The sequence below is a fragment of the Paramisgurnus dabryanus genome, chromosome 13 (genome assembly GCF_030506205.2).
Source record: "Paramisgurnus dabryanus chromosome 13, PD_genome_1.1, whole genome shotgun sequence".
In the NCBI taxonomy this organism is placed as follows: Eukaryota; Metazoa; Chordata; class Actinopteri; order Cypriniformes; family Cobitidae; genus Paramisgurnus; species Paramisgurnus dabryanus.
The window spans coordinates 26,747,174-26,819,262 of NC_133349.1; the positions used below are offsets into that span (position 1 = coordinate 26,747,174).

Genomic DNA, 72,089 nt, shown 5'->3' on the forward strand with positions numbered 1-72,089 from the left:
GGATTTAAAAAGGATCATGATGACATAACTTATATTCATTGTCTACCCATGAACAGACAGCGCTGACAGTAATTCTGCATTCCTGATTTTATTGCACTATTGCGTGCAGCTGTTTATATGGCTGTTTGATCACCATTAATCACATTGGGGCGGCTAACCTTTATCCATATTGGGGATAAAAAATAATGAATCAGAGGCAGGGATATAAAGACCAGGGGGTATATCCCCACAGCAAATTGCACCTTGGTGGTACTAATAACTACAAAACTATACTTTTTTAAAAGGGTATCAGCCAGTGACATCTTCTGTTCCTTTTTTCTGAGATTGTACAGAAATTGACTTGACTGACTGTTTAACAACTAGCTCCAATTTCTCACACTGTATTTTTTTTTAGGTTGTGTGTGTATTGTAATGACATGAGCTCAGAATTATCACTCTCATGTTCCCTGATCTATGAGTGACAAGTGTCAAGAGTCTTGATTAATGTTTCCTGGTTTAATTTTGTTTATACAGTATAATCCTATTTTGCCTACACAAATACCTCTTGTAACACCTGAATACACAAAACTTTAGATATATCTGGCAATAAATTAAATTTAAAGCTAAATCTACAAGTCACTCTGTTTCTGAAATTGTACCAAAATCAACCTTTGTGCGATATCATGATGAGTTTGTCATTCTCTGATGAAAGCAAAACAGTGTAAGTACCAATGAATCAAAACATATTTCATTTTTAGACAGAGATAGGGTTTTCATCATGAAAATGAACATCCATGTCTTTTATGAATTCATAGCAGTCATTATACACTACATATATTAGACAGGACACCTTAAAGCATATCAAATTCGAAGTTACATTCTCATTGTTTTACGCATTGCTCCCTATTTCATCATTTCTCATGTGTCATTGAGCCACTTCTACAAAAGCAATATTTAAATATTTTTACTGCTTTTTGAGACAACACAAGAAGTATGTTGTTATAAATATAAAAATAGAAATGTAATGAAACATTTCTTAAACAATCATCATTATTACACAGCTCGTTGAAATGCTTGATTTTGATTGTTGCAACATTTGCAGGTTATTCCCATATAACAATCACCTAAACTAATAACACATGGTAATCCGGACGTGCAAATCATTTTGACGGATACAGTTTAATATTACACAAAAAAATAAATATGTCTTTTAATAACATATATAACTTGTGTTGTCTTGTCTTATGGAAGTTAACGGTTTTGCTTGCAGATGGTCTGCATTCGTTAAAAATTAGTTAAAAAAAATTTCAAATCAATATTTAAAGTTTCTTATCTTGAGTTATATGTGAAATAAATCCAGGTTTGTAAAGGGCATTTTTGAAGCTCAAGGTCACCATGCAGCACTCACAGATAACTGAATATGGGCAAAGTGGCAGACGTGGGTCAAGTTGAGGTGCCTGGTTGCTGAAACCATGCCCGCCTAGATCGACGATAATGAAAGCAGCGGCAATCCACATTTTACTCAAGTGGCCACACCCTTAATTATGCAGAACTTTAAGTCTTAATATCATTTAATTATCAAAAAAATGTACCCCCTAACAGTTGTTATGAAGAACAAAACTAGCCATATAGACGGTTTCATCAGACACATGTGCGGTGACGTGATTATGCCTCTGGTAGGGACTTCATATTTGTTTAATGGTCTGACTAGTTGCTGAACTCTTAAACAAATACCTCGTCAAAAAATAGCAATTCCTATGTAATCTACGTGTTGTTTATTTTGCTTGTTATATAAATAAACTACGTTAAAGAGACTTCATTGTTATTGATTCTTAGCTGAGCTTACCGGAAGTTATGTGTGTATTATTAATAGTATATTGTTAATGCTAAAACCGTCTATAGACAAAAATCACTTTGTGTACCAGGCTGTCAACATATTTATTTCTGATGTAAAGTTGGGCATTTTAACATGGAGGTCTATGGGGATTGACTCCCTTTTGGAGCCAGCCTCCAGCAACCCGTCAATAAATTGCAATTTAAGTCACTAACATGTTAGCTTCACGAGAGAGACCGTAAGTTTGCCCCTGAACGCAGAGACAGATTCCAGAAAACTACTGGCAGTGTGAATGAACCAAAATCCAACGATCCCCAGACAAATCCCAGACACATTTTCCTATGTGAGCAAAAGGCTACAGAAAGTACATCATATTCATGTAGAGCAAAACATTCAAATAAAGTGCTACTGTGATCGATTTGTTTTGTAATAATAACATTACCTTCATATTCAAAGCAGTAGATTTTAAAGGAAATTACCTATAGTATAGCTCTCCACACACCTGTGAGAGATCTCATTCACTCAGACACCCGAACATCACAGAGGTATGCAAAAATTATTCTTAAAATAATCAAGCTCTTTCAATATTTATTTCTTATAATAACATTGGAATATTCCCATTTCAGTGGTTTGCAATTAAACGCAACTGAATGAAACTTCAGTTTAGATTAAATGTGAGTGCGCTGTCGGTGCAGATCAGTTTCATATCAAAAGTCATTTAGACCAGAAAATATTTACAATATACTGTTACTGTGTGTCTCACTGCAATGTTGTTTTCTTCTTTCAGCTCTGGAGATCTGATACTTAAAAATGTCAATACATGATTTAAATTTATTTCACAATTCAAAGTTGCCTAATGACACGGAGAATGGAAATTATTTTACGTTATGCACCAACCATCCTATGACTTCTTTACTATGGGGCATCTTTACTGTATTGTGTGTTCTGCTGGGTTTCCCAGCCAGTGCCATAGTACTACGGGAACTTTACCAAAGGCGTCGACAAAACATCTCGAATGACTTTTTTGTGTTTAATATGACCGTCATTGATCTCGCTTTCCTAAGTATTATTGCTTTTAATGTCGTGAATTACATAGTCTGGCACATTAACGAATTTGAATGTTTTTGTAATTTCATGTATGCACTAACCATGTCTGGCAGACCTCTCTTTATGGCTTGTGTATGTGGAGATTATTATTTTGCTGTAGTTCATCCCATCACCTACAGGACCAGCAAGAAAACCGACATACTTAGAAAGACCATTGCCACGATAATCTGGTTGTTTATGATCAGTTATGGATGTGTTATAGTCATTTATCCATGGACTTTTCCAACGGCCATTGCGTCTATACCGCTACTTATTGCCTTGCCTGTCATTTGTTTTTGTGATATAACTGTGTATCGGGCCCTGAAAAGAAAAGATCCCTCGGGAAAAAATACTGTACATCCACAGAAGAAGAGAGCGATGCGGACCATCATTAGCAGTTTTGTTATGACTTTCACTGCATACCTGCCACCGGCAGTTATCTTCACAATGGGACAGAAAATACCCATGAGTTTTGATGATTATTATTGTACTTTTATCTTTCTTGCAGTGAGTTTCACAGATTTGGGCTCTGTCATTATGCCATTTATGTATCTGGAGAGTATAGGTCAGCTTAACATTAAGAAAATGCTGGAAAAAATTAACCTCAGGGGATGAACTTTATATTCTTCACTGTTAAAATGGTGGGATGTTTTGACCCGTGGTTGAATAAATACTGGATAGAACCAACTGTTGGGCTATAAATAATTGTTTCACTATAACAACAACTCCATGTAATCCAGTATTTACCCAACCATGGGTTAAACCAACCTAATAAATGGAAATTCTGTGTCAAAATAATTATTCCGCGAGTTATCAGATCTATTATGAACAATATCTGATTGTTATATATATATATATTTACAAAACTAATGCTTTATCATTATTTCAGACAATTAAACAGACATTGAACAGTTCAATGAATTTTCTGAAATAGTCCCTATGTGTACAGTTTCCTAGTTAAACAATTTAGGTTTAATTTACATAACTTTTACTAACTTTTGTTTAAGAGAGATTATCACATGGGTGTGCATTTGGTTTGTTTTTTAATGCTTTTGAATACAGTACATTTAAATGTGATAAATTCTGTGTAAGTCAGCCATGCCGTGCTTTATGCTTTGTTTACCTAGAAACCTGTCAGAGGATTGTAGTAACAACTCAATATTCAAAACAGCGAGGTGAAATAATGTGTTGTTTTTGTGCTTTACAAAGATTGTAGCCAATATAATAAATATAGAAGTGACCATGAGTCAAGCTTTACTGCTACTCAAATTAGATGCAAAGGTTCAGTGTCAACATAAGGCATGAATCTCTTGTTGATATTGAATGACTTTTAGACATTGTTTGCTAAAACACATTTCCATACTTTTACAAGCTTTTCAGTTTTGTCCTTATAATTTAAATTGAGTGATCATCTCCAGTATGCCATAATAAACTGCATGTACCTGTACACCAAAATGCTGGGTTGTTTTTCTACCCAAACACTGGGTTGTGCCTTTTGGGTCATATAATTGGGTAATTTTTCTGTCTTGGGTAGTTTTTGAGTAGTTTTGTAGGACCTAATCATTGGGTTAATATTGGGTTGTTTTCACTGACACTTGAATTAATGCACCCCTACCGTAACGCATTAACCCAAATTCTGGGTCAGATTAACTCAGTGTGTGGTGCTGTTTGAATTTTCTTCAGGTGTGAAGAAGCAACGGTTTTTACATGGACAGATTTATGTGGATACCCTGCAAAAAATGACTTTCTTACTTAGTATTTTTGTCTTGTTTTCAATAGAAATATCTAAAAATTCTTAAATTAAAGTGTTTTTTCTTGATGAGCAAAACGACCTAAGTAAATGAGTCTAGGTTTAAGACAAATAATATACAATTTAAGTGAAATTGTCCTTAAAACAAGCAAAATTATCTGCCAATGGGGTGAGAAAAAAATTGTGAAATAAGATTTCTTTTTTCTTAAACACTTAATTCAAGTAAAAATTTCTCACCCCATTGGCAGATATTTTTGCTTGTTTTAAGCACAAATTCACTTAAATTGTATATTTTTTGTCTCAAAGCTAGTATTATTTTCTTAGGTCATTTTGCTCATCAAGAAAATACATCCTGATTTAAGAATTTTTAGATATTTCTACTGAAAACAAGACAAAAATACTAAGTAAGAAAGTCATTTAAGGTTAATATCAATATATTTATCCATAAAAAAACATAACTGTTTACTAGAATAAACAAATATGTGTGACAACAGTCCAGTTTACATGACGTGAAATGTTTACATGCATTGCTACAGTTGGTTACTCTTTTTTGGATGTTTAAATCTTTTCATTTAATCAAAATCCAACATTTTCATCAACAATATGACTAACGTGAGGTTTTTACTCCATAGCCTATAAAAACCTAAGCAAATGACATGTTGTAATAAATGAAGACGAGTGAGGCATGACGTGGTTAATGTCATGTAAACACACATACTTTAATCTGATTTTTCAGATAATTAAAAAAAAATGTAACCGTTGCATAAACTGCTAAGCAGCTCTCTCAATACATTTCTGAACATCTTCTTGTATCCAGGTAAAAACTTAAAGTTGCCTATGCTGCACCTCAACTTTTTACTTTGTGCCGAGTCAAATCAACCTTATTGTTAAGTTACCTGTCGCAGGCATTTTGAACCATCAACAGGACAGACTCCAGTCAGCACTTTTCAAGAGGATATACTTTATAAGTTATCTTATTTCTGGTAAAATAAATGTATTTTTATTGTGATTAAGTTCTTAGATATTTTTGATTGAGATAAACTGTATTGCAGCACATTTTATTGTGAATTATAGCACATGTAATGTTATTAAAGCTCACATAACACACGCTGTTTCTGCATTTCTGATATTAATCTGGAGTACCTATAGAGTAGTATGACATCCTTTATATCTCTGAAGAGTCTTTAGTTTAATCAGATTTATAAAAGAAAGATTAGCTTTACCGAATCTTTCCGATAACGTACGAAAAAATGCAGAAGGAGGAGTTATAACACGGGAGGAGTGAGTACGAGTCATACAACACTATACAACACTGTTTTAACTTATGATTCACTACATGTTCGTGTCATTTATATAATATACACGCGCCTATTTCCAACATAAGACAGAAGTCTTACTTACCACGTGTAACTCGTCATGAAAATCCACCGCATCAAACACACACGCAAAACTCCGCTGCTAATCCGGATAATAAACTATATCCATTGTTTCCATAAGGCTGGATGTCTTCTCCTTACATCCAAAAACACACTTCTTGTTGTGCCATTGTTGACTTTTAATTAAACAAGGCTGAGTGGCGTGATAAGCTGTTAGCAAGCTCTAGCGTCTCCCGCTGACTGACGGCTGGGCGGGGTTTTCCGGGGGAAGTTTTCCGGCGGAAGCCCATATAAAGAAGTGATACGTATCGAAAACCCCTGAAACGTCAGTTAGAACCGTAATCGAAAAAAATTAGCCGAAACTTGTACGAACCCTGGCGAAGTGCATTCGGCACAGAAATACTCTGAAACACGCCCAACTGCTGTTTTGACACTTTGCCTACGTTTAGCATGAGGAAACAACTCTATAACTGTGTTAATAAGTCAGAATGCTTGAAATACCATTAAACCCCCCCTTTAATAAAAAAGTAAAGGGGATAGCATGTTTGCATGCGATGTGATGAATTAATAAAAACAAAATATTAACCCATTTATGAAGTAAAGTTAACCCAATGTTTAAGTAAAAATGCAACCATCCTTTTGGTTAAAAAACAACAAATTTGCCTAGTTAAAATTAACAACCCAACTTGACAGGTCAAGTTAGCCCAGCATGTGTTCTGTCCTTTATTTACCTAGCCATTAGGCTAAAAACAACCCAATTTTTAGAGACAACGTTTTTAGAGTGCAATTTTCTGTTTGAACGGATTGTTAACTTCACATTTTGCCTTGTCTAGCAGACCTATCTTAATGGCTTTTACCTGAAAGTTAATCTGCAGTGCTATTATTATTTTCAAGACCAGCAATATTTTGGTTTTAGATACTGAAGTCCTAGCTAATATAAGGTATGGTCTCTTAGCCTGGACAAGCTGGGCTATTGCTCTACAAGTTTATCCAGCTTGGACAGGCTGGTCAGCTCGCAGAGGGGTTGGCCATACACTGTGAGAAAATAATGGTTAAAAATAAACACAAATATTATTTAAGTTTGATTAGACTAGTCGTAGACTAAAATAAATGTGAAAGCTGTCCAAACTGATAACAACTTGCACTGACATATCTTAACGTACATCAGTGCCCTTTGTTTTTCCTAAAAATACACACAAGTAATGTTAGTAAGGCATGTTTGTTAAAACTAGTTGTATTTCAAAATTAAACTAGACCTAGTCCTGCCTTAAGCTAATTCCTGTGCGGGAAACCACACCCAAAGGTCTTAATGGTGGTCTGATCACCCAACCCACTCTGCTTTTAACACAGTCCTTAATCTCTCTTTACTGTAAATTGACTGCTTTCAGATGGGAACTATGTCTTCTCAGACTACCGCTCTTCCCTTCTACATTGTAGGAACATGGACTTTCAGCAGGACTTGTGACTCTACCTGAATTTGCACAATTTTTAATCCAGACTCATTGCCCTGTCTGTAGAGCAGCTTGTGCTCTGTGGCATTTGTTGTACCACTTCACCTGTTTTACCTTAAACGCTTTGTCCAGTGTGGACTCACTGTCAGATTAGAGGTCTTCTCGGGTCCAAAGAAATGTACCCGACCCGAAAAGAACCGAATCACTTTATACCCGAACTTGACGTGCATAAATTTTTTTAAAGAAAAAGTTTTTAAAGAAAGACCGACCTGAGACAAACCCAAGAAAATAAGACCCGAGTCAGACCGGAACCAGTGCCAATTTTTTTTAACCCAACTGAACTCGAATGTAGACGGCAGCGACTTCTAAGAAATCAGAAAGAAACTCTGGTGGCCTCGCAACCAATTTGGTGAGCTGCTCCGTTAGTTTTACTTCGTTATCTGATGACGACACCAAGATAACCAATAAAATGTACTTATAAAATTGACTGACATGTCTGTCTCAACGAAAATGAACCTACCACCAGCCACACAATGTTGCAAGCGCTCTTGGCAAACAAATGAGAGGTTTTCGGATCCAATTGGACCTGTGAAGACCTCTAGTTCTGATGTTCCTCCCCATAAGGAGTTGAGCAGACAAAGTTCTGACACTAATGGCGTGACAGAACTGTTTATGACAGCTGTTTATGACACGTTTCAAATTGACTCACATTGTCTTTGATTTGCTTTGTTATACATTTATTTATTTTGAGCTCCAATAGCTGCACACAAACAACTACTCTTCCTGGAGTCAATACAATCCTACATACCGTCTACAAGTCTTTTACACCAATATTCAATATTCAACATGGCGACTATACTGACATTTGTGCTTGTGCCAAGCACTTAGTGATGCCTTGATGTCCCTGGTGCAACATGTCTAAGACTTCTTTTTGCATACCACCAACTATCACCAGTTTTTCCTTTCATCCGGATGCCTTCTGCACTGAACAGGCCATGTCTGTGTTGCCAAAACAGTGCTACAGTAGGTGAGGGGGAACACTCTTTTTCCCTCCTAGCCAGTGCACACAAATTAACTTAACTGTCTGCACACTTCATACTCTTCATGAGCCCTCTTTATTTGAGCAAGTTTGGTAGGTGTTGCTGGCAAATGTTGAATGACATAATCAAGACACACTTTTACCTCTTCCTCTCTATTTAGGTCTTCTTCAGATGGGGTTTCTCTAAGAGTAGATTTTTAGAGCGTGACTGCTGTAATCAAATTTTTTCCAGCAACGTGCATGATCGTGTAGGACAGGGGTAGCCAACGTCAGTCCTGGAGTGCCGATGTCCTACAGATTTTAGCTCCAGCTCTAATAAAGCACACCTGATCAACTAATCAAGGTCAAAAGAGTCACCTGAAAACTACAGGTAGGCAAAGTTTTATTAGGGTTGGAGCTAAAATGTTCAGGACATTGGCACTGCAGGACTGCCATTTTCTAACACTGGTGTAGGAGAACCAGAGAAGTTGTAGACGAAATCTTAATATGCGTGGAGGTAGGTCATCCAGCGGTCTCAACCCTAGTAGACTGACTAGTGGCCGCCTTCTCAATTTGTGCATATCTTTTTTCCATAGGCATCATGTTCCATGAAATGAAAGCAACAGGTCTTCATTTACCTGTGGGCTGCAACTGAAATAGCACTCCACCTAAGCCAAAGAAAGAAGCATAAGCTGAAACTTTGGTCTGTCAATCTGAACAGTATTGTGCTTATGCTGCTGAAGAATTTAATTCTTGCTTCACTTTTTTAAAAGCTTGTTGTTGTGGGCTCCCCCACACCCAGACGTTTTAAATTTTCCTCTCTGGCGTTTTCAAATTTTCTGCTCTGGCATTTCTTTGGTAGCTTTTATTTAATCTGGGACAGCTCGTATGCCTTCTGCACTGATGATGTGTCCTAAGAACCTAACTTGAGGCACTGCAATTTGACATTGTTCGTTCAGTGTCCAACCTTTCTGTTTCAGGCGGTTCAGTACCTTGAGATGCCTTGTATCATGTTATATGCGTGTAGCCCCGGACACTAGGATGCCATCTGTGTGGCACAGCGTGCCTTCCAGGCCCTCAAGAAGCTGTGTCAAATGTTTCTGAACTGCTCTTACACCTGTATTTTCATGTTGCTTGGTCCACACAGCTTTTTATTCAGTGGGCTAAGGACACCATGGCTGCTCTTTGAGTATGTGCTGCTCCTGTGTCCAGTTTGTAAAACACTTGCTTACTGTTCACTGCAATGGAGTTTTTCAGAGATCAAAAATTTTTCAGCTTTTACTAATCTCAAGATCTCCTCACCATGACATATTTCGTCCAGTCTTTTCTTTGTTTGTGTGTCCTTTTTCTTGCACTTCCTACACTCTACCTCCCTCGCTGGACAGTTGATCAGTGGGTTTCCACATCTGCCACATCCTTTTTTGCCTTATTGTATTTTGTACTATTTGTTTGTCTTTGTAATCCTTTTGGTGCAAATTTTGGTTTTACTTTGTATTTTAGCATGTCCATGTTTGCTCCATTTGAGTCACCATGTGCTTGTCTTAAGATTGTCTGCTGCTTTTTTATGTCTTGATTTTGTCTTCAAGACATATGGCTTTACTGAGTGTGAGTTCGGGGTCAAGCTGTAGTCTCTCTGACAGTCCATGATTTCTTATTACAACTACCGGCCAGTCTCTAATAGGGCTGGGTGGTATATCAGGTTTGTGGGATATACCAATATGGTTTCCCGATGTGATGCGGAATTAGCCAATACCGTTCATATTGATACGGTTTGATAGGAGCGACCCTGTCGCCCTAGCAAGTAGTACGCGCATGGAGAAACACGCAAAAACTTTTCGTGACGCTTGGATGCACCTTATGAACGTAGACAAAAACAGCGGCTGAATGCCCTCGGAGGATTGTAATAATGTCTCCTCAATCTGCTTTTACAGATAGATCATTGGAATTAAGTTACCGCAGCTAGAGCTGCACGATTAATCGTTAAAAGATCGCGATCTCGATTCAACCCCCCAAGCGATCTTAATTCAGCATTTTGACGATTCAGGATATTATTTTATATAAGGAGGAAACACGCAGTCTTGTCAGTTCTCTCGACAACACGCAATCACAGCGGCCGCGATGACGTCTTGACGTCTCATTTATTATTGCGCAAGCCAGATGTGCTCGTGATCGTGTTCGCTACACTGGTACAGCGGAGGCTTTCGCCGAGAAGTTAGACAGAAAGAAACAAAAACTAAAGAGAATGAGTGAGGCAGAGCAATGCGGAGGTACGTCCGACAAGAACCTTGATGTTATTTTAGTACCAAAAAGAGGATCTTATTCCGGATCTTATACCTTCCGAAATGGTTTTTAGCACAGGGGGAAACATTGGCTGCGTCCAAATAACCACACTTACTGTCTTTGCGCTTGAGTACTTAAATTACGTTTTCTTGTATTTGGCCCAAGTGTAGTGGGCGTGAAGATTAAGCATGCATGTGGATTTATTCACCCGATGGACGTTCACGCTGCCAGCTAGAGCATCAAAAAACGCTCGAATGCAGTCTCTGGAAATCTCTCAAGCGGAAGTTTCCGCCTTGCGATTGGTTGGCGCCGAACCGCGTCATAGCTCATTACCATAAAGTAATGTTAATCCATGTCTACTTAAAATTTATATTTACATTTTTTCTTTAAATAAAATGAATACATAATAACGCTACAATTAACATTAACTGAAATTAAAAATGATGTACACTTATCTGAAACTTTCAGAAGCATAATTCTTTGCACCTATAAAAACGAATGTTAAACTAATGTTCAGGGGTTGTACATCTTTAAAATTAACAAAGTTCTTGAGAATCGTGATCTTAATTTTAGGCAAAAGAATCGTGATTCTCATTTTATACAGAACCGTGCAGCTCTAACCGCAGCATCTGTGTGCTTCCATCCCAACAACATGTACAGTCATTCTGGGTAAAATAAAGGCTCTAACAAAGATGACATTTTTTTATATGGTACCACATGGTATAGAAACTTTAGCCACAAAGATTATACAAACTGTTTCAATTAAGGTTAAATAAAGGCTTTGACTTTCAAGTAAGATTTTTATCTTTTTTATCTTTTATTTGTAAAAAAATACCATATATATATATCGGATACCGCCATTCCTAAAAAAATACTGGGATATGAATTCTTGCCCATACACCCCAGTCCTAGTCTCTAATCATTTCCCCTTGATAGACAACATACTGGCAACTTTCTGCTGATTTATAAACTCCAGTGATAAACATTTCAGCAGACTCGCCTGGTTCTTGGCACCTCTTGTTAAATTTAGCACTCTCATAGATTCGTTGTGTTTCCAAACTAAGTGTTTCTGGAATGCTTCTTTAACTTTGTCATATTTATTCCCATTTTCTTAAGAGAAAGCCAGTGTCCAAATTAAATCATCAGCTTTATTTCCCATTGTGTAGATAAGTGAAATGACATAATATTCTTGGCTTCTTTCACTGATCCCCGCTACTTTACGGAATCTCTCGCATCGTCTAATCCAATTTGGCCATCTGCCAAACTCATCAAAGTTGAAATGTATAAACAATAAGCCCACATGAACTTATAAGTGCCGGTCAGCCGTTTGTTTTCCCATAAAACTTTGCTCTCAAACTATTAATCTCGCTGAGCTGGAGCGGATTACTGTTATCACTTGGAAAAAGTGGAAAGTCTACTTCCACTTACTGTGCATGCCCACATTACACATCCAAAACATCCTATCAGTACACTACCCAGCTAAACCAGCTGAGCACCAGCTTGATAAGATCAGCAAACCAGAAAGTCAGGCTTCAGTTGTTTTTCAGTAACAGGGTTACAGGATTGTTTAATCAGTAGCTACGTTTACATGGACAATTGTAATCGATTTAAATGTTCAATTAGAATGAAAATGATCCATGTAAACACCTCAATATGAATTAAAAAAGCCAAACTGATTAAAAATCTATATGTTTGAGGTGTGGTTTATACCTTTTGTAATCCGCTCAAAAGGATATGTAAACACTTGATCAGATTGATCGCTTTCCACATGTGCAATCTTCTTCTTCTTTTTTTTTAATAGCGGTTCACAAACCCATTTAAATGTGAATTTCCGCCACCTACTGTACTGGAGTGTGGAGCATATGTGCATATGCAATGACACAGAATTGGCGTAATGACGTGTGATGTAGTACTGCGCAGATCGCAGTTGATCCATGATCTGTACGGATCACGACCCACAGTTCGGCTCCCTATTTAAATAGGGAAAGTTTATTATTTGCACGTGTTTCAAAGGCTTGCAAATGTTGACATCCAAGTGGTTTTAAACGATTTAACCACAAAAAATGCGCCAAAGTGAGCAGTTTTCTGTACGTACAGACGCAAATTCGGTTGAATGTGTCTGGTCCGGCTTTAGTCAGATGTGATGATCCCTATCCGATCAGAACTCTTGATGTGTAAACTTTAAAGAGTGTTGCACTACTGCAGTGGTTTTCAAACCCTGGGTCGTGACCCTCTGGTGGGTCGCGGAAATTAAAAACTGGGTCGCCAGAAAGATTTCAAAAAAATGTTACTAAAATAATTTATTCAATTTATTATAAAAACTATAATAATTACAACACACTTGAATAAAAGCACAGTAAAAAATATATTTTAAATCCACGAAAAAAAAAAATACTCCACCTCTGTGTCACATGACCCATGTGCGTGCGCAGCTTACTGTATTAAATTGCGCGCAGGGTCACAGCCATTTTTTAAATGATGCAAGGGGAAATAAAAACTCCTAAATAAAAATAAAAATAAAAATGTGTTTGGTCTGATTTAAAAAAATATATATTTTTAATGTATTTGATTGGTTTGTCGATAGTGAGCGCGGAAATGTTTAGTTGTTTGCTAAGCATAGCGCCACCATTAAGACACGGTTGAGTGTTGCAGTGAGACTGACACGTTATGGTTCTGCTGTTATCTTTCAACTATTTTCACTGCTGAAACAACAAAAACAGTCAACATTGCGTCTAAAATGTAAGTGACTAAATATTAATTACTTGTTTAGTGAACTGTCATATGAAATCTGTACATTTTCAACCGTGATGTGATGCTGCTTAACTGTATCATGTTATTAAAAACTTCGGTTGCCATTGAGACTAAAGGATGCAGAATCATTATCGTGTTTTGGTGATCGTTATTGGCGTTTTAATGTAACGTTACTTGTCCCTGATAAGCGGACAAGCGTTGATGTCGAGCCCTGCGACGTGTTTTTAGACTGCTTCAGTAGGCTAGGTCCAATCTTTACAACTCCTCCGTGTTACGTATGTCAGTTCTTCCTCGTTTTTTGTCCATTATCATAATTAATGATATTATGAATTGCAGTGAGGTTGATCTCAAAAGTGCGCATATGGAAAGACGCGTTTCAAAAAGCAAGCGAACATAAAATCTTTCTGTTCTTGACAGCGCACATACAAACAAAATCATCTCCATAGTATTCTTCTTCTAATAAAAACATGTGTTTATGTCTTAAGTTTATGCATAGACGGTTTCAGAAGTAACAACATAAACAAGTGGCTTTCGTGGAACACATGTAACTTCCAGTAAACTCGGCTAAGAATAAATAACAACTTTTAAAGTAGTTTATTTATATAACAAGCAAAATAAACAACATGTAGATTATGTAGATATGTTTTTTTTTTTTTTTTGACGAGGTGTTTGTTCAAGAGTTTAGTTTAGCAACTAGTCAGACCATTAAACAAACAGAAAGCGGAAGTAAAGTTCCGACCAGACGCGTAATCGTGTCACTTCACATGCATCCGATGAAACTAAAAGATTAAAGGAATAGCCTACTTATTTTCAATATTAAACTATGTTATTACCTTAACTAAGAATTGTTGATACATCCCTCTGTCATCTGTGTGCGTGCACGTAAGCGCTGGAGTGCGCTGCGACACTTCGATAGCATTTAGCTTAGCCCCATTCATTCAATGGTACCAAACAAAGATAAAGTTAGAAGTGACCAAACACATCAACGTTTTTCCTATTTAAGAAGAGTAGTTATACGAGCAAGTTTGGTGGTACAAAATAAAACGTAACGCTTTTCTAAGCGGATTTAATAGAGGAACTATATTGTATGGCGGAACAGCACTTTTGGGAGTACTTCGACTCGGCGCAGTAACACTCTCCCTCTCCCATTATGAGAGTGAGAGGGGGAGCGGACTTTTCAGGCGACAGGGCTTACGTGCACGCACACAGATGATAGAGGGATGTATTAACTCTTCTTAGTTAAGGTAATAACATAGTTTAATATTGAAAATGAGTAGACTATTCCTTTAAAGATCTAAAGATTAGAATCAAAAACCAGGTCCAAGCTTATCTTAAAGAGACAGTAACCTCAGTTAACCTACTTAAGTCTGTGTCATTAATGTTAATCAAACAACCCAAGACAACGAGAAAATAAATTCTGTAGCTAAAAAATAATAAAAATTATATATTATTTACAGATAAAGACAGTATATTTGGTTAAAAAATGTAAATGGTTAAAAAAACATATTATTTTCCACATACCATACATTTTTGTCCAGAAGTGCTACACCACAAATTGAAAAAACTAAACGTAAACCTTACAATATGTTTCATGTTTATCACTTACAGTCTAATAAGCAATATTTACAGTATTGTTTGATCTTTTGGAGCTTAACATCCCCAAGTCCTACTCTGTGATTTTGCATGAACAATACCATTGTAAACATTAAAATACGTTACCTAAAGAAGCCATTTTGTTCTGAAAATTGTGGGTTTATTTAAATATTGTTTGTGTATATGTCCTGTATTTTTTGATTGTGTGTTAATAAAAGGGCAAAAAAAAATATATGGTTGGTCATTAAACTTTTGCTAAAAAAAACAAACCTGGTGGTGGCCTTGACTTTTGAACAATACTGTATATAAAAAAAATACTGGGTGATTTATTTTTCTAGTGATGTATAGGTCAATATGCAAAACATCTAGGGCTATACACCTGTGGGAGTCTGCTCACAATTCAAAAGTCTGATTATTTCCAATGAGGTAAGACAAATATTATATTACAATGATTTCTTATGTCTACAATCAGCGTTAGTCTTATCCTGTACTTTAGATTAAAAGTGAAAAGAGATCAAAAGCAGTTAAACTTGACTATTTTTAAAATATTAATAATATAACACATTCAATTTTTCTGGCTTTTTCCTCATTCAGTTTAGGAGATTCATGAATTAAAAATGCCAGCAGAGACGACGACTTTATTCGAGAATTCTTCAGATTTCTTGAATCACAGCCAGAATCCAAACTATTTTTTGATCTGCATCGAACAGCCGATACGCATTAAGTTATGGTTCATTTATTCTGCATTTTGTTTCCTGTTTGGTTTCTCAGCGACACTGATGGTACTACGGGAACTCTGTCAAAGATTACAAAAAAACACAAATGACTTTTTTGTGTTGAATTTGACCGTTAATGATCTCATATTCCTAACTTTTCTTCCTTTTAATGTTGCTAACTACGCGGTTTGGAACAATATGGCATTTAATCAGGTCTGTAACTTTATATATGCAATATCTCTATATGGCAGACCTCTCTTCATGGCTTGTGTATGTGGAGATTATTATTTTGCTGTAGTTCATCCCATCATCTACAGGACCAGCAAGAGAATGGACACGATTAGAAAGACAATTGCCACGATAATCTGGTCATTTATAATCTGCCTTGGATATCTTGTAGCAACAAATCCTTGGATGTTTACGACAGTTATTTCATCTACACCTTTGCTTTTTGCCCTGCCTGTCATTGGGTTTTGTGATATATCTGTTTTTTGTGCACTGCGTAAAAAAGACCCCTCAGGGAGAAACACTGTACATCCACAGAAGAAGAGAGCGATGCGGACAATCATTAGCAGTTTTGTTATGACTTTCGCTGTTTACCTTCCACCAGCAGTTATATTCATAATTGGAAACAATATGCAATTGAGTAACACTCAACTGTACTACTGTGTTTTTAACTTTCTTGCAGTGTGTTTATCAATTTCAGGCTGTGTCATTATGCCAGTGCTATATCTGGAGAGTATAGGCCAGCTCAATGTGCAGAAATTGTCTGAAAAAATGCACTCTTTTACTTCTTTATTTGTACATGGAAATTAATCATTTTGTACAACAGTTGATAAGTTTCTTTTAACATTAAAAAAACTTTTGATATACACAATAAAAATAAATGTGCTTTACAATGCCATAAAAGAACCATTTTAAAACCTGAAGAACCTTTCTGTTTCACAAAAGCTTTTTTTAAAAAGTTTCTTCAAATTATAAAAAGGTATCAGAGAAATGGTTCTTTGAAGACCCTTTGACTGAAAGGTTCTTTGAGGAACAAAAAATGGTTCTTATAGCTGTGAAAAAACATTTGTTGCATCTTTATTTTTGAGAGTGTGAAGGCATGCTTTAATGTATAAATTCATTTTGCAGACCAAAACTATTAAAATATAATTTTTAAACAATTATATATATTTTTTCCATTACAAAACAAACTTAAAAAAGAGAAAACTGCCAAGAATAGATCTCCCTTAATCATCTTAGGGTAAAACCCCAAGAAGCTGTTTAATAAAATGACAAGACTACATTTTTACACATTTTAGAAAAATTGTGACGATGCTTAAATATATAAAGTGCATATTTTTTTAGAAACATTTCTTTAACATTCATGCTTATAGTTTATAACATGACACACCTATGAACCCTCCATACTCCAAACATGTGTAATTAAAAATATACTGAAGATTTATTTTAGGATAATACCATGAACAACGTTTAACCACATATCCCTTTGGTGTCACAGTGCTAGTGCCATGTGTGCATACAGTGTCATTTATAAAGTGCATTTTATTTCATAAAAAATACAATTTCGAAAAAAGTAATTTATTGTAGTTATTTTTAGATAGCTGTGTGTTTATGATCAGATGATTTTTCTAAGCAGTTAATAATACTAAGAACAGTATGTCATTGAGTAATGGTAATCAATGGAAACTAATTTAATCATAAATTTGAGGAGTGAAGGCAGCTCGAATGAATTAAATGAAACAATGCCATGCTTCGTTTAGGGTAAGTTGTTTTTTGTGATTTACTGTTTACATAAAACCATCCTATATAATGTTTATATATAATAAACATAATGCAATAATCTATATAATGCAATCTTTAACATCCGGAGGACCTTTCTGTTTCAAAGTTTTTTGTAATGATCCATTAGATCAGTGGTTCTCAAACGGTGGGCCCTGAGATGGTGCCAGGGGGCCCCCAGTTTAATAACATTTTATAAAATTAATTGATTTATCATAAATGTTGTGAAATTAAATGTCAGAAAAATAAGGATATTAACGAACAGCACTACATTGAACAATTTTTTATGTTTTGTTTAATTCAAATGTTACGTTTTGGAATTTTTTATGTGATAGATTTTCTTTGGGAGGCCTTGAAGGAATGCACCGTATACAAGGGGGGCCGCACTGCCCTATAAGCAGTGCATGGGGTGATTTACCGAGATAGAGTCGGAATGGATGTAGGGTAATAGATTTATTATAATCCATTTACATATTTTAAACATTTAACACAACAAATGCATTTACATATCATGAATGCAACACTATCATTCATTAAAAACCCTATATTGTAAACTGGACATGTGATTTGTTTGATATTTTAAATGGACAGAACTAAAGGATTTGACTCTTTACAGTACACACCTGTGAGTCAGTCACTCCAAAACAAAGCTTATTCCTCTCGAAAACTTTCTCTTAGTTATGGGCACTGTTGAGGTAAGACAATTTCATTTCTTTTAATACTATAATTATTGAGGTATATTCACACTTAAATTTTAATTCAGCCATTTGAAAAGCCAAAATCTGCACGTTTATGAATAAAACTGTACTGTGAGTTAATCCACTCAAATCTGTCCAATTTCAAAAATAGTTGGACCCAATGATGATTATTAAAATAACGGTATTACACATTACAGGATGTTTTCCTTTTTATTCAGCTCGGGAGATTCATATCTTCATCCCAGAATTTTTCAAGTTTCGTCCAGAATGGCACCCAGGACTTTTTTTGCACCAGCCAACCTATGGGTCGTCTGATATGGCCTTTTTACTCTGTGTTTTTTTTCCTCTTAGGCCTCCCACCCAGTGTGATGATATTACGGGAACTTTGTAAAAGACAAACCATCTCTAATGACTTTTTTGTGTTTAATCTGACCGTCATTGATGTTGTTTACCTGGTTGTTCTTCCATTAGGCATCATTAATTTCATGATATGGAAAAGTGTCAAACTCAACTGGATTTGCAACTTCACATATTCGCTAATCGTATCCGGCAGACCCCTCTTCATGGCTTGTGTCTGTGGGGATTATTATTTTGCTGTAGTTCATCCCATCATCTATATGAACAAAAACAGAATGACCGTGATCAGGAAGAAGATCGCGCTGACCATCTACTTGTGTATGTGCTGTTTTGGATGCCTTATAGCATCGAATCATGAGCTTAATTCAACCATTTTAGGGTCTTCGCCTCTGCTTATTGCCCTGCCTGTCATTGGTTTTTGTGATATATCTGTCTTTCGGGCCCTGGGAAAAAAAGACCCCTCTGGGAAAAATACTGTACATCCACAGAAGAAGAGAGCAATGCGGACCATCATTACCAGTTTGGTTATGGCTTTCATTGTTTATCTGCCACCGGCAGTTATCTTTTCAATGGGACAGAATACACACCTGACTTATGCAATATACAATTGTATTTTCGTATTTGTTGCAGTGTTTTTCACATCATCAGGCTGTGTCATCATGCCAGTTCTCTATCTGGAGAGTATAGGTCAACTCAACATGGGAAAAATTGCGCAAAAAATAAAATGCAGGAAATGAAATGGCTTTAAAAAAAAACTTTTGTCCTTAATGTAGTCTAGATTATTTCAATTTTTGTCTTGAATGTTGAATTGTGTGCTAAAATGCCTAATATCTTAATATTTATATAATAAAATGAACTAAAGTGATTTTAGATGAAGTGACATTTTTGTAAATAATAATAAAGTTCTAATATTATTCATATTATATCTTTACAAATATTAATGTATAAGAAATTATTATTAAATGTAATACTGTTTATAATTAAAAAGTGTTATGTTTACTGCTACTTGCTATGTTTTTATTGCTACATGTAAGGACCTTATATTCAAACATCTGCAGTACACCCTGCTTCATTTGCTGTACACAAAACCTTTCAGTCATCCACAAGTGACAATCAAAGCTGACATTATTTCCTCTGTAAAATATTCATCATGTGAATATAATGCTAAAACAATGATCAGAGATACTGTTTCAATTCAGACCGTCATTCGGTCTGACATTTAGCTTCAAACAGCAGAATTTATTATGTCCAAATAAATGTACTGAATTGTTTATATTGATAAAATCTAGAAATATACACCATACTGATATATAAGCTTATTTATTTGCTCTGTAAAATATCAATTCTTCATGCCTTTCCATGCATCATGCACCGAAAAAGCCGGATCCTACAGGAAAAAATAAGGTGCATCCACAGAGCTGAGGGCTTCACTCCATCATCAGTAGTTATTTTGTGACCTTCACAGCTTACTTGCCACCGGTCATATTATTTTCAATGTGTTCACTGTTAGGTTAGGCACAAGAGAGTGAGGTTCTTTTATATTGCTGGGGTTTTTTAGTATGTTTTGGGTGTGGTATTATGGGTTTTCTATTTAATTAATTAATAATTTTTGGTTGAAGTTTTTATTTTACATGTTTTATTCTTACATGGACTTTTTATTCATGTGTTTCAGTAATTCAATTTTAGATATTTTATATAATATTATAATTTATATTATATTTTCAATAGCAATATGGCATGGAGCATAAAATAAAATTATTTAAAATAATTTTATTTTAAATTTTATTTAAAAATAAACCTACAGCACAGGTGCAGTATAAAATGCAACGATTTATCTTCTACATAATCTAACCCTTACTAAGCGTACTATGTGGGTGTAACCTGATTAAGTTTGATCGGGTTTTTGTGAGCATTTTGTGAACATCATGTCCAAATTGAACATTTATGGCTACTTGCATACGTATCGCTTAACCTGAGGGTTTTTCAAATTTTAATGTCATATTTATTTATTATTTGTGTGGCATTTTAATAAACAATACAAATATTTGTATTATGTAAAGCCTGAAAGATTTTTGTCCTCTGGGTGTTTTCATTGCTGGAAAAAGCAAGCCACCACAATCATTTATAATAAGAAATGTTTTTGTAACATCATCATGTGGGTGAAAATTTATCCATTTACATATCACAGCTGTCAGAGTTACAAAATAACAAATCATGAGCACATAAAGTAGCTTGAAATCACAGATTTGACAGGAATTTTATGGTTTACTGAAAATGACTGTTGTGAATCATGACAGCACAAATGATTAAAAGACATTAAAAGCTTTTACATTCGAATTGTGCTTTGGTTCAGTATTTGTATATTGAACAAATTCACCAGGGTCATGTTAAAATGAATGGATGTACAGTATATTCAAAGCTAATAATGATAGATGTGGGTCAATAGACATATGTGTTTAAGCTGAACTCAAAGGTCAAGGATGACGGGTCATGAACTGTGATATATGTCATAATTGAGTGAATATACAACATGGCATCCCAAGGCAATTCGTATGTACTTTACAAGGTGGGTAATTTGTATTAACAAAATTTGCTTTATATGCGATCTGCTTTAAATAAACGTATGGTTTTGTAAGATTTACTTTGTATGAGTTTTTACAAATTTGCCAACTTATAAAATGATACAATGCGTACAAATTCTCATGAGATAAGATTGGAATATATGCATACTGCAAGTCAGCATTACTCCATTAATAATCTCTCTCTCTCTCTCTCTCTCTCTCTCTCTCTCTCTCTCTCTCTCTCTCTCTCTCTCTCTCTCTCTCTCTCTCTCTCTCTCTCTCTCTCTCTCTCTCTCTCTCTCTCTCTCTCTCTCTCTCTCTCTCTCTCTCTCTCTCTCTCTCTCTCTCTCTCTCTCTCTCTCTCTCTCTCTCTCTCATTGCGTTAGCAACCCTAAGTTTGTGGGTTTGATCCCCAGGGAACACGCATGCTGATAAAATGTACAGTATTGCATGAATGCACTGTAAGTTGCTTTGGATAAGAGTATCTGCATAAATGTAAATGTATTTTTAGCACAATCACATTCTCATTACAACTTAGCCAAATAATATTCTTCAACTCAACTGTTGTCATGACAGTACTATTTATATCCTGCAACTGCTATAAATCCATTTGTTGCTGTATGCGACTGAGATAATTTCTATTTTGTGTTTTAAGATTCAATATCAAGATTATATAAAAATACATTTTAAATACAAATATGCATTTTTTATTGAAAGGGTAATTCACAATAATAAATCAAAGCGAGGGGTCATTTACACGTATGAACAATCCAAAAACCAAGGCATGGAAAAAAGCTTAGAGTAGCAGTGTTACACATGCATTCTAGTGTTTTTCATCCTTGGTTTTTCCATTGTTTCATTGTCTTGGTTTTTGGACTGCTTGATGTGCATGACCCCATGCATGCTTTTCTGGATTTAAACGTGGATTACCCATTGAACAAAGTTTGTATTTGAATCCTCACCCTTCGTGTCCCTGAGCAGTTCATAACACTCATACACTCACTGTCATCATAATTAGTCTCGAAAATTAGTCTCTAAAATATAACTCTTTTAAAGAACAGATCTTAGGTCTTTACCTATGGGTCGTTACCAGTCACTTCTTTTTCGAGGGCACACAATGCAAAACTTGTCACAACATGTATTTAGCCCATCATGTATGACTCGTCATGTCAAAATATGTGTCTTCTGCAGAAGCTTCAAAAGGGTTTATGAAAAAAGAGACGATCGCATTTGACAGATACTCGCTTATGTGTAATTAGAGTTTAGTGTTAAGTGTCTTGCGAGTATTTTGTGAACGTGAGCGTCTCTTTTATCACAAACCCTTTTTACTACGTGTGCAACAGACACTTATTTTGACATGACGCGTGATGCACCTGGTAAGCATGACACAATGAACACAAATTTTGAATTTGCGCCCTTCAGAAGAAAAGTCACCGTCCGCCACTGGTCTTGCATAGACAGTTTCATCGGTTGTCGTGGTTACGCCCCTGAGCCGAAGTGAACTTCTGGTCTGTATTTATTTTTCATACTGACTAGTGGCTAAACTGATCTCTAAAACAAATACATTGTCGTATTAATTAATTTTACACAGTAACAATAGCTCAGTGTAATAGTTGATAAACATAAAGGCAATTTTATTTTTACATTTATTTAGCTTTTTATCAGAAATAAACTGCCATTTGATTATGTTGTTGCTGCTGAAACCATCTATAGACTGATAACTTCCTGAAGGTATTCGTATTATGGACCTACCGTACTGTAGTTATTCATCTCAAAGGCGTTCAAGGCCTACCTAATTGAATTGATTATCTCAGCATTATCAACAGATGTGCAGTTGATGTGAACAGATGAAAAGATAAGAACATCAGTGTTTGATAGATCTGCTGATATTTAATTGGCAGAAAGTGATTAATGAGAAGATCAAGTTTTTTAAACATCACTAGTGGTGTATGATGATGGTGATGAGATCCATATGTCATCATAAGTTAACTTTGTATTGAATGACAACGTCTCAGATCATTCATTCATGGGAACATTAATTTTCCTTTGTATATTAACACACCAACTGAGCAGAGCAATTTTTTATGTTTCATTGATTTTTTAAAATAGATTTTTACGTTTTTAAATGCTTTTTTAATGCTTAATTTGTCTAAACGTGTACAACGATTCTTTGGTTCAAAACTTTTCTTTAAATATAGGAAAAAGTTTTGTTTCACAGTCTTTACGTGTAATCCATCTAGATGTCTTTACCAGCTCTGTGCATTTGCATTTGTAGAGGGGTCATTATGTAAATGTGAAGTTATTACCGTGCATTCCCACATAATAATACATAAGGCAATGTTAACACGTCTGTCGTAATAATCGTGTATATTTTACAGAAGCTCTGTTCGGCATAAACCAGAAATGAGAAACATTAGGTGAAATTGAGTTACTGATTCTAAATGTTCTCATATATCTGAAGTGCATTCTGTTCTTGTGCCAATCATACTATTTAACATATCTTTTATATGTCTACTACTATAGTTACATAATATAACCACTATCTCCAGCAACTTTGAGTCTTAAGGGGCGGTCAAACTAGACAACCCAGGGATGTGCAGCAGCACACAAACGTGTCAAATATAAAAAAAATCATAATGGATAGTCATTGCATGTATCAGAATTACCAACTAGGTTTTCTCTTTGGAGAAGTGAAATCTGCAAGCACAACTGCTTTTAAAGGGAATGAGAGATTAGACTCTGACTGGTTTATAGCACGTTACTCCCCAAAACACATCCATGACTCATTCAGAGAATAGGTACAAATCTTTTGGACCATGCAACTGGCGCACCGACTGTTGATTCGGACACGCCCTGAGTGCACCTGCGTCATGCACTTCAGACCATGTGCTAAAATCGTTAAAATAAGGCCATTAAAGTTAAAAATAGCTTTTCATTGGTTGCAAAATCAATAAAGAACATGAAGTGCTTGTGTGATAGATGATTTTTACCACTACATTGTTTAATATAAAGGTAATGTATTCCGTTTTAGTAGCTGTAGGCTCTCACTGCAATTAAACTGAAAAATTGCTCCTCAAGATTTTCTATTAAAAGCATTCTCATCATGTATTCATTTGGGCAAATTCATTTTTTACAGTGTCTTTAAATAGCCCTAGACATATTTATTGGTCATTCATTTGCGTAACAGAACTTCAGGCAGTTAAAGCAGGAATATAAGAGCATCGAACAACTTTATTATTGAACATAATTGATCTTTTCTACATCTTAAAGGACTCCTATTATGTGATTTATGTTTTATGCCTGAATGTTCCGGTTATTTTGACATTATTGCAGCACCTCTTTTCTCAGTCTGTTTCAAACAATTGTCTTCTGTCTCTTTAAAGCCCCCCTCCAAAACTTGCAATATACTCTAACTGGTCAAGTTGACCCAGTCTGTTGTGATTGAACACCCTCTTAGAGCGTTTCGTCAAAAGTGAGCCCACAGCTTAAAAACTACATCAAAGTCTGTCCATATGCCCAGAAAAAAATAAGAATTCAGTTAACAAAAAACTGCAGTGCTTTAGAAAAGCTTCAGCTCGTTCAGACAAAAAGAAATCTACTTGAATGCTACATATCTGTTAATCATTTACACCTGATTACTGTAAACAAGTAAAATTACAGCATTATCATAACATGCATTTGACCACACAACCGTCACACAGTCCAAATTCGTAAGTCAATACATAACATATAAAATACATAAGTTAAAAATGCACACTGACACATTAGCTTTACAGTATACCTTCAAGGATTATTAGGAACACCATACTAATACTGTGTTTGACCCACTTTAGCCTTCAGAACTGCCTTAATTCTACGTGGCATTGATTCAACAAGGTGCTGAAAGCATTCTTTAGAAATGTTGGCTGCACATCCAGGGCACGAAGCTCCCGTTCCACCACAACCCAAAGATGCTCTTTTGGGTTGAGATCTGGTGACTGTCTGGGCCATTTTAGTACAGTGAACTCATTATTATGTGCAAGAAACCAATTTGAAATGATTCGAGCTTTGTGACATGGAGCATTGTCCTACTGGAAGTAGCCATCAGAGGATGGATACATGGTGGTTGTAAAGGGATGGACATGAGAAACAATGCTCAGGTAGGCTGTGGCATTTAAACAATGGGCACTAAGGGGCCTAAAGTGTGCCAAGAAAACATCCCCCACACCATTACACCACCACCACAAGCCTGCACAGTGGTAACAAGGCATGATGGATCCATGTTCTCATTCTGTTTACACTTAATTCTGATTCTACCATCTGAATGTCTCAACAGAAATCGAGACTCATCAGACCAGGGAACATTTTTCCAGTCTTCAACTGTGTTTGGTGAGCTTGTGCAATTTCTAGCCTCTTTTTCTTATTTGTAGTGGAGATGAGTGGTACCCGGTGGAGTCTTCTGCTGTTGTAGCCCATCCGCCTCAAGGTTGTGCGTGTTGTGGCTTCACAAATGCTTTGCTGCATACCGGTTGTAACGAGTGGTTATTTCAGTAAAAGTTGCTCTTCTATCAGCGTGAATCAGTCGGCCCATTCTCCTCTGACCTCTAGCATCAACAAGGCATTTTCATCCACAGGACTGCTGCATACTGGATGTTTTTCCCTTTTCACACCATTCTTTGTAAATCCTAGAATGGCTGTGCATGAAAATCCCAGTAACTGAGCAGATTGTGAAATACTCTGACGGGCCCGTCTGGCACAAACAACCATGCCACGCTCAAAATTGCTTAAATGACCTTTCTTTCCCATTCTGACATTCAGTTTGGAGTTCAGGAGATTGTCTTGACCAGGACCACACCCCTAAATGCATTGAAGAAACTGCCATGTGATTGGTTGATTAGATAATTGCATGAATGAGAAATTGAACAGGTGCTCCTAATAATCCTTTAGGTGAATGTACATTAAACAGCAAGCTTATAACTCTGCATATAGCAATTGCTTTCTCCAAATATCTATTAACTTTATATCACTACTCTATACGCTACACCTGTGGCTATTTTAACTTCTCCCAAAATGTTTTCAATTTCAATATTATGTGAGGCACTGCAAATACTCAAACAGAGATGACAGCAATCAGCTTGTGCTCAGTGAGGTGGAGCGGTAAAGAAACGCATGAATTCTGATCTGAGCACCTGTTCTGCACGGCCGCGGATAACATGCTGAATGAAAAAATGTATGGATTGAAAAGATTGTAATTCGCATTAAAAAAGCATCTGCCAAATGCCTAAATATACAATTTTAAGAGGTGGTAAACCATCTGTTTTTGAAAGGTTTGATTGTATTTATGAGGTGCACTGTAATGTACCATTCATGTGTTTATTTAAAGGTACAATTTGTAGGATATTTGCAGTAAAATTTCCAAAAACCACTAGTCCAGTGATATATATTTTTTTCCAGCTGATTACTAACAATATTATCTTTAATGTTTTTAACTAAACTTGCCATACTTAACAGTGAGAAGGGGCAGTGCAGTCGCCTGTCAATGACATTAATATCCACAATACGCCTTTACTGACGTAGAAACCACATGAAAGCAGCGCCGTGGACAAATGCGGAAGTAATAGGGTCTGTCGGCCCACTCACTTGTTTATGGTAAGTTTGTTGATCTGAACATTTCATTCTGTGATGGGTTAACACACCACTACTGTAACATCTATGACTAACAATTGCGTTTTGAAAATTACATGAAACCTTACATAATGAAATAAAAGCAACATTTATAAAACTTGATTACTTTACCTCATGTGTTCAATTATACAAATATAAAAATTGAAAGTTTATTTTGATTTTGAGACATTAGTTTAATGGCAAACCTGACCAATTTGGGTCAGATCCTGACTTATACAATTCTAAAAACTTAAAGTAATTATTTTTTCTCTAAACTAAAAATACTAAAATAATTTGTATCTTTGATTATTTTTGTTGCAATTTCAATTTTTCTAATGGGATTTAAATGTGTGTGACATTGGGGTTATCAGCATCAGGGCGTGTGACTGTCATCCACCTGTAACACATCAGTAATTTGATTTATGTGTGGTAAGCAGCGCACATTTATAATGCTGATGTCTTGTTCCCATCTAGGACGCAATTTTCTTGACCAGTACCTTCCATTAGGTTGGATAATGAGCAGTAGTTATGATTTAAAATTCAGATGTAATTTGTTTTGGTCTGCGGGCCACTTTAGGGCCCAGAAATCCGACGCTGGTAACTCAATTATGTGGCAGAGCAAATGGGGAATGGAAAAGGAAAGGCGCAGATAGAGTAACCTTTATTTTGAACAGTAATGCAACCATAAAACAGAGCATTCTGGGGACTGTGCCAGCACATATGACCACTTAGTGGTCGCACTTTTGGTCCATTTCAGGACGTCCATTTCAACTGTCCCTTGTGTTATCTCACCATAATTACTAGCTGCAGGTCCATAAAACAAATTACGCCAATGTTGTAGGATTATCTCAGCCTCGCAGCTGGATAAAACTTGTTTCATATCACCCAGATCAATGCTATCTATACAAAGATAAAGAACTGTAAACTTGAGTCAATTATTACACGTTGAGAAGCACTGAAACATCCCTGAGCTTTTAACTAAAATTGCACACTACCCAATGTGCATGTGGTTAACTCCTAACAATCAATGTCTAGAAGTCAACAGCTTTATATTAAACATTTGTTGAATTTTTGTAGATTAGATTATGCCAGTTGCAATCCATCTATGGGATTACTTTCGTGCCAGATAAATGACACAAACTTTCAAAAAATGAAGAAAGATCTCAAATAAGCATGAAGAAAAACTAAATGTAAAAAATAAACTCAAAGGCAAACATTGAACAAATTCAAATATTTCTTTCTTAAATCTTTTTGTTTATTCTTTCACTGCCAGAGTTTTTCTTTATGTAATCTGGCACAAGCCTCTCGTGTGGGTGGGACTTAACGGTGGATTACTCTCATTGGCTAGTGACAGCTTCCTACAAAAGTATTTGATAAAAATATAATATGTTTCTATTAATTTCATTGTCTCCTTTTTAATGGAGGTGGCATTTAACCGTTTTTTCACCTAAGCTCTTCAATTCAATAATTGATTTTTTAATTTAATGAATGAGAAAGAAATGAATGTGAAATTACTTTAGGATCCAACGCCAATGAAAACGTGAGCACTGACTATTGTGCTCGTGTTTGTAGCAGTATTAAAATTGCTGCAGGTCCTTAGTGAATTACAAGAAATGCTTTTCAATACTTACTAATGAATGTTGTTAACTACAATTCCCTTAAGCCAACAAGCAAGGCATCCAACAAGATGCTCAGAGAAATAAAAAATTGTAGATTAGATAAACAATTCAATTACGAAATGAATAGACTATTTATTGTTCCCTTTTAAGCATGCACTGTAATGTCTGTGTGCTGATTTCAGCTCGGTTCTGCTCGGGTGAAGCCATTTGTATGTGAGTGTCAACAGGCCTGCTGGGCTGCCTATAGTAGATAAGATTTTTACTCACTTTAGGGCGAGCAAAATGGCTTTGTGGTGTGAGGATAAGGGATTTGCTTAAACATAGTAATAACATTGGTGAGAAACATTAGAGATGTGCAGAGCTCAGCAATGTGTATGACCTCATGGCCCTGGACTAATGTCTTATTGGCTCCAGCAGACATCTTAAAGTTTCAGGCTTTGCCACCTGAAACATTTGGTTTTCTGAGATGTATTTTGCACCAGGTTAATGTTATGTAGCTGGCTAGCATGTAGCATACATTATATATACACTACCAGATAAAAGTTTTGAAACACTTGACTAAAATGTTAACTATGCATGATCTTAAAAATCATTTAATCTGAAGGTCTATGGGTAAATGCTTGAAATTGCTTTTGTAGACAAAAATCTAGCTGTGCCAAACAGATTTATTTCTGTTATTAGAAAACAAACTTTTTAAAATATTATTTTTGAAAAAGACAACTTAGATAAAATGTGAACTTTAATATTTAAAGCTTCTTGAAGCGGTTTTGCAATTTCTAGGCAAAATATAACAGAGTTTTGATATATTTTAGATTCTTTTAGTCATCAACATAATTCCCACAGTTACATTTGTGTTATGCCATAGTTTGTATAAGTTTATTATTATTCTGTAATGTGAAAAAATATATAAATATAGAACAAATGAGTGTTCTAAAACTTTTGAATGGTATGCATTTCATATGTTTGTTTCTACTGCCTGTATGTATATTGTATATATTTACTGTAAATCTGATTTGCAATAATGCAAAATTGTGAAAAGCACCCCAGAAATAAAAAAATACATTTTGGCACAATACTCCATTGTTTTTCCAAAAGACTTGTATTTTATAACTGTCAATAAATGTTATTATAGTGGGTTTCCGCCCAATTGGGGTCCTTTTTAGTTACATCTGACTGGAAACAAATTAATTGGGCGGGTTTTTAAAATCTGGCCTGGTTTTTGATGCAACTGGTTTTAATTTTTTTGCTGTTTTTATTATTTTTCATGAAAACAAACTAGAAATTGCATGGGACTACCGCTACTTTCCAGCATCTTGGTTGTGCGTACTGGCCTGGCCAGAAATGGCTTAATCTCGGCAACTTTAAAACTCCCAGGCAGTTGCTGGAGAGATTTTTCTTAATGATGTATTAATTCATCAGGTTGTGGCTGTACAAAGTTAGTTCTATAATAGAGACGTTCTCATCGGTTTTGCAAAGATTCTCTTCGTTAAGTCCATATAAAAAGGTAAGCATCTGTAGGCTATTATAGCCTACACTAATAATTTTCTATACAATTCCTGATGTCATGTTTGATCATTTCTTAAACCTAATAACATATTTGCTACCGATAGCTGACGCAGTGTGCGTGTCTAGTGACGATTCAGTGTATCATTCTTTTTTTCAATATTGGAATCAGGAAAGAAACAAGAATTCGTCTTAACTCGCACAGTGGTCTAAGTTAAATAATAATAAATTAAATTAGTTGTAAATTAAGCACATATTTTTAAGTACTAATACAAAAAGAAAAGTAAAATGCAATGATTTGAGAATTGGCTTATTAGAGAACTATTGTTCTGACAATAGTAGCACAAGAACAATTAAAATAGTACTCTTCTGAGGTTGCCTTAAAATTAAAAATATTATTTATATCTAAAAAAGATGCACTGCATATATGTGGCGTGAGCTGTAGTTGGGCTGTAAATCCTTAGTCCAATCTGGCAACACTGGTTTACACCAAATACAATTGCAGTCCCCTAATAAGACACGTGTGTGTACTCCATTTGGCATTCGAAAACACACTATTAAAATCAGTGATTACAATATATTTATTTAAATCCAACACTGCTGTTCGCATCTCTCTACAGTACGTATAGCGAAGCTGCGGGAGTTTCCGATTATGATAGGGGTATGACATTTTTTCTGCCATACGGTTGAGGTATTTGGCCAATTAACAAATAGGATCAACTGACCAATCAGAGCACAATATACGCTTTTCAAAACAATGAGTTTTTAAAAATTGACGCGTTTTCAAAACACCAAAAAAAGCTTTTTTACCTTAAACCATTTTTGCATTGTATTACACAAAATAATGTTATTTAAACAAGGTATCACCCCTTTAACTACTGTACTTTTACATTATTTAACTTTTTTCAATTCTCTACTGTTGTGCCCTGAAAGTGTCTCTATCGGCTGAGCTCCTGTAATTTCACATTGCATCTGCTCTGCATTCATTTATTTCAGAGATTCATCACAGTGATTGAAATTGTTCATCACCACAAATGAGAAAATCTAGAGTAGTCCTGAAAAGACATTAAAATTTGCAGATGTGTGGCTCTTCTCAAGCTCACAGCACAGTAATAACAACAGCAAAGCTCTCCAGAGTTAACGTCAATCAGTCTGACCCACCGGCTTCACGTACTGAACCTGTGGATTTTTTATGCATTCGTGCAAACTGTTTTCTCTTTCACCAGCCCTCCGGGATCATTTTATTCAAAAATTAAATATATGTATCCAACACAACCAACAATTCTGTACCCAATATATATTTTTTCAAGTACACTTGTTTACCAAGAGCACTGACATGATAGAAGATAGAAGAGCTACTTGAGATGAAATAACATATGTGGTGTCTGAAGAAAATAAAGTGGAAATCAGTGTAAATGTCACTTATGGATTTCAAATTGAGATATATTTTGTCAAATTATGCAAAAACTGTCAAATATAATTACATTTTGTACATTTAGGATATATTAAATGTTAGCTAGCCAGTTAGGCAGCGATTTAAGATGTTTAAATTATGCTATGATACAAGCAACGGAATTGCATTTCCATGAACTGCTCAGTGTTAGTTTCCTAACATTTACTACTCCAATGCGCCATAGACATATACTATTTATTTTTCCTTTATACGAGTGACATTTTTCCAAGTAGACAGTTATCTCCAAATGCTATCTGTTACTGTACCAAGCATGTCATGGACGTCACACAGAGGAGAAGTGATTGGCCATTAAGAGACGATTTCTCTCAGCCAACATGATTTTAGGGTTAAGACATTAACAAAGCTATGACACCTGCTGAGAATCCTCTTCTCTTTTACCACCACACACAGATCCATAATGTGAACCGAGGAAAGAAGAGAGAAAAAAGAAAGCTGATGGTTCCGGAATGACAGGCTTTTCGTTGACTTTAATGAGATTTTTATGATCGTGCTAGCAACATCCTGAGCTAATACTGGAAACCCCACCTTCCCCTCTTTATGACTTACAATAGCTATAAACTATACTGCATATTGTTTCCTACACTATGATTAAAATGATCCGATCACATTTGGTCATATCTACCTGCTTATGACCGCAGAACCTTATTAAGCCTCAGTGATAGCTAGTGATCAATTTTGACAAATCAAAAAAAAAAAAATCCTTATAAGCATTATTTACTGAAGTTTTACAATGTACACCCCAGCAAAAACAATGAAGCAGATGTCAACAGCCATAAAGCCACAAGGAACATAGATACAAGTGCTTGTTTGGTGATGGAAAGCACCCCAGCCCGTCCTTCTCACACATGAGCAGTATCTTGACCTTTACTTCGAAGGTTTCCTAGTTACCACATTGACGCTCAGAAACAGCACGAAGTCTCCTCTCATGACGAGAGAGCGACCAAAACATTAAAATAAGCTAGTTATACATCTGCACCATTTATGCTGTTTGTTGTTTGACGTTGCCCACTGGAGCACTCCCGGCTGTCTTTCTGTCTGTGATTTTACCTTTCTGTATATAACTAAGTAAATATTGATTTTCTCATCCAGGCCGTTGTCTCCAGAATCTAGTTATAAGACTGGCACAGACTCTCAATAAGGTCTCTCTGTAAACATGAGGAAGATGCCTGTTGCATTAGCAGCCTTGAATGAGAATAAAATGAAGTGTGGTTATTTCTGATTGAAACCAATAATAAACTGGAAAAAAATGGATGGGGTGACGTAAGATTAAGAATAAAAGCATTGCTAATAGGGTTGGGTGATAATTGGATCATTTTTAATTTGTGATCTGTAGACCCCCTCAATAGCAATCTAAAGGGAAATAGATGATCATCAACAAATGTAATGACTAAACAGATATTAAATAATTATTAAGATAAATACATAGATGTAAGAATCATTTACAACTAGACTTTATACATGATATACAGTTGTGTAAAAAAAGTGTTGGTCCCTTGCCAATTTTATTTTTATTTTTTTTTGCATGTTTGTCAAACTTTAATGTTTTAGATCATAAAACAAATTTAAAAATTAATTAAAGAATTATTATGAAAACAAAATCCAAACACACATGACCCTGTGTTAAAAAGTGCCTGCGCTCTAAACCTAATAAGTTGCTGGGCCACCCTTAGCAGAAACAACTCAATCAAGTGTTTCCAATAACTTGCAATTACTCTGTTACAGCGCTGTGGAGGAATTTTGGTTCACTCATCTTTGCAAAATTGTTGTCATTCAGCCACAATGGAGGGTTTTCGAGAATGAACTGCCTTTTTAACCTGATAAGGAACACTGTGCCGTACACGGCACACCCCCTCCCTTGCACGTGAGGCTGCATTACGTCATTGTAACTTTGAAGCATTAAATCTTCAAAATATACGGTCATGCGGCACATCGTTGTAAAGCTTAGACTTTCGGGATTCCATTATGCGCACACAGAAAGCATAATATGATTTTTAGCAGTCATAAAACTGTAATCTAGTTGTTAGTTACCTGAACCGGGCGGCGCCGATTTAGGATATTTACTTACCTTCAAAATCTTTCCTTTATCCGCTTCGGTGAAATTGTCCAAAACAAATTGTTCATAAATCCCCAAAAGTCCAAGGAAATGGAATATCCAAGCCTTTTAATCCAAAACGATTTGTTCATCTCACAATCTTGAAGTTTCTGACCGAATTACGATATAAATAGTGTATACAATAAGTTCACTAACAGACATTCGTTCGAATCTCACTTTTCATTCATGATTTATAATGAATATATTCGGATGTCATGTTTATTGTGCAACGTCTGAGGAACAAATGCGCCCCCTTGTGGAATTTCAGCCGTTCCATAAGAGGCTACGGTCATGCCACAGCATCTCGGTAGGATTGAGGTCAGGACTTTGACTAGGCCACTCCAAAGTCTTCATTTTATTTTTCTTCAGCCATTCAGAGGTGGACTTTCTGGTGTGTTTTGGATCATTGTCCTGCTGCAGAAACCTAGTTCGCTTGAGGTTACGAACAGATGGCCAGCCATTGTCCTTCTGGATTTTTTGGTAGACAGCAGAATTCATGGTTTCATTTATCACAGCAAGTCTCCCAGGTCCTGAAGCAGCAAAACAGCCCCAGACCACCATATTTTACTGTTGGTATGAGGTTCTTTTTCTGAAATGCTGTGTTACTTTTACATGAGATATAAGAAGACATACACTTTCCAAAAAGTTCAACTTTTGTCTCGTCAGTCCAAAGAATATTTTCCCAAAAGTCTTGAGGATCTTCAAGATGTTTTCTGGCAAAACTGAGATGAGCATTTATGTTCTTTTGTTCAGGAGTGGTTTTCATCTTGGAACCCTGCCATGCAGGACATTTGCAATGTTTAGGGTGCATGTAAACTGTATCGTCGTAACCTTCAATCGTATTAAAATCAATCGGATTGACAAAATTTTGTGCATGTAAACATAGCCACTGTGGTTCGCTGTAGTCCCAAATGTTTAGAAATGGCTTTATAACCTTTTCCACACTGATAGATCTCAATTACTTTCTTTTTATTTGTTTCTGAATTTCTTTGGATCTCAACATGATGAGTAGCTTATCAGGATCTTTTTGTTCACTTAATTTTGTCAGGCAGGACCTGTTTAAATGATTTCTTGATTGTGAACAGGTGTGGCAGTAATCAGGCCTTGGTGTAGCTACAGAAACTGAACTCAGGTGTGATAAACCGCAGATAAGTTTGTTTTTTCACACAGGGCCATGTGGGTTTGGATTTATTTTTCCCTTAATAATAAAAACCTTCATTTAAAAACTGCATGTTGTGTTTACTTGTGTTATCTTTGATTAACATTTAAATTTGCTTCATGATCTGAAACATTAAAGTGTGACAAACATGCAAAGAAATCAGGAAGTGGGCCACAACTTTTTCAAATCACTGTATCATCTGAAAGAGAGAAGTTGCACAGAGTCATCTACCGAGAACATAAAGTAAATTCTTAGAATAAGATGTGAAGAGTGATGAAGTATAAACTGGAGCTGCTTTCTCTGCCCTGCAGCCAGCACGACCTGGCAGATGCGAGAGACTCTGCATTTAAATCAGCAGCTGAACTGTGCTGCACACCATGGGTCTCTTTGTTGAGTCGTGGACTGAAAATGAACTGTGTATTGGTGATTTCTACAGGAATGATGATTATCTATATGTTGTTACTTATTAAAGACCCCATGAAATGTTTGAGCTTTTGTATTCTTTCCTGTATTTACATATTTTCACTGAAAGTATTAAAATACAAATTATTTTTTAACTAGCTAATAAGAAGGCTGAGTCCTTCGAAGGTTTGCGTGCCGCATACATCATTTGGTTGTCTTATTTGAGTATAAAAACATTATAAAAATATATTTTAGTCCCAATCATTGCATTCTTTCCTACTTTTACATGTACTGTAAAGTTTGACAACCTCAATGACGTATGCCACTGACAAACGCCACCTCTGGGGAACACAGCCTTTCAAAATGTGACTTAAGCACTATTCGGACGGGATTAGTTTTACAGGGGGACCTCTGAGAAAATCGTGCTTCTCAGAGGTCCTCTGTGTTTTTAATCCCGTCCGAATCGGCCATGTCTGTGTTTTTCTCTGACGACCTCCGTAAAAATTCCAGAGCAATTTACCTACTGTTTTTCGCCGAACTCAGAGGTCCTCTGAGAAATTTAATCCCGTCCGGATGCAAATGTCTGTGTTTGCCCGCAATATCTTTTGAAAACGCGGTTCATTTCGTGTTTTGGCCAACTTGATCTGCCGTAAGGTCTTACTAATGCGCGTATATTGTATTTCCTGAGTCCCATTCATTCAGATATGAATGTTTTTTCGCATTCGGCAAAATAAAGTAATTAAATCAAGACGAGCTGAATATCATACACTGTTAAGACTAAACACTGATATATCATTAACATTATAAGAAACTCCGTTCAAAGTTGTTCAACTCCGGAATGGTAATGTTAATTAATAAAGATATAAAATTGTATTAATCATTATTTCTTCATTATTTTGTGTTTGTTATAAGCAGACAGTTATATAAAACACGTAGGCTAATGTTACTTTAGTAGGATTTGTATATTTTATTTTGATTTGTTAAAATTAAATTAATAAATTACATGTTCTGTCATGATTTTACATTTAAAGCAAAATATTAAACATTACAAACACGCGTATCCAGAGCACGTGCTACTGCAACGCCCAAATGCATGAAACAGACACTCCCATCTCTGGAATAGCCTGCATCATTTTAATCCCGTCCGAATCGGTACATAAAATCACAGACGTCCTGGGGGACACGCTGAAACTCAAACGTCGTTTGGAAAACTAATCCCGTCCGAATAGTGCTTTAGCTGAGCAATTCCATGCAAATGTCAACCTTAGCAAATGTCAAGCTTAAGTTTTTAACCATACTGATATCTCAGATGTCAATATTTAGTGGGTTAAATACCAGTGTGAGGTCTTCAAACCTTTTTTCCAATTTATTTTAGGTAAGTGCAGCTTTCAGAATGGTCAAATCTATAACGGAGAAATGTCACATCCATAACGTTGTTTCCTCTACATAAATGCGCGTATGAAAATGTAAATAAAATCAATATTATTTGTTCTTCAAAGAGCCGTCAATTCTCCTTTTGTTGGGTATTATTGCTTCTTGTGCATTTTAATTTACAGAAAACATAGTATGATGTCGCCCGAAAACTTGTCACATCCATAACACGTGTATATTTTCTATTATAAGATAGAAAGCATAAGCACAAACTCTGAGAAATAAAGGTACAAAAGCTGTCACTGGTACAGTACTCTTTCAAAAAGGTACACCTTTATACCCAAAGAGTGCATATTTGAACTTCAATGGTACATATTGGTAGTTCAAAGGCACATATGTATACCTAAATGGTACATATTACGACCTTTTTAAAAGAGTACCTTTATTTTTGACCTTGCAGACTGATATTTTTCCGATGTCTGGACATGGTTTAGGAAAATATAATCAGATGGTTCAGTATATTGGTTATAAATACATTATCTAAGAAATCATATTACAAGTTTTCATTCGAAATGTCACATTCATAATAGGGCTGTCACAGTTATGAAATTTGGCTGATGGTTAAATGCCTAATAAATTGTGGTGATTTTAACGATTAATTGCCTGTTTTAGGGCTTTAACATTTTATTCTCATAAATTTTTTTCATTGTTTATGAAATAATTTTCACACACTGTTGTGATTATTTAAATTCAATCTTTTACCTGGCAGGAAATATGAATACACACAACACATATTTAAAAGTAATCTGATAGCATCTCGTTTATACAGGCGCTGCAGCTCCCCCTTGTGTTTTTTAGAGAGATGTGCAATCATTGCGGTGATCTGAAATGACGATGAGACAATTATTTAATCATTGTGACAGCCCTGATCCATAACACTGGAATTGCTCAGCTATTTTTATTAGTCAAAGAAAAGCTTAATTCTAATTTTATTTAATACCGCTATGCCTTTCACTCACCCCCTGCCCCTTAAAGGGTTAAAAAATATTTCCCCAAACAAATGGGACACCACTACTACACTGTCACACATCATTATACATCCCACGTCAAAATAAAAGCAATTATTCTGCTGCCATCACCTGTAGCCATAAGTTTAGTGGGTTAAATCCTAAAAAGTGGTCCAGGACTTTTTCACCAAAGTACAACACCACACACCCCTCTGTTGGCGATTCCAGGTGATCTCCATGTATTCACGTTTCGGTTTCCCAGGTCTGTTCGCAATCTCTGTAGTGGGCTGGCAATCTAAAGCACCAGAAAATTTCCCCGGTGTGCCGCCATCGAAAGCAATCAGTCCTGGTTCCCCCCGATGGGATCGCGTCCCGGTTCCCACACTCTGATCGGTTCCGGATGTGGCACACCAGGGAAAAGTCCCGGTGCTTCAGATGGCCATTCCAATTACAGCTACTTCATTACATTTAACGTGGTATGTTAGCAAACTTTTTGCAAACGTTTCTTTAAATTGCACGTATATGAGCACAAGATTGAATGTAAAATAAAAAAAGATTATTTGTCATTAACTGTCAAACTTGATTAATGTGAAATAAAGACTTGAAATATACTTGCATGAGCAGCCATGTTGGTTTGAAGTGAGGTCCCAAAAAAAACTTAGTTTGAAGGGTTATTTGTCCCTTCCTTCTTCCACTACCACTCCAACTTAAATACAATTGAATGCACTAAACGGAGGGGTAGGGGAAAGTGTAGAGATAAGGGGTAGAAATGGAATTGGGCCAAAGTGTGTTTTGTGAGAGGGCCATTCTCATTTTAGAGAGCATTGTGTGCAATCAATGCTGATTCATGTCTATTTTTTGTCAAAAGTAGGCTAGAATGTAAAAACCTTGTACGTATAATTTTTTGTCTGATGCTGGAGACAAAGTATATTTGGTTAGAGGACGTTTACCCTTGAAAAGATAACAAAACCATTTAAAACCAAATTACAAACCCGACTACAACAGAACCATTCACATGCCAAAGCATTCTTACCAAGCAATCTCGCCAGGAGATGACTACACATCATGATGGACCTACCCAAGCCAGCAACAATAGCCTAGATATTTTCAAACAGCAGATGGGAAAGCATCCAAGCATCTTAATGAGCTTTGTAATATAAATGAAAGCAGTGGGGAATGTAATTCTGCTGCAACCTTTTAATTAATTATTTGATTTACCGTTTTTCATTGTTGCCTCCTTACAAAAGAGCCCAATTAATAACCTGTTCTTCGGCCTGTCTCACCTCACTTCTCAGGGAAATAAAATGTGCTACGGTTACCAATCATTAGCGGCACAGACATTTTAATTGAGCCAGACAGGAGCCCTTCAGCGACACCTTAGACCTATCCACAATGTATCTGACCCAAGACAGCACTCATCTCTTTATGCTCCATGATTTCACTTGGCATTTCAAACGCAATTTCAGGTGCATTTACCAAAAACATGTAGACCGCTGTGACCTGACACCTGGGAGAAGCCATTATGGAAGTGGTTTAGATTTGTGCTTTCCACTATCGCTGAGGTGCATAAAGCATTTCGACACCTGCTGGCACCGGCCGTTTGCTTCGGTGCCAAGAGATCTCTTAGAACGTGCACTCATAGCTTGTTACGGTTCACTGTTATGCTACAGTCAGGTCCAGAGAGCAGAGGATTTAATGGTGGAGGAGTTCAGGGGGCAACAGAGCAACTGCGGCAGTACGTGGACTTCAAGAGAGCTGCCCGTAGAAGCATTAAAATCATCTTTGACGTCTGAGTAACCTTAAAACTGTCTGAGAGCACATTGCTCGTACTCAGCACGGCTACAAATAACACTGATGAGGCATTGGGGACAACAACGTACAACACATTTATTATAAGCATCAAAATAGCTTGGGTTGAAATAAAGCTTTTTTTGTTCCCAAAATATCAATGGCCAAAACGAAAGAATAGAAAAACAGACCCCATCACACAGTACAGTACAGTATGTGTCTGAATAGAGGCAAATCCCTGCAGTCATGTTACAACAACAACTAAAGCATTACCAGAAGAGTGGAAGCTGTTATAGCTGTTCAGGGAGGTTTAACTCGCTATTATCGTCAATGGTTTTGAAATGAAATGATCATCAAGCACATAAGGGTGTGCTGTTTGGATCCTTTGGCCATATACTGTAGTCTACATCAGGGGTCTCCAACCTTTTTGTGAGCAGGGGCTACCACAATGGATAAAGTCTTATTGTCTTTTCACTTATTTTTATTTATACGTTTATTTGTCAGGGACAATGCAGAGCACATTATTACTTACATAATTATCACAGTCAGTAATCATATGTGTAAATGTGTTGCAAGGTATCTAGCCAGTAGGCTAATTTGCAACCCTAGTCCCTGTTCAGACCTTTCTAAAATAATCCAAATATTTTGTTTTTAAAAACTACATTCAATTACACAATCATACTATAAATACCTAAAACTATATTTGTTGATTTTATTTCATTTTACTTGTTGATATGTTTTATCATTGTTTACAATGTTAACATACATAAAAGAAGTAAATAAATAAATATAAAAAATAAATAAATATAAAAATTGAGGCTATTAATAGAATATGCTTTGGCGGGCAACTCACAGACTCCATGCTCGCTGGCACCATGTTGGAGACCACTTTTAATGTTTTATAGAAACATTTAATCTAAATAATTTTATACAATTCTACAATCTGTTTGCATTTCCATTTAGTTTAAATGTAAACTTTTTTATGTAGAATTTGATTTCCCCTTTTATAGTTATACTAAATATGTTGTATCATATCAAATTTTCTTAATATTTTTCTTCATATTTTTATGTATGCTTCATATTCTAGCAGTTTCACCCCAATCAAGGTTTCATTAAAGGGATAGTTCGGCCAAAAACGATATTAAACCCATGATTTACTCACCCCCAAGCTGTCCGAGCTGCATATGTCCATCGTTTTTCAGACAAACACATTTTCAGATATTTTAGAAAATATTTTAGATCTTTCTGTTCATTAAATGTAATGTTACGGGGTCCAGCAATAGTCCACGACCTTCAAGTCCAAAAAAGTGCGTCCATCCTTCACAAATTAAATCCAAACGGCCCCAGGATGATAAACAAAGGTCTTCTGTGGGTAATCCGTGCGGTGTTGTTGTAGAAATATCCATATTTAAAATGTTATTAACGTTATAAACTACCTTCCGGTAGCGCCGCCATCTTGGAGTGATCCGCATTCAGGATGAGAGCTTACGCAGCGTACAGAGTTTCTCTGCTGCTGCTCTGTGCCCCCGCCCTCCGAATTTGTCATACGTCACTAAGAAAAGTGCGTACACTACGCTAATACTCTCTCCTGAGTCTAAGATGGCGGCGCTACCGGAAGGTAGTTTATAACGTTAATAACATTTTAAATATGGATATTTCTACAACAACACCGCACGGATTACCCACAGAAGACCTTTGTTTATCATCCTGGAGCCGTTTGGATTTAATTTGTGAAGGATGGACGCACTTTTTTGGACTTGAAGGTCGTGGACTATTGCTGGACCCCGTAACATTACATTTAATGAACAGAAAGATCTAAAATATTTTCTAAAATATCCGAAAATGTGTTTGTCTGAAAAACGATGGACATATGCAACTCGGACAGCTTGGGGGTGAGTAAATCATGGGTTTAATATCGTTTTTGGCCGAACTATCCCTTTAAAGCACATATTATATTATTTTGTAAAACTAAAATTAAAATGTGAAATACTTTAAACTCTCCATTGTTAGAAATAAAGGTACAAACATTGTCACTGGAATGCTACCCTTTAAATTGGTCCTAATATACAGGTACAGAAATGTACCTTCGAGGTACCAATATGAATCTTTGAAGACCAATATGTACTGTACCTTTGAGATACTAATATGCACCCATTAGGTACTAAGGTCTATTTTTTGAAAGGGTCCCACCCCAGTGACAGCTTTTGTTCCTTTATTTCTAAGGACGTACACACCCTAAATCATAACCATGGAGTTAGACTTACGTAGACTATACCAATATCTGTAACATTGTGTTTACTTTACTGACACAGTCCACTGTGCGCAGTATGGGAAAGCATTATTACAGTGTGTTCCTCAACACACTTAGGGCCCAATCATACACCCGGTTCAATGCGGCACAAAGCAGTGCATTGTGCGACGCAAATGTTTTATGCTAGTTTGAGCCCCGCGCAGTTGTTTAAATAGCAAGTGCATATGCATCTTTTTTGCACCCATGGGCACTTAGGTTTGAAAACAAGGTGTGTTCAGGCGCACTGTCACTGCGTTGATATTTTGAGGCAACTAAAATAGACTACACTATTGACCAACTAAAACCTGGTATAAAGTCTAAAGTCTATGGCGCAACATTGTTTTTGTTATTTAAAAAGCTCGTTAGTTATATGCGCCTATAAACGAGACAACAACGCACGTTTGCTTATCACATACATGAATGCGCAGCAGCACACAAATCCTTAAAGGATTGGAATGTAAAAGATTATTATTGAGTGTCTTAAACATAAATGAGGACCAATTATGAGATGTTAGAAGGCGTAAAAAGCTGCTTCCCCTATAGCCTGGAAAGTAATTAAATGTTTTGCTTTAAACAAATGCAAATATTGCATCTTTTTTAAATGTTTATTTTTTTGCCACCTAAGCATTTATTGTATATGATGACTTTGTACCTGTGGATATATTGAGATGAGAACCTTTTTTAAGTAATGCTTTTCAAAACACAGCGCTGCCCGAGTGCTGAAACGTTCCAGCTCTTCACACATTTGTAAAAAAAAAAAAAAAATTCTATACAAATAAAAACGATGCGATTTTTTTAACATCAATCTTAAACTGCCGCTCTTCTTCCTCCACTTAGTTTTTCAGTTTACATATAAACAGGGGAATCGTCATGGGGCAAGCGCAACTGGCTTTAAAAGGGGATGGGAATGAGACTCTCATTGGTTTGTTGCACGTTACGCCCAAAACACACCCATTACGAGAATAGGAACAACCCTTTTAGACAGTGCGCTAGGCGCGCAAACCCTTTTAACCATCATTAAATTAGCAAAAGTGGATTTAGACATGCCCTTTTAGACTGTGCACTTTACACCATGCGCTTAGATCAGGGGTCTTCAACAGGGGGTCCGGGGACCCTTAAGGGTCCGTGGTGGTTTTACTGGGGGTCCTCCAAATATTATTTGAACTGAATTAAAATGAAGAGCAAAATGTTTCCACTATAAAATCTATTCAGTTAAATTAAATGTTATGTATAGTATGCCGAAAAAATATTATTTTCATATCTTTGTAGCATTACCATCATAACAATGTAAATCCAGTCTTAATTTGTTACATGTACTGGGGGTCCCTGTTGCTCCTTTCTATCCTTTATGGGGTCCTTGGCCTGAAAAAGGTTGAGGACCTCTGGCTTAGATGGTTAAAATAGGGCCTATACAGTGTTCACAAAAGTATTGAGGCAGTAAAGACAAAAGTTCCCTGCTTGCTGCAGAGTTAAGACATATTTAAATGAATATCGGTCAAAAGTACAGAATGTTACATTTTAAAGGACAAGTTCGGTATTTTACACTAAAAGCCCTGTTTTCAGATTGTTTATGAAGACCACACTTGTTCACCGAGTGGTCTGGGGTGTTCACTGATATGCTCACACAAAAATCGCTGCAAAAGACGCATTCCAACAGGTTTTATCGTAGTTTTGTCCAACTTCACTGACTTGTATTAGATGTGCTGTAAGGTACGGTATTACTCCGCGCAGGGAACCTTGGTTGTATTCTTGGAATTGGCAAAGGTGGATTATCGCCACCAAATGGGCTGGATTGTTTATTATTCAAGCTCAACGGAAGAATATACGGGTGTGAGGCGTTTGGAAAAATAGGTCCACAAGTTTACAACGAATGGTAAAACACCTGTTGGAAAGCATCTTTTGCAGCGATTTTTGTGTGAGCATATCAGTGAACACCCCTCACCACTCGGTGAGTTTCACGTCTTTGTAAACGAAAGTTTAATGCATTTTAGGAGGGATTGTTCCAGTGCACCTATAGCCCCATTGTAGAGGTGGGAGGTGAAAAACAAACACCCGAAAATTCTCGGGGGCAGCCGCATAATATATTCTTATTTTGCCGTTATTGTCCCAATGGAGCGCTGTTTATGTGTTCTTTGGCTCAATTTAATGCATATGTAGAGCAGGGACTTTTTTCAGGGATGCATGTCCAAGCAAAATACATATTCGGACCTCAATGTCTATGAAGTTTTGTGTACGGCCCTGTTACACAGTGCTATATTATTTAACATTACGAGTCAGTTATTTAAGGAGACGATTGTGAAAACCCATTTTAAATTTTTTTGTATGATTTACTGTTTATTACATAAAATTATCTTACAAAATGTAAAAACAATTGTGTGAAAATATAACATTGATATATTTAATATTTATATATTGTTTTTTTTTAAATAAGGATAAAATGTCAATGATTGAAATCAATGACTCAACTTCTAACCTCATTATTAGGTTATGATACTTTAGCCTGAATTACACAGACATGGTCCCATAATATTTAAAATATATTCTAGCATGAAAAAAATATTTTATTAATGATCTTGTGTATTATTTACATTTATTTGTATTATATTTCAGGTGATTGGAATAAGTACTCCGATTTTTTTTAAGTCTGCTTAAGGCTAATTTTTAAGACTGGTAAGAATGACATGCTGTACTGTACAATAAAAGGTATGAAAATAAAATAAATGTTAAAAAACAAAAGAAACCAATATGTAAAGTTGATCTATATGCAGTAACACTCTTCCTATTGTCCACAGCACCACTCATTGGTTAAAATAGTCATGTCCAAAATAGCTCATTGACAAAAACTAAAACAAATAAAAATAATTAATCAGCTATTGGTGTACAGCTTTCTGCGAGGACACACCATGAGGCTGTAAAGAGAACTGACTTGGCTGGTTTTAGCGACATGACAAATCCTCCACAGAGGTCCCTTAATCTGGAGCCAAGCGGAGATATTGACTAACACAGGAAGTCATTCCGTCTTACATGGCTGACATTAGCACTGTTTGTCTTTCACCATATGTCTCCCACTCCAGAGATACAATATGTTAGTGACAAACGCTCGTCTTATTTTAACACGAGAGTCATTAACTGCTTACGCTCTCTATTCACTTCAATTTTATTCCATTTTACTCGATGATGTCGCAACAGTTTTTCTTCATTTTGGTCCTTAAGGGAGGAACATTTTCCATCGCTAATAGGAAAGGGCAGAATAGCTGAGCCACAATGATGATTACTATGTGAAATCCCAGGTGTGGTCGCACATTTGCAGTATTTTGATTAACGTTAAATGTAACAATCCTCGCCGGAATAACAGGTCAAACATTGAGTTGGTACAGCTGTCATGGGAGTATCACACAGATACATCAAGGAGGTTCACATTTTACAGTAATATTCTTAAAATATGTGTGAGGTTTAATATGAACACATTTGATGTACCAAATAAAAATTTGATAGGGTCATACTCTGTCATGCAATTGATAATTTATCATCATTTAAAAAAAAAAAACTGTTTGATTTAAAAGTCAATGCATGTTCTCTTGTGTGTTCATATGGTTTAGTTGGAGAGCAATGCATTAACAGCGCAGAAGTTCACAGGTTCGATCCCCAGAGAACACGCATACAGAAATACTAACAAAAAAATGTAGAGCTTGAATGCACTATAAGTCGCTTTGGATAAAAGCATCTGCCAAATGCATAAATGTAACATGATCTTACATAACACAATATTCAGCCCAATAAACTTTTGAAGTCACTTGCCTGGTTTCCATTACAGATTAGCAAAAACTTTTGTGATATTTTCTAAATGTCGGTAAAAACAACTGCGACCAACCGCAATATAGCCATTATTTTGAATCAAATGAGACGCAGGCCATGCTCTTCTCCATGCATTAAAGTACCCATGAAATCAAAACTGACCATTCTTATTTTTTAATGGAATATTGCAGTGTTCATTATAAACCATTTATAATAAATCAAAATGAATCAAACATCTGAAAAGATGTCATCTTGATGGAGCATCTGTTAACCGTGCCCTTCCAACAGTCAATCTGCTCTTAGTTCCATTTCTGACTGAAATGTCTATTTTTCCAGATCTAATCAATTTAAAGTAAAAAAACACAAGCCATGCCCGCTATTTTCATTGTGTGATATTGTGTTTCACTCGGAAATACCTTACAATACAGAAGTAAAGTTAATCGCGACTTCCTATTCACATGGAATTTCATGACAAGAAAAGCCCATTAGGGATGGCCAGGTATCGGGGGTCGTACTGGTCAAGAAGTGCCGCGTTGCGCAACATATTTCAAATTCAAACACATGGATGATCCTCTAAATGGAAAGCAACGCTGCGCTTTTTGCCCAGTGTGCGACAGGCTTATGAGGTGTTTTTATGAGGTTAAAGTACGTAATTTTGCATCTTTAAAGAATGATCATGTGACTTTTATCTATGTCAGTTGACGTCTAAAAGCGAAAAACCATTCCATTGCAGTTTTGTGATATATCAGCCCATTCTCGTGATTTCCGTATAAATAGCACGCAGTGTGAAAAGTCAGGCAATATATACATCAAATTCCAATTTTGCGTGCATATGATATACCAGTCTTTCATGTTTACCTAATAGACATTTTTACTGTTTGTACACAATGATGACGTGGCAACGTATGCACGCGCATTTTGACAATGGAAGTATGGCAAGAATCAGCAGTGAAGCAACACAGAGAGAGAAAGTTATTGAAAAAGTTGACTTTCAACACAGCTACCAGATCCGTGTACTATAGTGGAGTGGATAAAAGACTTTAGCAGATGGCCAAATATAAAGTAGTCAGATACATATATACGTATATTAGTGCAACCAAAAGCAACAACCAGACATTTTGATGCTGGGAAACCGTTTTAATAAACTTTCTGAGTTGCTTACACGTTACAACCACTAGGGAACAACACAACTTCCGTTGCCAAACTGCGCGCAGGCTATTTGATCACGTTGGCTGTAAAAGGGTCTATAGACAGTTTCAGCATAATCAAGCGGCTTTCGTGGTCAACACGTAACTTCCGGTAAACTCCGCTAAGAATAAATAACAACAACGTACTTTAAACGTAGTTTATTTATATAACAAGCAAAATAAACAACACGTAGATTACCTAGGAAACCAAAACATTTGTTTTTTTTTGATGAGGTATTTGTTCAAGATTTCAGTTTAGCAACTAGTCAGACCATTAAAAAACCGAAACCTAAGTAAAGTTCGGACCAGATGCGTATTGCGTCACCACATCTGCGTCCAATGAAACCGTCTATATGGCGCATCTTTTTGTGTCGATTTCAGGGTTGCCAACTCCGCTGGCTGTTTTTTATGTCCGCGGGTTGAAGCGACCCCAATCATGTAATATTTAGCCACGGGAATGTGAATCATGGCAGATGAGCTCTGCCAAAATGCTATTTTTACACCCCGAACACAATTGTTACTGTAGGACTACCAATCTAACCCCAAACCCAAGTGAAAATGGTTTAAAAAAACTGAAAAAAATATAAACAAGTACATAAAACATCATGAAAAGATAAATCATATTAAGTAAATGGGAAGGACTGCCATATCACATACACGCAAAATTGGAATTTGGTGTATGTATTGCACGACTTTTTACACTGCGTGCTATTTATATGTACTTCATGAGAATGGATTGGATAAATATATTTTTCAAAAAATACACTTTTTTTGCGATATATGGGGTTTTTTGCTCAATTGATGTGTTTCCATTGGCCGTATTTTCAGTTAGCAACTTCAATTTATGCCATTTGAAGAGTAATGGAAACACTGGTAGGTTTTTTTCATTTAGTAAATGCTGAAGTAAGTTGTGGTGGGCTACTGCTCAGTGGACCAATCAATGAACATTTGACAGTGATGTAAATAAGTGGAAAGGTGCTTCTGGGAGAATGCATCAGAGATTTCAAAGTTGCGGATGTCATGACAATCACCATACGTCTTGTTTTCAACTGAATCAACAATGAACTTGAGCACGTAATACATCGCATCCTGCAACTTTATTGTGATTTTACGTGTAAATACACTTGATGCCAACACTGTGCCTCATTAAAGACGCTGTGTGAATGTACTACACATATAAAACCTCAGATACGACTTTATGAAACCTGTTAAAATGTCTCTAAAGAGGGCAAATCTAAGAAGAATTTAATTAGCTCATAAGGATCTGGAGGGCATCCTGTATATCAATGCACATGCACCTTCCACTTAACCGAGTAGCGTTTTAATCCTCAATGCACTCGCAAGACTCCCTCCCACCGGTTCTCGTGAATACATCATACAAGATATATCAGGTAAAAGGCCCGTGAATAAAACAGCCTCAGGGGGCCGATAACACACTCGTCTTACCTGATCCCAGGGACAGATGATTCCTCCGAAAAACATAAAGAGGTAACCCATGGCAACCAGACAGGCCCAGATCACCAGGGAGAAAACCCGGAGCAGCTTCTTGAAGACGGACTCGATGCAAACCAGGACAAAGATAGTGAGGAAAATAGCCAGCGCTGTGGGGACGGTGATTACGAAGGCGACGTGATCCTCGATGTCCTGCGGAGAGATGGCGGCGTTACACAAAGACTTTAACTGCTCCCCCCACCAGCCACTGGATAACAGTTCATCTGATAAACCATTCACTGCAAATCAAGCCAAAAGCCCAGAGAGCCCGCTGGCAAACTGAGAGCCTGAATCCTGACCTATGCTGAGCAATGAAAAGTGTGTTTCTGTTCTTAATCTTTATAGGTTACACAGTGTCCCTTGCTAAGTTCATAGACATCACCACTAAAGAAGACTTAGAAAATGGCTGCACATTTTCATTTATCCATCAGCTTCTGCTGCATCTCTTTGTTAAAGTAAGTCAGTATCTTTCCCATATAAATGCATTTTTTCCACATAAATATTCCAGCTTTGCAATAAGACATTTCAGGTGAAATTTGAAAGATTATTATATTAGTAGAGGAAATCTGGTTCTAGGAAAGTAAACAGCTTGTGCCGCAAGCATCTTTCATCAATATTGATTAAACAGAGTTGGATGTGCTATCACAGACTGTGTACCTCTGGCTTTATTGGCTTCACTGCACTTTGCTTTAATAACTAAAGTTTGTTTTACATGGTTATCCATATAGCCCAGAACTTATCGACTACATCATTAGGGGTTGTTCTCCCATATTTCTCAGTGTTTAATAACTTTTTCAGTAAGTGCTTTCTGTGTGGCTACAGCTGTGAGTTAAAAGCTTTTAAGTGGGTCAGTAAGTCGCCGCTCCACGACTTCTTCAATTACTGCCCCATCCTTCAGTGCATGTGACCATTTGTTGGGTTCAGATGAACTTTTTCACTTCAATCCCCCCATTTACCAATAAAATATTATACAGTTTGTTATTCTACAGTAGTCTAGGCATACCTAGAGACAAATGTGTATTTGTTGCAGAAATAGCCAAACTATAACAAAAATGTTGATTTTAAGGGCTCTATCTTACACCCGGCGCAATGCAGCGCAATGCGCGACGCAAGTGTCTTTCGCTAGTTTCCACCCTAATTTTCACGTTTAGCGCCGCGTTGTTTAAATAGCAAATGCATTTGCGCCCCCTTTTGCGCCCATGGGCGTTCTGGTCTAAAAACGAGGTGTGTTCAGGCGCATTGTTGGCGCGTTGCTATTTTGAGGCAACTAAAATAGACTACGCCATTGGCCAACAAAAACCTGCTCTAAAGTCTAAAGTCAATGGCGCAATATGTTTTTTGTTATTTAAAGAGCGCATTAGTAAAATGCGCCTATAAACGGGAGGACAACGCAGGTTTGCTTATCACAAAGTACATGAATGCGCAGCAGCACAAAAATGCTTTTAAATATGAAAGATTAAAGGATTGAATGTAAAAGATTATTATTGAGTCTCTTGGACATAAACGAGGACAATTATGAGACGTTAAAGGCGCAAAGAGCTGCTTCACCTGCAGCCTGGTAAGTAAATAAATGCTTTGCTTTAAATGCATCTGTTTTTAAATGTTTTTTTAATGCTACCTCACGGATTTATTGTACATGATGATGACTCTGTACCTGCGGATATGATGAGATGAGAAACATTAAAAAAAGTCTTTGCTAAAAAAACGCTGTCCAAAGTGCTGAAATGTGAGGAGAGCCGTTTGTAAATTCTTTATCTCCTGTTTGTTACAAATAAAGTATTTTTAGAGTACAAACCTTATCTTACATACTTGTAAATTATGTTTTGATGATATTGGATAGCCATACATTTAAAGCAATTAAAAGCCTGCTTTTTTACTTCCATGACTAAAAGAAAACGGGTTTTAAAAGTTTTTAATAAAAAAATAACAATTTCAATACAAGTGGAAAACAACACAATTATTTAACATTAATCTTAAACTGGGGATCTTCTTCCTTCGCTTAGTTTTTCAGTTTACAAAGTCCGTCATCTAAATAGGGATAAGAGATAGCGCCAGCGCAACTTGCCTTTAAAGGGGATGAGAGCTGAGTCTCTCATTGGTTTACTGCACGTTACGCCCAAAATACTCCCATTACAACAGGACCAACCGTTTTCGACCATGCGCTCGGCGCACAAACCATTTTTCCCGTCGTTAAATTAGCAAAAGTGGATTCGGACACGCCCATTTAGACGTTGCGCTGTGCGCTTTAGACAATGCGCTTAGATCGTTAAAATAGGGCCCCATGTGTTTTTTGTCTATTTTCATCTTAAATTCCCCTTTGGAAGTTTTTGAGGCACATATTGGACCACACTGGTTTATATACCACTGTTATCGCATCACTGCAATGCCTATGGGGAGTTAATTCATACATGCAAGACTAAAGTCTTATCTACAGCCTGGAGGACCACTAGTACTGCACATTTTGCATGATTCTCTTTTCTGACACACCTCATTCAGTTACCTTACGCACCCAGTTCAGGTCTTGCAGTCTCTACTAATGAAGTGAAGATTTAAACCAGGTTTGTCTAATGAGGGAATCATGCAAATTGTGCAGTACTAGTGGTCCTCCAGGACAGGTTTGAAAACCCCTGCTGTAGATAAGACTTTAGTCTTGCATCTGTACAGAGCCCCTTCCCCAAAGGACTGCCAGTCTTTAGCATTTGATAATTGGTTCTTGTAATGGGAAGATGGGACGTCCGTCGCCAGAGCAGCCATATTGAGCATTGCATTCCCAGTCAACAATTTGATCTCTCAGTGAAGTAATCATGAGCTCACAAGATCTAAAAGTGTAACCACACTGCAAAATCACTTCAAGTGTGCGTGACCTCACATTGTAACAATGTATGAGCGCACAGTGAGTGTGGTATGACCTCACATCATGAGCTATTGTCACCATAGATATGTATAATAAAGGCTAGATGTCTCGTTCGCGCAGCCAGCCAATTGAGTGCATTTGGCAGCCATCTTACCACAGGGCGCTCGCTCACTCATAGCATTGTGTTTAATGGAGCATGTACTTTTAAATGACCATAACTTGCTCATTTTTTAAACGGTTTGGTTTGTTATAAACGTCAGAGATGTACCTATGACACTACATACTTATGAATAATTTTCCTGAAACATGTTAAAGCATCCAGAATTATAGCCATGTTAATAACGTTTGTAAGAAACCAAACCGTTTGAAAATCTGTAAAAAATTAAGCAAGTTATGGTCATTTAAAAGTACCTGCACCATTAAAAACAATGCTACGAGTGAGTCTGAGGTAAGATGGCCGCCAGGCGATGACGTTAGAAACTCCGTCGTAACAAATCTAGCCTTTATTATACATATCTATGATTGTCACCATGTAAGGTCACAGCACGTTCACTGTTCACTCAAACTATGAGGTCATGGTACACTCACAGTGAGCTCATACTATGGTCGCTATGTGAGGTCATGGCACACTCATTGTGCACTCATACCAGGAACTCAACATTCACAATGAGCTTGCATTTTACTCACAATGTGAGAATCTCACAGTATACGTACAACCGGCGCAGCATCATAGAATGTCTCTGAACAGGTTCGCGCACACTTTTGGGGGAAAACAAACTAGACTTCCCATTGATTTCCATACAATATAGCGGAACAAAGCAACGTTCGTACACACCCGGCAGGCGTAAATAACTTAAGAAATCACTCAGATTAAACATTGAGTAATTATCTGTCCCTGCCTGCCATAGAGCGCAAAAGATACATTAACACATTTAATTTGGTCAATATAAAAACATGTCCCTTTCATTCTCACAGCATCAACTTTGTGTAACAACGCTCCCCATTGGCCATAGGTGTCTTACCCGGACATTTACTTGTACCTCATCGACTCAACAGGGAAGACAGTAAATTATTTTAGTTCGTATTTGAAAGTTACTTCGTATTTATATATTATGTCTTTATATTTAGAGTACTGAGTGCACTTTTCCCTCCAGCCATACAACTACTAGCATTAATGATATTTCCAGCAATCACTGGACGCCGTTGTTTGTTGTTTGACGCTGTGAGAATGAAAGGGGCATGTTTTTATATTGACCAAATTAAATGTGTTAATGTATCTTTCGCACTCTATGGCAGGCAGGGTGGACAGATAATTACTCAACATGTTTAATGTTTGAGTGATTTCATAAGTTATTTACACCTGCCGGCTGTGTACGAACGTTGCTTTGTTCCGCTATTTTGTATGGAAGTCTATGAGAAGTCTAGTTTGTTTCCCCCAAAAAGGGGCGGTGACGAAATTACAGTCAAGTTCCGGGATGTGCCGGTAGTCCCTATGAGAATAGTGTGACATCACTTTGATCCTCCAGTATCCATCTTTTCCTAGTGTGATATAGAAAATGAAAAGCCCCCCTTGTTATGTATTGCCTTTTCTTTACCTTCTCAACATTTTGAAATCACAGTGAGCTCACATATAGCTCACACTGTGATGATCATGGTATGAGAATGGTGTGATGTCACATGACTGGGTTGTAATAGCAGTGCTCAATTTTGTTATATCCAATATCTTGGCTGTAAATTGTAACCTCTGTGGTACTAAACACTCACAAAACTTCACAAATGTAGAGACGGTGGATGCATTTTGGAAATTTTAGGATTGAATGGATTAGGAAATAGGTAAATTAGCAATATATAAAATTTTTGGCCCAAAAAAGAAAAATCTGGAACTTTAAAAAAAAAATTATTAAGAAACACTATGTCAGATGTATTTTTTACACTTTTAAAAGTCAAATATGTTGTTTTGCTGCTAAAAGCATCATGATGAACCTAATTTGATATCGAGTCTGTTTGCTACTAAACATTAAAAGGATAGTTCACCCCAAACCGCTCGTGGGCCCATTTACTTCCATAGCGGGAAAAAAAGTTTTCCCACGAGTGGGCGTGGTTTCAGCGTCACTGGCAGACATGCCAGCAGTGTTTAAGAGCAATTCGGTGGTTTTATAATCATTCAAATTTGTTTGGGTGTTTAATAACACATTTCTCTGTGGTGTGACAAATTCTAGAATGTACAAGTACTTGTATATAAACCGCAGTGCAAAACGAAATATATTTCTGAAAACAATATTGGAATAATGTTATGGCTTTCATATTTTTTTATTATATCACTCAAGTGGGCAGAGACATATCTTACCAACCAGTGAAATCATTCACAATGACATTAATTTCTCCTCCATCCTGCCAATACTTTATTATCTCAGCACAAAGACAAATCACAAGGGTTCGGTTGTCTTCACTCCTATTGGTAGTCGTTTGATTGCAACACAGCTTGTTTGCATAACAACTTTTGGACCCGCCTAACATTACTGTCTCATCAGATCATCCCTTATGTTTCCGAAAAATAATTTTGTTCTGCTTATTTCGGTGATAGAGATTATTGTAAAGTATGTGTGAAAGTCTCAGCTTTTAATGTTTTCGCTACACCTAGACTCCAGTTCACAATCTGTGAAAAACCCAACTAAAGTTATTTTTTGCGTATATACATAACATAAAGATGAATCTGTGTAAATATAAACTTGCTCTTTAACTGAGTAAGGTCATGTCAAAGATTGAAATCAATGTGAAATCAAACCTTGATGATCCTACTCTTTACCCTGGATTTCACAGACAGAGTCACATATTTTATCTTTGTTTTTCTGAACTTGGATACATGGCTCAATTACTAAACTCATTTCCTGGTAGAAATTTGGAAAATGTCAATTTAAATAATGATACATTTTTAATTCCTCTATATGGAAGGAAATAATGAAATACATGAGCAGGCAGGATCCAAGCTAATGCACATGAGATTCCAAACAGGGACGTCTAAACTGATTTGAGCTCTAACCAGATGCCTCTGATGGTGTCAGACAGTGTGTAAAGAGCCCATGACGTCTGTAAAAAGACCCTTCACCCCGAAAGCATCAGCATTAAAGCAAGACACACCCTGATCAACAACATTTACAGCATTTCTCTTTCTCACTGAAACAACACTGAACCTCTCTGTCGCCAAATCAAGACCACACTCCTATCCCATTTAGCCATGCCATTACCTTAGTAAAAATAAATACGCTGGTACTGTATACACCAACATCAAGATGATTTATAGGATATGACATGGTGTGATTTTGGCGTGTTTCATCTCTGTGCCCAACTTGCCAAAACACACAAAACCACTAACAGCACAGAAAACTATAAGACTCATGCATAATTGATGTTGCTCAGCTTTCAAGACACCCTAATAGAAACCCTAATAAAAATTGCAAGCAAAACTCTGCCGTTGGTGTGAAATGAATGAGAACGAGTCTGCTGTTGTTATAACCCACAAGCACTATCCACTACCGAACCAGCGGTCGCGTATGCGAGGTGAAAGGCCGAATGAATACAGCGCATTGTCAGTGTTTTAAAATACGACACAAAAAAATCCCTCGGAGCGCGAGAGTGCCTCTGCAACCTTTTCGCAATCAATGCAATGCATGCAACCGAGGGAATAACAGAGGCGGTTGAGCAAACCCGAGCGAGACGGCTCGACAGCCACTGTGATGTGAAGATTTAGGTCAGACAGTCAAAAGACAAGAGAGAAAGTAGCACACGTCGAATGCGTGTATCTGCACCGGGGTTGATGTCATACTGTGAAACATGGCTTATTTATCTCTCCCCGATCTTCGCACAGAGCTGATTTAATCTGGTGAAACGTATTTCCCTGCAGATTTTGAAACACCACTGCTGCTAAATTTGAATAAAGGCAAACATAAATCTCACACAGGGTGGAAGTATTTTGGCAGATCTGCTCCCGTGTCCTGCATGAATGAATTCTTCCTTTTACAGGGACGGTGATGGAAATACCTCAGAGCTTCTGGGAAAGCCTGTGTAAACCATCTCATCCTGTGAGCCAGCGACATCTGCACAAAACTTTAATTCAGAGATGCCAACAACACTGCAGCTTTTATGTCTCCAGGGTTTCCCGATCCTATTAAACTTCTGCATTCGCACGCTTCGGCATACAGCACAGGAAGGACTTTCCGATATTTTACTTGTAATAATTGCAAGGGTTAGTTCACTTAAAACAAACCTTTTGACGTTATTTGCTTTCATGTTGTACCAAACCCATATGAGTTTTCAAGAATGTTACTGCTACACAATAAAGTGAATGGGGACAAAAAGTGTCAGTCGCTAACATCCCTTTAAATGGGACATTAAATGAGACTTTTTTAAGGTGTAAAATAAATCTTTGGTGTCCCCAAAATGTGTATGTGAAGTTCATAACATCATAACATGTTTCATAGGAGTGCGCAAAAATGTGCCGTTTTTGGGTGTGTCCCTGTAAATGCAAATGAACTGATGAAATGCAAACACTGATCACCATAATGGTGGTTTGTTAAAATTTAAACTTAATTGTGCTGTCAGGTATTTTTCCTTCTCTCTCTCTGCACTAAATGGCAGTGCCGTGGTTGGATAGTGCAGATTAAGAGGTGGTATTATCCCCTTCTGACATCACACAGGGATCAAAATTTCAATGACCTATTTTTTTACTTTTTTTTAGTTACTGGGTTGTTCTTTTTCATGTTTTCTAGGTTGATACAAGCACAGGGGACACGATTATAGCACTTAAACATGGAAAAGTGCGATAATCTACCTGATTTTACTACAGTTAAAACCAAAATAGCATGGTTACTAAAGTTTTTAGTGATTATTTGCAGTGACGGCCAGTACCTCCTCTTCAGAGAAGGCAAAAGACAAAATCTGTTTTCGTTCATGTGTGGCTCGTCATGTCAAATATATGCTCAGTGCTCATGGGAACCTATGTGAACCCATGTCAAAATACATGCTTGTTGCATATGCGCCGAAAGGGTTCAATTACTTAACACCAAACTCACACATGATTACATGTGAGATAAAGCGAGTGTCTAGCAAACACAAGTGTGTCTTTTATGATAAACCCTTAAGAAGCATCTGTAGCAGGCACGTATTTTGACATGAAGTGCAATGCACATAAGTTCAAATGATGCACAGAACACGTATTTTGACATGACGATCCACTCATGGTTTTGATGTTTTGCATTCGTGCCTTCTCCGAAAATAAGTAAAAAAAAAATAAGCCGCCACTGATAATCATCACAAAATAACCATTTGCTACAGTGAATAAGCCATGGTTACTGTAGTAAAACCCTGGTAAAATTTCATAAGGGATTCTGTCTATCTTCTCCTTTTTATGTTTCACAGAACTCATAGAGGTTTTGAAACTGATTTGTAAATCAATCATTTACTCTAAAAGTGCTTGGTGGTTTCATGGTTGGGTAAAATATGGACAAACCCAACACCCAACTATTAGGTTTAAAATAAATCAAAAGTTGGGTTGTTTCACCCCATGTTTGGGACAAATATGGACATTTTCTATGTTCATTCAAAACTGTTGGTTTCGTCCATATTTTATCCAATCATAGTTTGAAACAACCCAGCAATTATGAGCTAAGCGCCCCAAATCCAAAAACTATTATGAATTTACAATATACAAATAAACTTAATTTTCCCATCTTAAATCTCAAAACATTAAACATGAACTTATTTGATTGATCAGAAAAGTCTGGTTATAAATCAAACAAGTTCTTCAGCTAGTGGTTAACACATCATTGTCTGCATTATGGAGGAGATTATAAAGCATTGCATTGCTCCAGCTCTGCTCGACTGAATATGAGATGAAAATGCAAGCAGCTTTAATGTTGTCAGGTTAATAGTTTATGCTTGATTCGCACTGTTTAATTACCCGTGACTAAGTCCCTTTTCCCAATATACTTGTTCCTTTTCCTCCCAGACATTGATTATTCCCTGCTGTTTTTATGGCTTCACATGATTCACAGAAATGATGCTATGAAGAGACAGATTACATACTGTATAATGTCAACAGAAGCATATGGTTGATGCCATCAGAACAAACAGAGCCGGTTGGCTGCAACTCACTCTTTGATGTATTTTAAGGCATGGAAAATGTAATTAATTTACAGATCACACCATCAAAAAAAATCTGACTTCTGAACCACCTCTCTCCAAAGTTGCACAGCACCAAGCAAGCTCTCTGCCCCGGTACAACCCAATGTTGCCCCAAAGCATTTTGTGCCCAGTGTCCAAACACTCACCAGTCCAGAGGCGAAGAAGACGGCCAAAAGAGCCAAGCAGGCGCCCATCACAATGAGAAGCAGAAACACTATAAGTGGGTGCTGTTGACTCATACAATAGTACGACTCGTACAGCCAGTCCGAGGACTTCTGTCTCCGGCAACGTGCGCCTCCTCCCGCTCCGTCCCCTCCCTTCCAGGAGCTCCTCTCCAGCAGGTAGCTCCTCTTACCCATGGCTTCCCTCCAGATGGAGCCGGTGCGATCCTCCTCTTTGTCGGGTGGCAGCTGGGGTTTATTGGGGTCCTCGCTCAGGTCCTTCAGATGGAGAACTGGTGCTGGGGCTGCGGAGCGCGGCCGGTACGCCGGCAGGAGGGCTTCCACTGTGGAGCGCAGCATCGCTCAGGCAACATGTTGAAGTGCAGACTGACAGAGTGAGACTGAGGGAAGCAGAGCGTGTGTGTGCGAATATGTATGTGTGAGGGAGAGAGAGAGAGAGAGAGAGAGAGAGAGAGAGAGAGAGAGAGAGAGAGAGAGAAAGAGAGGGTCTGGCTTGAGGCAAGGAGGGGTGGTGAGTGAATAAGACAGAGAGAGAGAAAGAGAGAGATGGGAAGAGATACAAACAGAGAGGAGTATTATGGTAAGACAGTAATGTGCCAGCCTTTGTTGGATTATCAAACTTAGAAGATAAGATATTGGACCAATGAAAGCTATTTTAGATAACACTAAACAAAGATTGTATAGTGTTATGAAAGAACATTGCAAAAATGATGACATCCATTAGCTTCAAACCAAAGTAGTGAACTGAATTCATTCACTTCTGTTTACTTCATAGTAAAATCGCTTAAATAACTTTTAGAAAATAGCTCAGATGCAAAACCCTCTATGGCAGGTTTTACACTGCAAATCTTGATCCCTAATTCTGATTTGTTGACTGTATGCGTTTTTTTATGACTCTCATACATCATCTTTTAATAGCGACTCATATCCGATATCTGCAATTACACTAAACACTTGGAAAAACAATTCAAGGTAGACATACTGACCTGGAACAGCTTAAACAACATCAGAGGAAGTAAAATGTTGCGATATGTAATGGAGACAGACAAAATTATTATACAAGATTATAGAGCTTATATCTGTAACAAGTAGGGATGCACCGAAATGAAAATTCTTGGCCGAAACCGAAAACAAGGAAAGGCCGAAAACCGAAACACCAAAAGAAGAAATTATTATGCCAATTATTAGTACAATTGCATTTATCACTTTGTACTAACTTTACTAGGGGTGTGTAACGGATCACAAATCTCGCAGTTCGGATCACATTACAGTTTTTGAGGCACAGATCAGATTATTTTTCGGATCAGCAAAAAGCAGGTGGGAAAAATAATAACAAATAAAGAAATTGCAAACATTTATAAAAAAAGAACAAAGTTGTAAATTAATAAGGTCTGAAATTAGCATTAGGTACAGAAATCAAATTAAATGAACCATAACACTGTCTTTATTGTATAAATTATATTAAATGTATTATTATTTTTAGAGCTATTTGTCATGTAACTATGTAACATCGACTAACTGAAACTATAGCATCAACTAAGTTCTCAGCATGCTTTGCTCTCACGACTGAAATGAAGACAGTAAATGTTAAAGTTAAGTTTTAACTGTGTGTTTTTAAGCAAGATGAATTATAAGAACATGTTATTGTTTGTTATTCTGTAACGTTGATATTCAGAAGTTTTCTGGTATGTATGTAAGTTTTGGGGGGTTACTTAGTGGTGAAGTGTGAGTGTTTCACTTAGGTTCAGGATCAGCATGATAATACCATTCTGGCATTTATGCAGCTTTACTCATTGAGCAATTATGTGCAAATACCATAGACGGTAAAAAATCTGGACGTAGTGTCCGTGACGTCAACCACAGGTTTGTAAAAAACTTTTTTTTATGCCAATAGTTGGCAGGGCTTGTCATAGCCATCTTAGCATCGCGTCACCTTGCGTCACTCGCGGATAACCAAAAATGAGTAAAGAGGTGGGACGTGGGGGAAGCTGAGGTGGCTGGTTGCTGAAACCACGCCCCACCTAGCTTGATTGTAGTGACAGCAGTGGCAGTTCACACGTCACTCAAGTGGCCACGCCCTTAATTGTGCAGAACTTTAAGACGAATGAGTTACAAAACAATTCACCCCCTTGCAGTAGTCATGAAGGAAAGAATTAGCTATATAGACCAAAAACACTTTTTGTACCAGCCTGTAAACATTGTTTTCTGCGGTAAAGTTGGGCATTTTAACATGGAGGTCTATGGGAATTGACTTTCTTTTGAAGCCAGTCGATGAATTGCAGTTTAAGTCACTTCACTATTGGCTTTATCAGAGAGATCAGAAGGTTGCCCCTTGGCAAATATTCATACAGTAATCTTATTCTTGCTTCCTGTCAGCACCATTCATTACATATGGTAAAAAGCAAGTAAAGTTAGTTGGCTCAACACAAATTGAATTTTCAACATGAAATTCAACAAATTAAGTAAAACAAACAAGCAATTTTTTAGTGTATAAAACTTTACTCCAATAAGTGGAGCCTTCATGTTCTGCACTGCTAAGAGTCATGTGATCGCGGGTAGTGTCCACCTGAGTTGACATTATTTGCCAGGTCACATTTCAATCTTGAGATGGAAATATTCAATCTGTTCGCTTACATTGCGGACACGAATGCATGTATCTGATTTATATCTGATTTTTTTTCACATATTAATAGTGATGGGGGCAAGACCGCCTATGCAGAGTCCGAGTCAATACCGAGTCTTTGAAGGTTGAGACAGTTGGTTTTCAAATACAGTCGAGTCCGAGTCAAGAGTCTTTGAGGAAGCAAGTCTGAGTCGAGACGGAGTCCTTTAGAGGTCAAGACCGATTGGTAACACTTTATTTTACGACCCGCAAAGTACCGCGTAATTAAACCGAATTTACAGCGTACCTATTTGTAACAACAGAGTACCTCTAAAGTACGTACTTGTAGTTATAAGGGAATAATATTTTAAGTTTGGGGTAATAAGGGGGTAAGAATATATGGAAAATTATTCTCTAAGTATTTCATAACTACAGGGTAGCCTACCTATTGTAATATTACGTGGTATGTATGACTTACGTCTATGGGTAATATGGTCTATGTGTAATAGGTTTTTTTTTCATATTTGCTACTTACCTGATGAAGTGTTTTGTATAGCCTACAGTTGATGTCTACAAGCCACGTCGGCAAATAAAATATAACACACAATAAAGATAATAGCAACTTGTACCTCTTTGATCTGTATATGTATACAGGAGTTACCAGGTAACTCTTATATTTGCGGGCTGTAAATTGAAGTGGGGCTTATTCCCCGATTGTTCTGTGTATGTACCAGGTAACTCTCATATTTGCGGGCTGTAAACTAAAGTGGTGCTTTGTTCACCTCTTGTTAATAAATGTTATAGGGTAAATACCATAAACATACAGAATATTGTTATTTTTATTTTAAAACAACTTATTTCAAAACATCTTTAAAACACTATAATTAAGCCAACACTTAATGTTTATTATCACATAACTTTTATTTAAAATAAAAAGTCATGACAATTTTTCATTGTTTTTGCGGCTTGGCTTCCTCTGTTGGTTTTCTTGTCCACTCGGATGATGAGTTGATGTCGTCTCACAAATGCTGTTCTGCATTACATATAAAAAACATAAATGAAAGCCTTCAGTAAATGTTTCTTCACTGTGCCTTGACAGAAACAGAGTTTTCTAAGCCAGTTACGTTTATAAATTTTAGGCTTACTTATGTGCTAGCTAACCTGCTACCGTTAGCTAGCAACTTTCTTGAAAAACATTGTTTGAAATGCGTGAGTCATGTATTAACAAAACCAGTCACCTTATCCAGCATGCGGAACCTGCTAACATCACTCGCAGCTGTACTCCACAGTGTAGAACGTTTTTAAAACCTCTTAAAGAAATTTCACCTCAGGATCGCGTTCCAGCAAACCTCCTGCAGACGGCCGCGCGCTCTACAGCTGCGCAGTAGTCTACGCATGTAGTCGTCTTTTGCTTTAGCGGGAGCGGATATCTGCTGTTGTTTCATTCTGGTTTGCCATTGCATAAATTATATTTGGCTAAAATACTTGTGTTTACAGTAAATAAATTGCAAAGCACCACTTCAAATATGTCCGCAAATGTAGGAGTTTCCTGGTAAATAGGGAATAAGTTGCTATTTTTATTGTACTTACCTTAAAAAAAAAGATAACCACATTAAATCAGCTTGACTTTTGTTATTAAAAGCAAGTAATATAGGCTACTAAAATAAAAGTGATATGCTGTTATATTTATTTGCCGATGTGGCTCGTAGACATTGACTGTATACAACATTCAGTAGTCAATATGAAAAATTCACAATAAAAAATAAATAAAACATAATTTCCCCATAGACTTGACTAAGTCATACATACCACGTAATATTACAATAGGTAGCCTACCCTGTTGTTATAAAATACTTAGAGTATAAATAATTTATAATTCTTCATATTCTTACCCCCTTATTACCCCAAACTTAAAATATTATTCCCTTATACCTACAGGTTACCTACCCTGTTGTTACAAATAGGTAAGCTGTAAATTCGGTTTAATTACGCGGTACTTTGCGGGTCGTAAAATAAAGTGTTACCGACCGATTCGAGACCAAGACCATAAACACGTTTTCATATTCATGATTTAATATCACCCCAGTTAATAATCAACAGTTAGGCCTACAGACTAAGCTAGATTGGGAATTGTTTAGAGGAGCAGTCTTAACGTCTTAATATTATGGACTATGCTTTTACTATCATTAAAAAATCCCTACCACATGCATCATCTTCTGCCTACTTTCCTAGAGATAAATAAACGGCTCTGATGGCAGTATCGTTGCATTGCACCATGGGATGTCATTTTCAAATAATGCCCATTGCATTTTATTATTATTGTTATGTGTTGTGTGGTTTTTTATATGAACATAAAAAAATGTGTTGGTCTCAAAAACTCCATCAGAAATTACGAGTCCTTCTCCTCCCACTGTGGTCCAAGACAGAGTCAAGACCGAGTCTTTGAAGGAACACGTCCGAGACAAGTCAGAGAAGGCAGAAATTGGTCTCGAGTACTATATCACTACATATTAATGAGGCCTGAAACTGATCTTAGAATATCTCTGTGACCCCTTGTGCTTTTTTCCTGCTTATACGTTCGTGGGTCATATCCGATCTGTGCCACATGAGGGGAAAAATTGAGTCACTTCAAACATGCAGTGTAAATGTGGCATAAGTGCATCTGACATGTTTTAAATGAGCATTTTTATCAGGCTCTTATGTTCAGGTTCAGTAATTTCCCTTTAATGGCAATGAAAAGGTTATTCGTGAGTAATTGATGTAATGTCACTTAAAGGGGACATTTCACAATACTTTTTTAAGATGTGAAATAAATCTTTAGTGTCCCCAGAGTACATATTTGAAGTTCTATCTCAAAATACCATATGGTTGATGTATTATAACATTTAAAAAATGCCACTTTGTAGGTGTGAGCAAAAATGTGCAGTTTTGGGTGCGTCCTTTAAAATGCAAATGAGTTGATCTCTGCACTAAATGGAAGTACTGTGGTTGGATAGTGCAAATTAAGGGGCGGTATTATCCTCTTCTGACATCACAAGGGGATCCAAATTTCAATGAGCTATTTTTTCACGTGCTTGCAGAGAGTGGTTTACCAAACTTAAGTTACTGGGTTGATTTTACACATTTTCTATGTTGATAAAAGCACTGGGGACCCAATTATAGCACTTAAACATGGGAAAAAATTATGATATGTCCCCTTTAAGTCATTTTATTGGTATTTAACAAAGTTGCAAAACATCGCAAAACCCTGTAAGTGCATGCAAGCTTTTTTGGCAAAACCTCCACTTATAAACATAATCCACTTCTTTGGGCAAGTTGCAAAATGACTAAAGATGCAACTAAACTAGAAAAAATTCAGAATTTAAAAACTGAACCACACATTAGGGGATGCTGTGATGCATGTAGTTGCCACATTTGTCTTGTATTAAGGTCCAAGTACTCACTAGGGACACAAGTTTGAATGTGTTCAACGGTTGTCTTCCTTGGAGGACTTTGCGGAAAAATCTGTGGCCTGGATTAAGCGGATTTAAATGAACATATGACAGTATTTCGTGTAATACATGCTGAGAGCATTCGATTAATATCATTACTATCTCGTTTTTGACAGGGGTGGCATTTATCCAAAGTAAGTCTTCAAAAATTATTTGAGTTCAAACTAGCTAGAACTAACTTCAATCAATTCTGCATGCAACAAGCTATGATTCAACCCATTGTCTCCCACGTCAAGTACATAAAGTATCTGCAAGTGCATGACACTGAAAGTCAATATTGATTATTAAAGATGCTTTGCACTGTAAACATCATAACAAAATATGTAAATATATGCATATGATTCATGTACTGTACAATAAGCCGGGCTTAAATTAACAAAAAGCAATATGTCACTTGTGCAACCTGCTCGATATCTTAATCCACCAAGAGCTGTTCGGTCAAACAAACTTGATATTAATACACATATGATGGGTACATGAAACTGACATATAGCTGGAATGACCCAGTTCTGAGCTCTTGATTAAAAACATTGATTAAAATCTCCTGTCGTTTCCTTACCTCCCCCGTCTCTCTCTCTCTCTCCATCCGGCGCATCCATCCCCCTCTCCAGCTCCAGCTTTCTTCCAAATGTCAGGATAGTTTTCTTCTCCAGGCCAGCAGCTTTGTTTATCTGTGAAGGTGGCTGTCAAGGGAGAGAAAAGCAGACAGAAGTTGCAGTCGATATCCGTTATTTTCCCCTAGCATTTATAAATAGTATCGCAAAAACAGGTTCAACAGTCGGATCTTCCAACCGGGCTCCGCTGGAGACGGTCAGATCATTGCTAATCATCTGCTTTCATGTCCACTGTTAAAGCGATAAAGCCTGTAACCGGTTTAAGATCTGATAAACGTACAATTTATGAGCTGAAACCTGCCTTTAAAGCCCATTTGTAGAGGAAAAACAAAGGTATTGCAAAAATCATTTAAACGCTTCTGGCTGCTCCCATAAACTTTGTAAAGCTTCTGTCCAGCTATTCTGCATAAATATCCGAATCCGAACACATGAACGGACTTTTAATGTGTGCTTCCAGAAAAAAAAAATCGTATTAACCCATTCATTAAACCAATAACAAGGTTAGGTCGAGTTTGAACTTCAGGTTGACTTTAATGCTGCCATGTGACATTTAACTAGTTATCTTGTCAACTATTGTTTTGTGCTTCTTTGTGTTGAGTAATGTGGGTAACCAAGGAGCACTGCCAAAAGCAATTTGAATGTGAATGCAGGAATGTCAGGGTTTAAAACACGATGCGTACTAATGACACAGTTAATCACCGTAATTGCGGCATAGCTCAGAGCCGCACGCTTTCTTCAAACTCACCATCACCACGACCATTTGTGTGACCCGGGCTTAATGTCCAACATTTTTGTGCGGTTCACACAGATAGCAGCACAGAGACACAGGGCGTATAACTATGGGTGCACTGACCCGACAGACAACATGGAGTCTATAAACAAACACATTAATATCATAGATGTCATACAAAATGGTATTTTATGTTACAGGTCAGCCAGTGATAGCTGTCGAAATTCTGTTGTAATTATGTTTTGTGCCAATGTCTAACTAGTCATTGACCATGAATCTCAATGGCCCGTCTTTGTGATGAAACCAAAAGCCTTGCCAAACAAATACCGCTGGCATGACTCCAGATTAGAAATGAGGATCTTTACGCTCTTCTCTTTTCTTATCATCTCTAATCACTTCAAGTTTAGACCCTCGCAGGCAGGCTTACAGAGATAAATATACTCAACTGAACTCATGCAGTTTTGTTGATTTAGATTTCTGCTGTTTGACTGTAATTTTGGGTTATATAATCACAGTCTCACTCTGCGTGCATACATGCGAATCAATGGCTGAAACAAAACACGCGTATTTAAAATACATCTTACTTAATTTTCAGGATTTATGTTTTAAAATTGGCCACATTATGTAAATACAATAAAATGTGCCATATGCTTTAGGCTGTCTCTGAAGATCATGAGGAATATGTTAATGCGGCCATATGACTCAGATCCAGATGAGGTTCACACTGCGCTGTTCTCCTTTTCCACATTTCTAATTTTAGGTTGTCAGTTATAACAGCATCTAAAATGCGAAATTACATTTTTTGTGTAATGAAGTTGTATTTTTATATGTTTGTGCATTGTGGTAAACAACCAGACTGTGATGCTAATCACTACATGTGTAAAAGCATTTACATGACTGTTAGATAGAGCAGGGCTTGGTTCTAGGGGTCCCCAGACATTTTTCAGCGAAAACTTTAAAATGTATTCATTAGGTGTTTATCTTTCATATTTTGCTGCATACATTTCAGAGTGTTCATTTTCTAGTGTGTTTTTCTTTCTACAGTGCCCTTTATCACACTTGTTTGTTTGTGAGGCTAAGGGTTTGTAAGGCAGGATTCGTGGTGAAGCTGCTATGAAGCAAGAGTTATTGTTGCTGCAGTTCAAATACATTAGAATTGAAATGTATCTCTTCATGTTTAAACATCCAGCATTACTCTATGTGTAGACAATTAAATATTCATTACACACACAAATCTTTACCTTTTTGTATATATTTTTGGTAGGGGGTCCCTCACGAAATGTATTTGGGGGGTTGGGCATCATAGAGTACATGGATTGTATTACAAAAACGTCTCAAAAACTGATCTTAAGAGTAACTTAGTAGAAATAGTATGGGAATTTCAGTATTTACATTTAACTACAGATTATAGATTTTAAGTTTTACAAGGGCTCGCTACTTGATCATCATTCGCACTTTACGAGTTGGCTAATTTGTATTAATTGGATCATACAAAAATTTACAAATATTTAAAAAATAAATAAATAATGATACCCTGCCTCTAAATGTCACGGGGCGAAAAAAACATATATATAGGCGGAATAATTCGTTTTAAGTTAAATCTTTCCCTGCCAACGATTAAAAAAAAAAGTTGCCAGCCAGCATTTTTTATGATTTTCAAAAAAGTTAAATGTCTTCCAGAAAATGTTTCTTCTTTAATATATAAACATACAATATATCAAATGAAAAAAACAGACTCTGCTTTAAAAAAACTTTTTCATCCTACCTTTGTTTGTTCTCTTTTATCACCTCTCAAATATGGGTAGGTTTCTTCAAAAATACCAAATATTGACCAAAAAGCTAAGATAACTGCATTTTTGTGAAGGACTTTTGATAGAGATCAGATGCAGAACGATCCTCAAAAATTCATTGAGTTTGAATTGTTTGTCCTAACCATAGACATTATATACGTAGACACCTCATGACGTGCTGGAACGCATCAAGCGCCGGCGCCATATTGGATGGGTCTCCTCACTGTACGCTAGCATCAGAGTCAATGGGAGTTAACGGAAAGAAAGCCATACTATGGCCGTATTTTGTGCAGCTTACGGTTGCAATAACCGGCGCAGTATTGATTCCAGATCACATGGGATTACATTTCACAAGTAAGATTGAACAATCATTTTGGTTATTTTACGTTATTATTTATAATATTATGTCAATGTTCAGCAGGAACTGGTACTCTCTCTCGTGATCTCTCGCTGTTTTTTCTTCACATTTGAAGGTTTCCCAGTGATACAGGCATGAGGAGGCAATGGGAAGTTGCTATAAAACGGGAGGGTTTTGTTGTGACAGTCGTCAAAGCTCATAGAAGAACAAGAGGGGAAACTCTGGTTCGTTTTTGGAAACAGCCACTAGATGTCGCTTCAGTAGCGCGACCGCCATAGGAATGAAAATTCTCACAGCCAATTCATTCTCAATTCATTCATATTAAAATTAATTTAATACCTAATTACATAAAATACTCAAATACGTAAAAATTACATAAACATTTTGTACTAAAGTATATTTTACTTAAGTAAAAGTAAAAAAGTAGATGTTTAATGTACTTAAATATTAAATATAAACCAAAAAATTGAAATTATGAAATGTAGTGGAGTAAAAATAATGATAATATGCTTTGGAATATAAGTTTTCCAAAATAAACACTGATAAAATACAGATACTTGAAAATTTACTTTTATGTAGAGAGTAAAACACTTAAGTAGTGTCTGCCTCTGTCAATATGCCATACTTAAAGAGCATAATACAAAGTATTTTAGGATGAAAACAGTATTTTTCAATGTGTGGCAGCGTCCTGTATCATAACTAAATCTCTGCCGCTTATAACAACTCAAACCGTGTGAAAATCCGGTAAAAATTAGGGGAGTTATGATTATTCCTCATTAGAAATGAATGCAAGGGAGCGCACTGGAGACCCATCGAAGATGGCGGCCGCCCGATACGTCAGCTCCAATAGGCAGCTCAGTCTACGAGGTGTCTACGTATATAATGTCAAACGCGTAAACACCAAAAAGTTACGTTTATAAACTTTTGTTAGTTGTAAGTTCTTCTTGTCAGTTATTTTCTACTTCTTGAAAATAAACAAATAAAAAATAATTGCGATATCTTTAATTTAAAATCTAATACACGTTTCTATTAAACAATAAAAACAGCAGTTAATAAATATGATAAGCAGTTGTTTTGCTCTCATGTTACAATAAACATGACAAATGTAAAAAACAGTAAACTTTACCATTTCACAGTACAATCAATAAGCCTACAGCTCTCTGATGCATGATATTTACGTCAGTGTCGAAATCGCTCACTCATTTTAATTTGCTTCTTCCCTATATAGTGGACTCAATTGTCATTCCCCATATAGGGAATATGAATGAGTGAACGAGGGAACAGTTTCAGACACAGCTACTAATTGGAAGGTAAGCGTTTTCTCGACAAATTAACTCTTCAATGTCGGGGGAAAGTTAAATAACCATTTAAAACCATGAACCTGCACTCTCTTGTTAATCTCAAAGTATTGCAGTGTCCTTGTTTGCCCCCCAATAACAAATGTGAAACCTCGACTGGGTGGAAGCAACTTTTGTTCAAAAACAAGAATTTTGGTTGTACAAATTCATACGAAGCCACTTAGTTAAATGAACCCAGGAAATGTTTCTATTTGACCCAGTCCAGCAAAATGAAAAACAACCCATCATAGGTTAAATTGGATTTGTCCCTTTTTGACCAAATTCTGGGGTGAAAATAACCAAATAAAGCAAATAAAGTCACATGCAGTATTCTGGTACACACAGACATATCGAAAGCTTTCCGTAGATCAGCATTAAGCACAGGGTTTACACTCTCATGTACTGCATTGACTGCATTTTTACATGATTGCACTTTACAGTATATTCTGCCTGACTTTTCCAAGCAGCTTTGTATTTTTCTTCCCGCCACCTCATCCCACCTCTGCCTCATGTGTTGAAGCCAAAGATGGAGGATGTACATGTTATAAATAAAACACCATACAATGCAGGTCAGGATAATGAAACAGCGAAATAAAATGCATTCAAATTATGTTCTCAAATGTGTTTTAAGTGAAATGTTATATTATTTAAATGTTACACCTATTAAAATCCAGTGAAAATCCACATACTGTATCAGTTAGACAATTCAACAAATGAGTTTGAATAATATGCTAATGAGGTAGAAAAAAGTTTGCAATTCTTTGTCAAAACCCACAGTCTAACTAGGTTGCTCCACAAGTGAGTTTAGACTATAAAAAGATTAGGGTCTGCACTCTGGGGAGTACAAATGTTATAAAAAAAATGACTTGCCAGCCCAGACTTAGAGAATGAGATATAAAGATATTGGGTGTCATTCACTAAGCATGCGTACGCACAAATTTGTACGTACCAAACCCAACACAGCTGATAATATCAACAATTTCACTCTTAAAAGTAAAGTTACTTATGCCATAGAAGAATAATTTTGCCTGAATGACTTAATACAGAACTAGGGATGTTCATTTCAGCTTGTTAACCGAACCTTTACCATGAACATTTTATTTAAAGTAAACGTGCAAACAGTGGCAACATATCAACAACAGAACCAGGATTCATACATTATCATATTTTCATGCAACATTACATTATCAAAGAGCATCAGCCCAGAGGATTAATATCAAAAGAGGACGGATTGTCTCCTTTGTAGTGGCCCTTACTTAAGCAGGACACATTTCAAAAAGTTTTGCTTTTGCGTCTTCGTTCTCTGTTTGTGCAAAAAGAGAGATGTTTATGATCAGGGTCTAGGACAGAGGGGATCAGAGAAGGTCTGTCCGGAGACATGTGCATCTCCATACAGCTTCCACACCATACTAAAGCATGGACACATATGCAGTACAAATTATTTCTCATACAAATGATTAATTTACCAGACTGTCAGGGCAGCAATAATTCATGTTATTTACAGGCCATTTACAAATTAAGGATGAAAAAGTTGTGAAATGTCTGTAGGAATGTGTCGACACCATGTGTTAACAAATATTTCTTTTAACTGATCAAATTAATCGGTTGTAAATTCTTACATATTTAAAGACCCTTTATCACCTGAACAACCTTTCTGTTTCGGCACCTTTATAAACTGTAAAAAAAATCCTTTTTACACTTAACTTTTTAAGTTTAATCAAGTTAAATTTACAATTAATTTTCAACTTACTTAAATAGTGAGGAGTTGCTATAAATTATAAAAAATTAAGTTAAAATAACTTAAGCTAATTCAACTTTAATTGTATAATTTATTACAACTCCTCACTAAGGAAGTTAAAATTAATTGTTAATTGATTAAACTTAAAAAAGTTAAGTGCAACAATAAAGATTTTTACAGTGTAAATCAATATTTCAATTTCTCTTCTGAATCTTCAATGAAATAGAGAAAGAGTGAAAAAAAATGTAATAAATGCTTTAAACATTAAAATCCATCCACACATATATTAATAAAAATATTTTAACTTAACACCCTTGTATAAATCTTTTAATTCACTTTTGGCTGATGTCAACCCTATTCAATGTATTTAGTGTCGTATTTATCTTTGAAGACGAACGTCAACAAAAGACAGCATGTTTTCCGAATGTTCCCAAAGTGACAACCTCTTTGCATCTTATGATATCAGCACGATCCATTTACTAGCATCCGACATTAACATCTCAGCTTCAGTCCTTAATGTGTTTCAGAGCCACATGTCTGAGAGTCCTGAGAGCAAAATAACCTTTCATGCAGAGAGAATAATGGCTGAACAGACCACCACCAACTGAAGATGTATATGCTGCACGAAGATCAGACGTTTTTTTTTATTGTAAAGAATTGTTTGTTTCATAGTCTTTGTTTTTCCTTAAACCATTTTGTCTTATATATTTACATTATATATAGGGGAAAATACTAGAATATCAGTGAAGCAACTGTTCAATCAGTTCCACCATCAGTTTCACTAGGAGCAATATGGCGTCATGCATTTAGACCTCAACACTGAACACACTTTGTTCCTTTGTTCAAGTTCCTTTTGTTGGGGGGAACATTTTAAAAGAAAACCATATTTAGTTGTTTTTTCAGCAGGGTATGCTTCTGTTCAGATACATTTATTACTCATGAGTTAGGAAAAGGGATTTACTTCAATTTTTTAATCCAGTTCTGTTTGCTGCTACAAATTTAAGACTCGCCATGAAGTAAATATGAACTGTCACAAATAATAGACATATCTGAACCTAAATGGTATACAAATGGTAATATGCCAACACTGTTATCCATTTCCTATCACTTTCAGATTTGTTTTTATCAGCCTACTATGGGTGAAACTGAGCCTCTTCATGCCCAGAGACATCGGTTTCATCCGGACCTCTGGGCCGCTTAAAAGTTATGTAACTTTCAGATCTATGTTTAGATTTTGGAGTCCGAGAAGTAGGAGGTCCAGGGAGAGGTTTTATATTGCGCTGAAGGTGCATAGATTGCATTTTTATTAGTCATGATTAAACTGGCACAGTCCCAGACATATGGCTTATTCCACAGAATGCAGGACTGAAATATTACAGAAGACTGAGTTATCTGAAATAAGAAAGCCAAATACTCTTTTTTTTTTCTTCAGGGCAGAATATAAAGCTTATTGGAACAGGTGGGTGGAGAGGCTGATGGACAGTAGCCATTGTTTTAAATTATAACAGCCTGTTCTGTTTGCCTCAGAGGCTTTTGTATGAGAATACAGCAAATGAATATAGCTAAAGATGTTAGATTACAGAGGCATGAAGTCATTTGTATGGGTTTTTGTTAGATAGACTGTGGTAAATGCTTTTAATAACTCACTGTGCTGTGGGATAATATTACCTGAAGCAAAATTACGTACAAGAGTCCTTATCACAGACCTGTCAAACTTATTGTATTTATGCAGCCATACCAATAAAGTATAACCTGGATTAGTTTAAAGGTGCACTGTATAGATTTTAGTGGCATCTAGTGGTGACGTTGCGAATTGCAAGCAACGGCTAACTGGTTACCTTAGCCTTTGAAGCACATAGAGAAGCTACGGTAGCCGTCACAGGACAAACGTCGTTGTCATATATACTGTAAGTCTGTACGTACAAGTATTGTTAATGCATGATAAACTATAACAGACAATCACAAATGATACTTATTAAGTGTACATTAAAGCATTAAATACAAGCTTAACGGGATAGTTCGGCCAAAGATGATATTAAACCCATTTACTCACCACCAAGCTGTCCGAAATGCATGTCCATAATTGTTCAGAAAAAAAAAAATTTTCAGTTATTTTAGAAAATGTTTTAGATCTTTCAGTTAATCAAATGTAAAGTT

The 72,089-nt window shown here is 36.6% G+C and overlaps 1 protein-coding gene and 1 long non-coding RNA gene across 2 annotated transcripts; both read right to left on the reverse strand.

Moving 5' to 3' along the window:
- Window positions 1-18,536: 18,536 nt before the first annotated feature.
- Window positions 18,537-57,712, reverse strand: LOC141279998 (adenylate cyclase type 2-like). The gene is made up of 3 exons (XM_073811673.1): window positions 57,237-57,712; window positions 48,012-48,209; window positions 18,537-18,930 (listed from the first exon to the last, which is right to left on the reverse strand). Exons 1-3 carry the CDS (start codon window positions 57,609-57,611, stop codon window positions 18,919-18,921), a joined length of 585 nt encoding a protein of 194 aa, XP_073667774.1. The 5' UTR covers window positions 57,612-57,712; the 3' UTR covers window positions 18,537-18,918.
- Window positions 57,713-60,648: 2,936 nt separating this feature from the next.
- LOC141280030 (uncharacterized) lies at window positions 60,649-61,759 on the reverse strand. The gene is made up of 2 exons (XR_012334830.1): window positions 61,113-61,759; window positions 60,649-60,907 (listed from the first exon to the last, which is right to left on the reverse strand). It is a non-coding gene; the product is annotated as an uncharacterized lncRNA (long non-coding RNA).
- Window positions 61,760-72,089: the final 10,330 nt, after the last annotated feature.

Bases quoted from the DNA above. Each gene is read 5' to 3' on its own strand.
- LOC141279998 (XM_073811673.1), bottom strand. From the start codon at position 57,611: ATGCTGCGCTCCACAGTGGAAGCCCTCCTGCCGGCGTACCGGCCGCGC. The intron at 48,210-57,236 runs GTGAGTGTTTGG...ATCTCTCCGCAG, and splicing joins TCTTCTTCGCCTCTGGACTG to GACATCGAGGATCACGTCGC.